At 35.5% G+C, this 72,089-nt stretch overlaps 4 protein-coding genes and 3 long non-coding RNA genes across 9 annotated transcripts; 4 read left to right on the top strand and 3 right to left on the bottom strand.

Annotated features, from left to right (window-relative positions):
- Nucleotides 1-2,759: 2,759 nt before the first annotated feature.
- On the bottom strand, nt 2,760-4,544 carry LOC149708997 (uncharacterized). Its single transcript, XR_016381259.1, has 2 exons — nt 4,422-4,544; nt 2,760-4,342 (listed from the first exon to the last, which is right to left on the bottom strand). It is a non-coding gene; the product is annotated as an uncharacterized LOC149708997 (long non-coding RNA).
- Nucleotides 4,545-16,728: 12,184 nt separating this feature from the next.
- LOC149708996 (four-jointed box protein 1-like) lies at nt 16,729-35,091 on the top strand. The gene is made up of 2 exons (XM_089864430.1): nt 16,729-16,868; nt 28,543-35,091. Exon 2 carries the CDS (start codon nt 28,546-28,548, stop codon nt 30,046-30,048), a length of 1,503 nt encoding a protein of 500 aa, XP_089720556.1. The 5' UTR covers nt 16,729-16,868; nt 28,543-28,545; the 3' UTR covers nt 30,049-35,091.
- Nucleotides 35,092-38,867: 3,776 nt separating this feature from the next.
- LOC149708995 (uncharacterized) lies at nt 38,868-45,369 on the top strand. The gene is made up of 3 exons (XR_016381258.1): nt 38,868-39,001; nt 39,408-39,454; nt 40,405-45,369. It is a non-coding gene; the product is annotated as an uncharacterized LOC149708995 (long non-coding RNA).
- LOC149708991 (uncharacterized) lies at nt 45,364-58,212 on the top strand. Its single transcript, XR_016381257.1, has 5 exons — nt 45,364-45,444; nt 45,579-45,699; nt 45,764-45,989; nt 55,306-55,504; nt 55,574-58,212. It is a non-coding gene; the product is annotated as an uncharacterized LOC149708991 (long non-coding RNA).
- LOC149708994 (uncharacterized) lies at nt 46,210-48,305 on the top strand. 2 transcript variants are annotated; one of them, XM_089864426.1, is made up of 4 exons: nt 46,210-46,239; nt 46,308-46,349; nt 46,416-47,907; nt 47,990-48,173. In XM_089864426.1, exons 1-4 carry the CDS (start codon nt 46,219-46,221, stop codon nt 48,019-48,021), a joined length of 1,587 nt encoding a protein of 528 aa, XP_089720552.1. In that variant the 5' UTR covers nt 46,210-46,218; the 3' UTR covers nt 48,022-48,173. The 2 variants fall into 2 exon arrangements, with proteins under 2 accessions (XP_089720552.1, XP_089720550.1); XM_089864424.1 differs by having other exon boundaries at nt 46,416-48,305.
- On the bottom strand, nt 48,298-49,595 carry LOC149708993 (uncharacterized). Of its 2 annotated transcripts, none has more exons than XM_089864428.1 (5): nt 49,485-49,595; nt 49,192-49,416; nt 48,871-49,102; nt 48,755-48,810; nt 48,298-48,697 (listed from the first exon to the last, which is right to left on the bottom strand). In XM_089864428.1, exons 2-5 carry the CDS (start codon nt 49,300-49,302, stop codon nt 48,383-48,385), a joined length of 714 nt encoding a protein of 237 aa, XP_089720554.1. In that variant the 5' UTR covers nt 49,303-49,416; nt 49,485-49,595; the 3' UTR covers nt 48,298-48,382. The 2 variants fall into 2 exon arrangements, with proteins under 2 accessions (XP_089720554.1, XP_089720555.1); XM_089864429.1 differs by having other exon boundaries at nt 48,566-48,697; nt 48,759-48,810.
- Nucleotides 50,316-52,589, bottom strand: LOC149708992 (uncharacterized). The gene is made up of 2 exons (XM_089864427.1): nt 51,328-52,589; nt 50,316-51,234 (listed from the first exon to the last, which is right to left on the bottom strand). Exons 1-2 carry the CDS (start codon nt 52,382-52,384, stop codon nt 50,501-50,503), a joined length of 1,791 nt encoding a protein of 596 aa, XP_089720553.1. The 5' UTR covers nt 52,385-52,589; the 3' UTR covers nt 50,316-50,500.
- Nucleotides 58,213-72,089: the final 13,877 nt, after the last annotated feature.

Below are 72,089 nucleotides of genomic sequence, written 5' to 3'. Positions count from 1 at the left end.
TGCGCAAAAATTTAAACTATTTATATAACTACTTTCATTTAACTTTAATCAATCAGCCAATAAGAGAAAATGATCCGTTCGATTTATTTGGCGCTTTTATAACTTACTAGCGACATCTATGTTTATTTTGAACTTAGTAATAATGTAAATATTAAATATCTCCTTATAATAACTTTTACATATTTTTAATAGTATTGCATATTAATAACACATTATGTAGTTTAGAAGAGAAATATCAGTGTTTTAAAAACTGAAGTGTTGTTTAGAAATGGGACTGCATTTTGTGCTATTTGTACAACGTTCTAGAGTCACTGTAATGAATCCTCAATTAACAACTACGGGTTAATTATGTAGCTCAAGAACGACGGGGTAATTAACTCCATGCAATTTTGCAGTCTGCCCTCCCTTTTTATTTGATTCTAAGCTTTTGACTGCTCCACACCAGACGTCGCTATTCGAAATCTCTGACCTGCAGCAAGCACTTCACGGTTCGCTCTCGGTGAACAGAGTCAAACTTATTGAAACTATCTCATAAACGTATGCTAATAGGTAACTTACTAAATCGATATTTTCGAAATTTGAATGTCGAGACGGTCATAGAATACTTATTTTTACGTTGTTTGTACACAAGGCGAAAGATCGTAAGAGATATATTATATTTTTGTGGGAAGTTGTTTATTTCTTATATAAGTAAAGGGTTTAACAACAATTTTAAAGCTCTCCTGGGTGGTTTCTTAGTTTCGGCAACTAAATGATATCTCCCTGTGCTAAGAAATGTGAAATTAACGTAAATTACCAATTCAAATTTTGGGAAGAATGAATTTACTGTTTTCTCGATAATTTATTGAATCTGAGTGTATTTGTGGTTGGGTTAAATGTGATAATACCTCAGATGCTTTTTCTTAGCGATAACTTTGACCGATTCAAATAATTCCATTTTGAGATAAAGATATTTCAGAAGTCTGTGTCATGAAGAAGGTTATTTTGAAAAATTACATCTGTCTCCCATGAAATATCTATGGCGAAATTCACTTGGCAGATTTCTAGTTCACAGCTCAGAAATAGTTGATTTAAATATAAAAAAAATCTACAGCTCGAATTGAATTTTTCATGTTTAAAGGAAATGCGAATATCATATTTCACAACAAAAGTGGTATTATGTTACATTTTCAAGTATCTACTTTCAAAATATTAAGTTTTTAATATAATTGAATGAAAGTTTCTATTTTTAAAATCCATTGAAAAACTCAGTTTCGATATATCAACAATTTTGTCTTGTCGAGCTTGTTTGCCTGTTTTATGACATCACTATGACGTGAGGAAAAAAAGCGCAGGAATCCTATAGGCGTCTCGAGCTTCTCGCCGGTCTAAACTCTGGGTCTGATAGCAGAGAGAGTGGCACCATCTCACGTGAAAAAATATATCTGTGACGTCGGACTACAGGAAACGTTTTAGCCTTTCTTAAAAAGAGGATTTCAAATAATTTCATATGAAGCATTTTCAAATGCATATTGCCAAATAACCAGAAATAGTTGAATTAAAAAGTTGATAGTTTTGTATTCACAGAAATTAACTCTATCTTTTATTATATAAATCGGAGGTTTTTTTCAAACGAAGCTTCTCATACCCTTTAAGAGCAAATGATGGTAACCCTATATAGAAACTGGTCAACAATAAAATAAATAGATCAAATCGAATATTTCACCTCGAGTTCTGTATTGCTCCGCCGTTTAGTGAACTGGTGCTGCCTCAATCGGCGCCTTTTGGCGTGAAGGAATGTACCTATACGTATGGCATAGTGCCACTTTAAATTTCTCTTAATTAATACAGTTTACAAATTCGTATATTCTTTGCAAAATGTGTGCTTACGTTGTAATAGTATTTATTCACAAAGTATCATGATTGCACTCCGCCCAAATTAGGCCGAGGATTCGGATATTCTCTACTAGTTATTACTGCTTATTAAAATGTAATTATTTAAATCTATAAGGTTCAATAGAGAAACAACGAATTAACTTCAAAAGCGATTAGGGGAAATGAATGAAAAATATTCATGTCTATTGAAAAATTTAATATTGAAAATGACAGCAAAGTAAAAACAATAATGATAATACATCAGGTAATTTATTATTTTTTTATACAATAATGCAAAATAATTATTCATTTTTTTTTGTAATGCCAGTTTGCAGGATTTACATTTAGTGGGAGGTAAAATATGCGACCTACAGCGGCACATTGCCGGGACAAAATTCGGGAACCACAGGCGGTTGAAGTGAAATATGGCGTAGTATCTTATCCATGGGAGTTGGCTATTTGGTGCTTAAAGAATTATCGGCATTAGTTTTTGATACTTTTGGTTTTCATTGATTATGCATTGGCGTTTAAACCTTTGACTTGCCTTCCTCAAAGGGTCCTATTTAAAGACAAAGCTTTTTATTATAAATTCTAGTTGATGAAAGCCCAAGTAAATAATACCGATGTACAGAGGCATATTTTATATGCAATACCCTTATAACGTTTCAGTTCCGACGCCCTAAATTTTGTCTATATTTCTATATTATATTATAATTTATGCAAAATGTATTTTTACCTCTCCGAGTGACGAATGTCACCAAAAAGGGTATAAAGGGGAGGAGTTGAAGCTAGCAGCTTTTGGCAAGGAATTTTGAAAGTTTTCGCTTTGATGTCATATTTGTGTGTTAAATTTTCTTTCTAATATCTGTTTCACCGTATTTAAACCAATAAGAGGGCAGGAAAAGATGCACGTGCATACCGGAAGCTTAGAGGAAAATTTTCAAAGCGAGAACACTCCAGCCAAGCCTTCTACTCCCCCTCTTTATACAATCTTTGATGTCAAGGAGAGGTATTACACTAGACGTTTCTGTCTGTGTGAGTGTGTTCGTTGTTACGCTAGTACACAGAGTTCGCAGTTTACTGCAAATCGAAGCAAACTTGTTCGCATTTTCTGGACCTTTATCAGAAGTCACATAAATTCGGAAAACCGTATTTCATTAAGTTATCTATCTCACCTGCGCCATCTAGACAGTTTTCCGTTTTCGGCTATAGCTATACATCAGTTATCGTCCATCCTCCAAGACAAAAATCTCTACATCTTTTTACACCAATTTCTCAGATTTGCTTATAGCCCATTATCATCGTTAAGTTTACATATACGCTGCTACCTAGGGTTACAAGGTAAATCTAGTCTCCTTTGTCGGGGCTTCCACCAAAGTCTCATGATTGCAATTGCACTTTTTCTTAACACTCTTTGGGAATTGGCCGCGTTACATACCGCAAATTTCCAAATAACCGCTAAACGTTAAAAGTCAAGGATAGCTAAGTTTCAAATTATTTTAGGAATAACATTTCGTAAAACCATTTAACTAGAATTAAGGTACATAATTGACGATAAAAACAATTAATATTTTTCATTTAAGAAAAGACTCGTTACCCGTTAGTTTATATAGGACGAGTAATGAAGATTTCACATGAAGTTAATATGCATTACAATTCATAGTTACCAAGGAGTGGTTAATTATGACGATATCCCATTGAATAACAAATCATGGAAACTAAGCTTTAGTACGGACAAAAATTAGAAATCACGCTGGCAAACGAAGAATATTTTTAATGTATTCATATTTTCAGAAGAAATAAATCGGTTGAATTGCAATTTATTTACAACAGAATCAGTGCCTAAAAATAAATTGGTGGAACGAGGGAACGATGTGGCTTTAAAATGGATCCAGACCTTCTTGTTTAGAACTTATTAACCCGACGCTTGAACATTTAAGTGGTACCGTTGGACAAAACCTCGAGACATAATTCTTAGCCAGAGTTCTGGCGTCCTAAAATATATCTCTACAAAATGACTCAATCTAAACGTGAAGAAACTTTGGAACTTTTAGAGAAAAATAATGTATTGTTATATTATTTTGACACTTTCGCAGCTGAACTCGTAAATTTATTATTTTCGTCCAAAATATATTTCCAAGTAAATATTCTCGGCCAGTCTAAGCTGGTTAAGATCTCTTAACCTGGTCCTCCGTTATAGGAAGCGCTTGGGTGGTCGAGCAGAACTTTTAACACTCCCTCTATCAAAAAACGTGCCGTTCTGTGGCTAAAACTTATTCATCTCTATCCATAATCTGATGAGCGCTTTAGCAAATAGAAATTTCTAAAGAGTCCCATTAAAACTCACAAAAGAAAGGAAGATTGGAAAAATACTGTTATTCATAAGGGAGTGCCATACTGCACGGCCGCTATATATTTTCCCATGCCATAGACGGTTCCTCTTCTTCTCTGTCTATTTCGAAGGCAGAGGGGAATGGATCATAATCATCTATTAAAATTTAAAAATATGGATATTTTTAATCAAAGAAAAGTTTAATGGGGTCAATGTTTAAGGTGTTTACTCTTACTGCAAGGGAGGCCTTATGAGCAGCTTGCTAAATAGACCTAAATAGCTATTTCAGCAAAAACTAGTCTGCTTAAATAGCTATTCCAGTAACTAAACATTAATAGCCCTAAATAGCTATTTCAACAAAAACTAGTCTGCTTAAAGGCCGGGAAACGGCGAGAAGGGTTCTTGTCAAACTGAAAACCGTGCATCGAACTAACAATGGGCGACCGTGCTTCAAACTTTTTAGGGGTTCTTGTCAAACTGAAAGCCGTGCAAAGCAGTTCTTGTCAAACTGAAGATAAACAATGGACAGTCTCTTAAATTTTGTTTCCCCGACTTTTTGCATCCCCCATTTAAGAGACTGTCCATTGTTTATCTTCAGTTTGACAAGAACCGCTTTGCACGGCTTTCAGTTTGACAAGAACCCCTAAAAAGTTTGAAGCACGGTCGCCCATTGTTAGTTCGATGCACGGTTTTCAGTTTGACAAGAACCCTTTTCGCCGTTTCCCGGCCTTTAAATAGCTATTCCAGTAACTAAACATTAATAGCTCTAAATAGCTATTCCGAGCTATTCCAGTAACTGAAATGTAAAAACTGTAATAGGTATTTAAGTAACTAAAAAAGAGCTATTCCAGTAACAAATAACTCTAAATAGTTATTCCAGTTAACTAAATATAATAGACCTAAATAGCTATTAAGGTAACTGAAAACTAACAGCTCTAAATAGCTCATCCAGTAGCTAAAAACGATTAGTTCCAAATAGCAATTCGTGTCACTAAAAACTTATAGTTCTAAATAGCTATTCTAGTAACTAAGAACTTATAACTCTAAATGACTATTCTAGTAACTAATAACGAGTCGCCCTAAATAGCTATTGTGGTAATTTATAAATAAAAGCCCTAAATATCTATTCCGTAACTAAATTTAAAAAACTTAAATAGCTATTACGTATCTAAATTTAAAAAACCTAAATAGCTATTCCGTAACTTATTTTAAAAAACCTAAATAGCTTTTCTGGTAATTAAAAAATAAAATCCCTTAATAGCTGTTTCAGCAACTAAATATAATACACCAAAATAGCTTTCCAGTAACTAAAAATAATACACCAAAATAGCTTTTCCAGTAACTAAAAATAAATAGCCATTCGGTTAATTAAAAACTAATATAACTAAATAGCTATTCCAGTAACAAAAAAACAAATCGCCCTGAAAGCTGTTGAAGTGACTAAAAACTAATTGCTCTAAATATCTTTTGCACTAACTAAAAACAAATCGCCCTATTTTTTACAAAATAAAAAACTCTTGCTTTTATAATAAAACAATACAAAGATTGTTATTGCAAGAGAGAGTTATTATAAAATTGATTTGCTTACCGATATCAAAAAATGTTAAAATAAACAACATCAGTTTTCGCAACATCGATTCAAATTTAGAGAATATATTTGAAATATTATCTCATCTGCCAAAAAAAAATAAAATAAAAAACGTTTTGAAACATAAAGCACATTTTCCTTTTCATTTAACATAGAATATATCCATGAAAGGCAAAAGTTACATAAAATGAAATATATCGTCTCGGTGCATCCTGCATGCAGCAGGGTGTGGAGAAAATAATATTTTAATTAAACTGAGGGCGAAGGAAAGATTTTTGTACCTTTTTGGAAGGAATTTTCTTATTGCATAGATTCCTCTATATTTTTTGCCAGAGCTCAATTATTTGGCAAAGCACGTGTCGTCCACCAAGCCCCGCGAGATAGGCGACCACAAAGCGGGGAATTCCAAACAGGGTGTCCGCCCCTACTATACCTTTGGTCCGTTCCGGGTGGGGTTGCGCGAGGGCATACCCTCAGGGACCATTTTTGCCCCCCCCCCACTCCTGGGGCTCGTTTCCCACCACTATTTCAATATACAGGGTGTTCAGAAATTATCGCACTAATATCAACATCGGTGATTGTAGTAGTTCATTTCAGTTAATTCTTCAGCTATTTAATTTCTTGCATAGTGTGTAAATAAACTTCATTATGATATTTCTTCATTATGTTGAATTTTGGCGATTGGGGCTTAGCTCTATCCTGGTCGACAATTCGTTATGCTTATTTTGAAACGTGCGTGAAAGGTATTTCAGATATTTCTGGTATGTTTCACAGCGTCGCATTACGTAACATATTATTGCTAAGTCCCCACTGCAAAAATCTATTGCTAAGTCCCCACTGCAAAAATCTATTGCTAAGTCCCTACTGCAAAAATCTATTGCTAAGTCCCCACTGCAAAAATATATTGCTAAGTCCCTACTGAAAAAATCTATTGCCAATAACCAGCGTGGGAAATAAGGCGGTGGCACAGGGCAAATGACCAGTTTAAAAATTGCCTGGACCAGTTTAAAAATTAAATCGGAGGGGGTCAGTGGTCCACAGGACCACTAAGTAAATTGAAGGGTGTCCAGGGTCCAGACATTAGCTAATATATTTTAATTATCCACTTCTTCAATTTAGCAGACGACGCGTCCTGGTCAGTGGTCATGGACCAGTTTATTTATTCCAGGCCAGAGGGGTCGCTGGCCCAATGTCCAGTTTAAAAAAATCCTTATTTCCCACCCTGGCCAATAACCCCTGTAAAAGTTTCAATTTGCAAAGTCAAGGTATTTTGACAAACGCTGAACTAAAAATGTTATGTTTTTAAAACATTAAAACGTGAAAAAATTGGCTTCTGAAAAACTTTTGTTAGATTTCAGATGATATATGAAAATAAGTATGATCCTCAATGAGGTGCATTAGAAACAAATCTTGGTTACCTTCAACAAACATATTTTTTGTCAATGTGTAAACTTTACCATTCCGTTTTCAAGCAGCGTGGTAACAAACTCTACCATTAGTACAAAGGAAAATGTCATACCTTGCCTATGAACGTAAAGTTTTTTAGTACAAGGAAACATATTGGGCGCGTAGTAATTTACCTCAATGCACAGTAATATGAAAACTATCACAAGTTCGTAACATACGTTCCATAAGTTTGTCACTGGTTACTTTGAGCGTGTCATGAAGTGATGTAGGTGAAACGTCATAGATTCTTGTAAAAAGCGACTCCTGGTGAGGCGGTGTAAAAGGCTTATTACAGACTAAATAGGAGCTAGATGCAAGTCCTGCAAAATTAACCCCGTGAAGTCAATTCTCGAATTAGCTCGAGGTGTAAGTCTCTAGCATTACAAAGTATAGGCAGTGTCATGCTTATGGAACATAACTAATAAACTTATGATACTATGGCTTATTGCTGTTGTGGTATCAAAACCACTAATATAAACTTACAATTCTTGCAAGAGAGTCCTGATTTTGAGGTTTTTTAATTGGTAATTAGTTTCATTAATGCAAACTTTTAATTGTCAGGCTTTTTGGGTAAAGAAATTGGAGTTATAAATAGCGACAGAGCTATTTGATACACCCGGTACAGCGTATACCACCGGGCGGGTAGAGCCAGCCGCGTCCGGGCAGATCGTATACCTTTATACGATTATAGCAGCGCGGGCACACACCTGTAACGTTTTAGTATTATGTCTTATAGGTAAGGAAGGTATACAGCTCGGCCTTTTGTATCGCATTCATTCGGTATCTTGGGGAGGATAAATAACACGTGTATAGCTATCTGGGCGAGTATGAGCGTGTAAACTGTATAGTCCGAGATAAACGTATAGAAAGTTCCGCTGCTGCTTCTGCTGTCTGTAGTGTTTGTATCTTACGCTTCTTTCTCTTTTGACACCACGGAACCTTTAACAGAGCCACCTGGTAAGCCATTGTATATTATATTTTTATATTGCTTACAACAGCTCATTCTTAAGATTTTCTTTTACTATATAACGTGTATAAAGACATTCCAATGACGAGGCACCTCTATTGAAAGCTTAAAATTTTGTGTTTAGGAATGAGTGACGAATACCTTTTAAATCGGAGAATGAATTATGTGGGTTTTGTATTCAATCTCTAGGTATACATATTATGTTTCTTTGTTGCTATATTTTCTTTAATAAGGTTAAAAAAGTTTTGCGTTTAATTTTTTAAACTTGGAAAATGGCAGGGTTTCATTTCTTAAGTTGTCGAATATAGCATGAAGTTGATAAAAATATCTACCCGTCAAAATTCATTACAAAATTGCTACAGGGATAATTTAAAACCTGGAAATGTCAGGGAATATAAAAATGTGACAACAGCGTCAGTGGTTTTTAAGATTTATAAGAATGTCAAAGAGTTTTAAGATTTATAAGAATGTCAAGGAATTTTAAGATTTATAAGAATGTCAAAGAGTTTTAAGATTTATAAGATTTATAAGAATGTCAATGAGTTTTAAGATTTATAGCAATGTCAAGTAGTTTTAAGATTTATAACAATATCAAGGAGTTTTAAGATTTATAACAATATCAAGGAGTTTTAAGATTTATAACAATATCAAGGAGTTTTAAGATTTATAACAATATCAAGGAGTTTCAAAATCCATAACATTGTCAAGGAATTTTAAAATCCATAACAATATCAAGGAGCTTTAAGATTTATAACAATATCAAGGAGTTTTAAAATCCATAACATTGTCAAGGAGTTTTAAATCCATAACATTGTCAAGGAGTTTTAAAATCCATAACAGTGTCAAGGAGTTTTAAAATCCATAACAGTGTCAAGGAGTTTTACAAATCATTACATTGTCAAGGAGTTTTACAAATCATTACATTGTCAAGTAGTTTTACAAATCATTACATTGTCAAGGAGTTTTACAAATCATAACATTGTCAAAGAGTTATTCGATTTATAACAAAGTCAGAGAGTGTAAAGTAGAAATATTTTCTTGTGTTCACGAATGTTTCAACTTTGAATGATAGAACGTTGCACGTTTAAATAGATTTGTTTCAAAACATATAGCATAAAAAGTTGATTTATAAAAATTATATTCTTAAAAATGCGCTGTTAAAATTGACCCCTTTTCACATATAAACTCAGCGAAAATCAAACCTGAAAAGTTTTCTTACAACCCTGCCAAATATGCTATAAACCATTAACTTTTGTAAGCAAAGTTCTACGCGTAAAATGCATACACTGATAGCTACAGCAGCTCGCAATCTCATATGATAAAATAATACCAAAAATATTCTCGAGCCCGATCTTGTAAAGCAAAAAGATCGTTGCAGCATTAAAATAACCAGACAAATTCTACAGTGCAAATCGCCAAAAGTACAGTGCTTGTTCAAGCTCCCTTGTTAAAATGAAAACTGCAATAGTTTATGTCAAGATATTTACACCGTTTGAACTCCCCTATCAATTAAAATAGCCATTATAACATCGAGAAAATATGCTATAAAGCAAATTCCTTCATTTCTTCTCACATTTTAGGCAAGAAAATTTATTTTTACAAAACTGACAAAATTCAACATTGCAGGCTAGGTTCCATTACTCTATAATACAAAGCGGTCAAAGTCACATAAAAAACTTGAAGCATTTAACTCAAAATATGTGCATAGGGTATGAAAACCTTTACAATGTTAAAATTTTGGGTAAAATTTGAAGGGCACACTTCTTCCACTTGCCTCACCCTCACTAAGGTGGGCAGGGTTGCCAAGGGTCGGGGAAAATTCGGAAATCTCAAAATGGTCCAAAAGGTGGGGAGAAGTCTGGGAAATTGATTATAATCGCTAATAATTTAAAACATATTGGATTTCAATCATCCATATGGATGAAGTTTTAGACTACATTTTAGCGAGATCATGAAAAGTAAACTAATGGAAAAGTAGACCTAATGAATTGGCTGAAGGTCCAGATATTATAAAGTAATAGAAAAGTAGACCTAATGAATTGGCTGAAGGTCCAGATATTATAAAGTAATAGAAAAGTAGACATAGCGAATTGGCTAGTCTAGATATTAAAAAGTAATAGAAAAGTAGACATAGCGAATTGGCTAAAGGTACAGATATTAAAAAGATACAAAAATAATAGACCTTATAAATTGAAGAAATTAAAAAGATACAAAAATAATAGACCTTATAAATTGAAGAAATTAGAAAGAAGCAAAAAGTAGACCTTATGAATTGGTTAAAGGTTCAGATATTAAAAATCAAAAGAAAAGTAAACGTAATGAACTGGCTGAAGGTCCAAGTATTAAGAAATAAAAGAATAGTAGACCTAATAAATTGGCTAAAGGCCCAAATATTAAAAATGTAATAGAAAAGTAGACATAGCGAATTGGCTAAAGGTCTAGATATTAAAAAGTAATAGAAAAGTAGACATAGCGAATTGGCTAAAGGTACAGATATTAAAAAGATACAAAAATAATAGACCTTATAAATTGAAGAAATTAAAAAGAAGCAAAAAGTAGACCTTATGAATTGGTTAAAGGTTCAGATATTAAAAATCAAAAGAAAAGTAAACGTAATGAACTGGCTGAAGGTCCAAGTATTAAGAAATAAAAGAATAGTAGACCTAATAAATTGGCTAAAGGCCCAAATATAGAAAAGTAGACATAGCGAATTGGCTAAAGGTCTAGATAAAAAAGTAATAGAAAAGTAGACATAGCGAATTGGCTAAAGGTACAGATATTAAAAAGATACAAAAATAATAGACCTTATAAATTGAAGAAATTAAAAAGAATTAAAAAGTAGACCTATGAATTGGTTAAAGGGCAAGATATTAAAAAGCAAAAGAAAAGTAAACGTGGCTGAAGGTCCAAGTATTAAGAAATAAATGAAAAGTAAACGTAATGAATTGGCTGATGGTCCAAGTATTAAGAAATAATAGAAAAGTAGACCTAATGAACTGGCTGAAGGTTCAGATATTAAAAATAAAAATTAAGAAAGACCATACGAATTTGGTCAAGGTCCAATATATAACCTCAACAATTATGTTCATAACACGGTTTCTTACCTTATATAACGAATCAAGCACCACAACTATTATAATGATTGTAACTATTCAAACGATTCATCTTCACCCATGTATGAAATTGCGAGTTCAAAAGTCGTTTTGAGAGACGAATGCAACGGACAAATCCGTTACGCATTTTATTCAGTCTGAATATAAATTCGGAGATTGCAAATGAGAAACATACACATTCTACTCATCGTCACCCATGATATTTTCAACGTCGTATGATTAATTTTAAAGATAATTTAATAAAGTTTTGCGCACCCTAACGAAATATCAACAAATGGAAAGTTTGTGACAGGTTGCAAGCTTTGATTGCAATTTTCCCTAATTATTATATAAATAATTAATAAGTTAATTGATTGGGAATAATTAGCATGTAAACTATCAAACATCAACCAAAAATCATTAACTTAATTAATCAATAAATTACACATGTATCTGCTACTATTGAACAAGCAAAACATTTTGTACTCCAAATGTTTTCGACGATAAAATTGCTAATTAACATAAGAGATAAAGTGCAGAGACGTTTTGACAATCATTTGAGAGCGCATTTCAATAGCTATGTACATCAGACTGAATTCTTGTAGTTCTAATCAATTCAGATCATTCAATTTCAAACCTGAGATACTCTGACAAATTTCTGGTAACCATGAAGCACATGTGGTTGAAGTTAAGATATTTGGGGGGAAAATTCAACTTTGTCTAATAATATGTTAACAAACGTTACTAAAAATTATTCATTTACCCGACAAATTTCTAATCATATCAATTTTAATCATACCCACAAATTAAAATTAAAAAAAAATCAGTAATTTAACACCTTTAACAGAAAATATTGTTAAATAACACTTCACTGTTTACCAATGTAACAAAAGATAAAATTAAGTTTCGAAATTTCCTTCAGTAACTTCACTGCTAAGTCACGACGCTGTTCCTCCATTTAAATATCAATAATTTTAACACGTTATTTAATTACAGAGCCTCATGGTAATAGTATACCACGAGGCAATTTGTGGTTAGTTCCTTCGCCGAAATTATAGTCAATTGAAAGGTGGACTATGCTTTATCTTTAAACTAGTGGAAAGTGGAGGCTACCCTCCAAAGGTTTCCCATTATTTTTTGGGGCAGCTAAGTTTGGGGTCTTTTTGTAGGATCCATCCATTCCACCACCACGCTGTTCCTTCTTCCTCCGTCATGGAGATTGAACGGCGTCGGGGCGACCATCAGATCGTCTTCAACTCCCCCCCCACCTCACTTTCCTCTCTCGTAACCTACAGGCATAAGATCCCTTCTCCGTCTACTTAAGATTAGACCAAAATGCCACGTGCATTAACACTATTGCCCACACTGTCGTAGTAAGTAGTGTAGTAAAACTTATTCAAATAGCAGTGTTTCTCAAAGTTGCGACAGATCTTTGGTCCGATTATAAAAATATGACCTATTTTTCCATGTATTTTTATTTTTTTTATTTCATATAATTTTATTTTGAACAATTTTAAAATTTGAGTTTATAGACTCTTCCATTGATTACTTGTAGAGAATACATACCGGGAAAGCCACCCTCTTAGGTTTTTACTTAGAGCCAAGAGGCACCACCAGAGTCCTACTTCACTACAAGGGGGAGGCTAGCCTACTCGCACTGCCTCTAGCGGTGCTTCTTGGCGTGTGGGACATAACCCAACATGGCAAAAACCTCTCCTCCTGTGTTTCGAATTAATTTGGCTCTAGAGTGTAGTAAATTCGAACTCCATCTGGAGTTGCCTTTTTACGTGAGGGAAGTATCCAAAGAGGGAGGCCTCCCCTGTATGCTCCTTTTTCTTCAAGTATTTATTAGGACTATCTAGAAACCAGATATGTATCTCTCTGTTAGTTAGTGCATATTGCTAATATTTACACATACACGTCAAGATTTGCCATAGTTTTCAGACTAGGGGCCCAGGCTACTTGGTATTGCATATTTTCCGCCAGGTAGCATGGTCTCCTGGTGTTAATGGTATCAATCCTCATTAAATACATTAAAATTTAATCTTTACTTTATTATCCTATTCTATTTTCACAGTGATATGATGAAACCCTTGCATTTTACATCCATGGGTTGGTCACTCACAAATATTTCATAGTGAGTGACGTGTTAGGTTAAAATCTCCGTATTAATTTTTTACGACAATGCAGTAAGTAATATGTAATAGCGTAATTGTCTCTAGCTAAGCTGTTACATAACTTTCATTTGGGGAAATTTAGTTTTTGCACTTTTGGAGAACGAAATATAGGGGTATTCTTCATCCTGTTTTTAAGCTTTGAAAGATATATTTTCACTGAAAAAAGCTCCGATGTATAGATATAACAGCGAGTAGGCCCCCAGTTTATATCCGAGCGTAATAGAGCCGTGAGCGTCTTTGAAAACTATCTTTAGAAAGTATACTCGTATTTAGGGGCGTTTGTTAAAGCTTGAGAAAAAATTTAAATTGATTTTATTAAAAATCATCCGAAGTTTAAAAATTTCCAACAGATGGGCTAATTCTTTGTTTTTATGCGTGTTTATTTACTATGGCAGTAAATATCAAGTACTGATGTATATTACCAATTTAAAGCATACTGTGATATAATTTTACTAATTAATTAACCTGTATGTAAATTATACGAAGGTGGTTTAGAATTAAAAAAAAAAAATAGAATTTATCTTGCATTTTAACCCGCAAGTTTTAGAGCAGATAAAATTTAATGTTAAATTTTATTCACCTCATTTGCTAGCAATAAATACAGTTTAACCTTAATGGGAGGCACAGTATTGATTACTTTCAAGAGCCAAGATTGAACACCCAGTTTTGAAATAAATATAGCCCGTTGTTTTTTTTTGTTTTTTTTGGAGAATATTATAACTTGATATAGTATTATCTGTTTTATGACTCTTCAAGATCATTTCAAGCAGTGCGTCGTCTGTTTCAGCTATAAATAATAAAATTGGTATGGTTTCATGGGAAAATTGCTTTGTATGAAAGTTTTTAACCTTTTAGAACTTTAGAAGGCAAAAAGTGTACAAGAATATAGGGCTTAGGCTTAAGTTTAAATTTATAAACAATGTTATTGCTATGTCTAGTTTGAGACTTTAATTTGATTTTTAAATTATTTTAAATTTTTTTTATCTTAGTGAAATGTTAACTGATTTTAACGAAAATTGTCTTATTTTAAAGAGAAAAATACCCCCATACCTCTTTAAATTGTACGTCGATTCCTGATGGGTCATTAATGTAGGCCAAAAATTTACATTCAAATATGAGCTTCAAAATCGCTCTGTTTTCTTCATACATATTTTATACTAAAAGGGATAAATCACAAGTACTTCGTAAGTTCGTATTTCAGGCTTCAAATTACTTCAATTTAATTCTCAATTGTTGAATAAATTAACAGATTTTCACGAGACTTCATAAGACTTGAATTATTATTTTTTTTTTTCAATTCTCAAAATAGAAACTTCAATCTTAGAAAAATTTAACAAATAATTTTCATGAGACTTCATAACACTTAAATTATTATTATTATTATTATTATTATTATTTTCAATTCTCAAAATAGAAAATTTAATCTACGAAAAATTTAGCAAATAACAGTTAACTGAATCTAATTTAATCATGTTTTTTTTTTGGTGGGGAAGCACCTCGATGAACGAATTTCACAGTGTGTTACGTAATTTATGGTACCATGACTATCGTACAATTGCCGAAATATTTTTTTCTAATATATTCAATAAATATTCTAAAAAAAGTTGTTGAAAAGGAAATAGGTGTCGAGAATTGTCAACGTGAAAGCGCAAATAGAAAATGTCGAATTGAAAAGAAAAAGGTTTAAGGCAATTAAGTGCGGGAATCATCTTTTAAAAGATGTGAGTCAAACGTTGTAAATGGCATTGAGCAAATTATGGCTTTATAGGGTCTACAACCCTGTAATTATACGTTTCTCCGGATGATTTCGTGTCTCTTTCAAGATGATGATGAAGCAAGCTTATTTTTCTTTTTTTTATCTCTGGGTTTTTTATTTCCATTTATCTCAGGTCCGCCTCGCTATACGCCCCCTATAAACGACGGTCTGACTGCAGCCGCGCGAGTGTGAATCGCTTTTTGGGAACCAAAGACAGATATATCTGACGTCACCGAATCGAGACGAAGAAGGTGAAAGCGAGAAAAGGCACCGTCCTTTTTTTGATGATCTGAACTCGTCAAGAATTCCGTCGACCAACCAAGTATTTCGACTCCAAGTCCTTGCCTTCCAACCGCGAGGCGGGAACATAGGGGAGTGGATAAATACCTTCCAACTATGCGACTATGAAATAAAAAAGATAGATATTTTTCAAAAACGGACGGGGGTTTATTTTCTAATGTCTGCCAGGGGATAAACCAGTCTTTACTTAAAAAAAGAAAAACGGGGGCTGAGAAGGAAAAAACGTTTACCAGCCCCATTGCGCCTTACCAAGCATTCTCGGTAGAGAAGGTAAAGAATTTCAACTTCGAAGAGTGAGACTCGGCGAGCGGGTCTCGGCCAAGTTGGACACACCTGCCAAAAGTGGAGAATTTACTCTCTGGTTCAACGCCAGTTGTTTTATCCAACGTATGTATTTGTCATTTTTCTTATTCCTACCCTAAAACGTACAGCAGGCCGCGTTTATTTTTATTAAATGCTGACGGAATACAAATATCAACCTCTGATCATTTTTCTTTTTCATTGTTCTTTCAGATCATTTCGTCTCTACCACCACAAGTAGAAGAAGAAGGGGCTGGTTCATTCCCCGAAACGCTCGTTATACGAACCTCCTCCGTGAAACGCATATTAAATATCGTTTTTTTGTTATTAATTCTACGCCGAAAAAAATTATTCAAGAGAATCTCGAATTTTTCGGCGAACCATCGGCAAGCGACAACTCGCGTAGATACGAAACGATTTCATACGATGTTGGAAACAATTTAAGAGTTTTCGCGTCGAAATGTTACGTTTATGATTCTTTAAAAAGTTTTGTTCCCATGACGCAATAAGAGCGTCAAAACGTCGAATTAAGGCGCTTGTTCACGCAGCGAAAGCGCGCGACTTGAATGCTGAATAAGTTTTTTGGTATATGCCTAGATTTGTTTCCCCTCTCCACGGCAAAAAAAAGTTGCATTACATAGCCCCGAGTTCTAAGTGTATACCTGTACGCCGTAGAGTCTCCTCCCTTAAGTTCGAAGGGCGAAAGAATTTTTTCGCTTATTTTTATAAACTATCGTTATCTTAAAGGAATACGTTCCTCGCGGGCTAAAAATTCGGCGAGATCCTTTCGTCTATTACATTATCCATATCCATGTACGAACGCTCGAGCGATGCCTAAAAAATAATATTTCGTCATAGTACGTCCGTCATCTTGAATACTCGTTATCGGTTGTTTAATCGGTTAAACAAAAAATTGTGATTCGCTTGAACGCTAAAATTGACGATTGTGGTGCGGAGACATGATCGACTTCGAGATCGATTTTAACTCTACGCGTGTCAACCCGAACCTTACATCCGTTGTCGACAGGATATGAATATGGAGAAAGGCCCATTTAGGTAAGTTACCCAAGAATTGTTTTTTGACAATCTGGTTTCTGTACTTGCACGCAACGTGTTTCGTTTATACTGGCTTGGGTTATCGCGCGACAAATTATGTAACCAATAACGATTTGTTCTGGTAGTATCAAATATGAATGATTTTCACTATGTGTGCAACTCACAGTGTTCAATAGAGACCGAACTGGGCTTAGGGTACGACTGTAGGATATTCAAGAAGGGTTTTTAATTTTTAGCCGCAAAATATTTATACATAGTTTTCACACTAGGAGGATTCATAACATTTACACAACGAGACCCGGCTTCGGGTTTTACACAAGGAGGCCAAACTCCCTGGTGGAGTCAAAAGTCAGACCTCCTTGTGTAAATTGTATGAATCCTCTTAGTCTAAGAACTATGTAATAACCGAGACCGGATTTCACAAATCGTGTTCAAAATAGACTGTCCTTGATTTAGGGTCCGGTTGAAACACCTCAGATATGGGGGCTCCGTATTCAATAATGGTCGGTTTTTTTTGGGACCCCAAATAATTACTAGTTTGCCCCACCCCTTCAAACCCTTCGCACCCAACCTGAGGGTCAGTCACTCAGCGCATTACGGTGTACTTTCGACTGTACTATAGGTGTTGCATAATTCTTAAATACCCGGCACTTCACAGTGCTAACATGAGTAAACGTACGCCATATTAAATTTACAGGAAAATTTTCAGACATCCCCATCCTGTAAATGGCGGCCAATTAAACACCGCAAAATGTTTTAATGAAGTTCTGTCGTTAGAGGCTCTTGATTTACCACAAATTCATCACGACATTTCACGCACTTGTCAGACTAGAAGTATAAGACCACATTTTGCAAACTTTAAAGTGTTAGTGCCACCTTTTTTGAAAAATGGCTAATTTTCGTTTTAAAACATCAATTGGGTTATAATAACAGTAGATCCAAAGTAAAAAGTCTTATAGAAATTTATTCATTTTGTAATATGAAAAATAAAATTGATATTTCACATACCTCATTTAAACGGAATTATAAATATACCCCTGGTGACGTCATAAGAGGTTGACCAGCGGGAGACTGACGAGAGCTAAGCCTAGTTTTTAAACATCGCGCGCGCGTCAAATTCGATCACTTTGAAACACCACCTATCAATAAAAAAATAGGACTTGCGGAGTCGCGCGTGCCGCGTGCTCACGCGCGCTCGAATCGTGACGTCACCAGGGGTATATGGAGTATTCAACTGTGAAAATAGTTTGAAACAAGTTGGGAAAACCAAAATATTACCTCTCCGAGTCAAGAGGTCTACTACTACAAAGTTATTTACCTAGATATGGAATTATTTCTCTTTTTTGAAGTAAAAATTTACGAAATATTGAAGCAGTATTCCAAGCATAGCGAATATACAGTAAAGCAGACGACATTTTACTTCCAATAAGGATAAATCTTGGACACATGGAAATCAGTTAATGGCAAAAAGAACAGGAAATGAAGTCTACGCTTCAGCTGTTTACCCTATATTCTGATAGCTACATTCACAACTGGTTAGCAGTGTAAACACTATCGTCTCGTCTCACCTCAACAATATTCTTAGTTTGCCAACATGAGTGTTAACGTTAAATAATACCAAAGATAAATTGTAGCTAGACGCACTGATAGTCAATGCGCACCATAAAGAAAATAAAAACTCTGTAGCTTAGCCCTACTAATCTAATTGCCACCATCATCTTTTCTTCTATTATAATATCTTAACCTGATTAATTAAGAGTGTATTTAACTTTCGGCTCACTCTGAACCGTTGATGTCTCTTCATTTCAGACACGAAAATCAAAACCCAAAGCTTACTTCACCTCAGGCCTCAATTATTTACTCTATATTTCACTAAGCTTATTGCAAGTAATACTAGATATGCCCGCCGGAGTCTAGATCTTAGTTTTCTTTATGAAATCACTAAACCAAGGATTATGCTATAAACAGATGTAGTATAGCTTAAGTAATATATAAACAGCCATTTCAAATAATAATATTAAAAAAATTCTTTGGAATATCAAAATGAAACAGAGCTTTAAAGCTACAAAAGCACTAAATGCATCATAATTACGAAAAATATTTCATCATATTCACTTTATATTAAGGATAAAGGGAATATTATGGTTCTGCAGGATTTCTTTACACATCAAAGCAAAACGAATTTCTAACGCAGCGCACTGCGGCACTAGTGTAATAACGGACGGACACACACAGACAATAACATAGACTGCTTTTTAACTCTTTCCGTATTAATTTTGAATTGAGAAACAAGATTATCTTAAATATTAAAATAAATATAATTAATATTTAATATTTTTTTCGTTAGTTATTCGCCTTATTGAACGTTACATCGCTTTAAAAAAGAACCATTAAACATTCTTGAGATACTTGACTAATATTGGCGTTTGAAATGAAGCATACGCCGGTTGCTTCGCCTTACTAAAATAGGTAGTATATAAAGGATTCGAACCGCAGCTGTAGATAAGAACATCGCAATTGCGTGAACCTTGGAGGAAGACCCCTCCATTGGAAGGCTAGACGTTTCTCGTAACCCTAGCCGATCGCCGCGTATGTCTTAACCTTAAGGATGATGGTGGTGTTAGAAGCCAGGTGTACAGACTGGTGTCCATGTGGGATGGACAAAAACAAAGACCAGAAGATGGTGGTGTTAGAAGCCAGGTGTACAGACTGGTGTCCATGTGGGATGGACAAAAACAAAGACCAGAAGATGGTGCTGTTAGAAGCCAGGTGTACAGACTGGTGTCCATGTGGAATGGACAAAGACGAGAAGGTGGTGGTGTTTAGTAGCCAGTAAGTAGAAACTGGTGTCCATGTGGAATGGGCGAAAGACTAGAAGATGGTGCTGTTAGAAGCCAGGTGTACAGACTGGTGTCCATGTGGAATGGACAAAGACGAGAAGGTGGTGGTGTTTAGTAGCCAGTAAGTAGAAACTGGTGTCCATGTGGAATGGGCGAAAGACTAGAAGATGGTGGTGTTTAGAAGCTAGTAAGTTCAGACTGGTGTCCATGAGGGGTGGACAAATGAACAGAGTTGTTAGACAGGCAATGGAGTAATAGCCTGTAAGTGGAATACAATTTCCGGGACTGTAAATGCGGTCTGGAAATTGAATACACGTTTGCTCCGATTTGCAAACTGCGAACGCGGTCACGTGGGTATAACAACGGACAGACGGACAGACAGACAGACAGACAGACAGACAGACAGACACGTCGAAATTAGAACCTCTCCGTGACATACGTCACTCGGAGAGGTAAAAATTCTGCGAGTAGGTTCCGAAAGCCGGGGTTTTAATAATATTTGGAAAATTATAATGCATTATGTAAATAGATATTCTGAATCAGAAAGATTTGATCTTTCAGATGGGAATAAAACCTTTTAGGTTTAAAAATAGCGATTTTTGGTGACTCTAACACTTTAACGTTTCGCCTGCAACCACATAATTGAAGTTCGTTTTATTTTTTCTTAACATTAATATTTTACATTACAATATTTCTCTGAACAAATTTCAATATAATATAAAAGATGACAATCATCTATAAACAGGTGCTTTCATGGGTTAGCCACTGAATTTAGTAATGTATTCCTCCGCGATTATAACGTGGAACCATTAAACCATAAATTAAGTTTGAAAGACAGAAGCAAACACAAACCAGAAGTTTAGTACTCACACGTTGGAACGTATCAAAACGATCACTTTAACAAACACTGTACCACATTTGGAATCAGTCTTCATTCTTATATCTACCTTGAAACGCATTGTAATACTCTATCTCATAGATCTGAAATTTTTCATACCGATTACTTTCAAAAATGCGGAACAGAAAATATTTACTTAATATAAGTGTGAATCTGATCAGTTCGACCCATATACAAGTTCGTCCCCTAAGATTTTATTTATGATATTTTGTAGTAATCTAATTTGTTAAATTGGGGTGCACAATATACCTTTGGTATCGGTGCTTGACGTGGTGACGCGTCACCCCTATCAAAATTAACATTCATTTATTGAATCTAATCAGACAGAAAAATATTGGTAGCATTTAGAATTTACAATTATGAATAACATAAAAGATAACCTGTGAGATGGTTCAATTCAACCTCATAGTAAAAAGCCTTCCTTAATAAGAATTCTGCTGATAAGTTAGACTGAATATTATTTACTACTTGATTTGCTTGTACATCCGATTAAAACGTGTCAAATTTCTCGAAATAGACCGGATATCTGCTAGTAGACGTCTGGCCCCACCCAACAACTAAATCGTATCATAGACGAAAATGTGTCGCGTGGCAGACGAAATTTATCATTTTCCAACTCCACGCATTTTCTTCAATTTGATCGAAGTTCAAGTCCAAAACGATCAAATCCTTTTTTATCTAATGGCTACTCATCCAATTATGTCATTTGTTTGAGCTCCATTTCTTACCTAGCCCTCTCTTAATAGGGTTCAAGGTTGTCACCAGAGGCTTGCTGGAACTCTATAGAGAGTTTTCAGATTAGGAGGTTTTATACCATTTACACAAAGGCCAGGATACTTCGAGGACAAAGTGCAGCCTATTTTGTCTACCAAGTGACCTGGTTTCATTGTGTAAGTGGTATGAAACACCTTAGTCTGAATACTATGTATCTCAACACGCACAAACAGCAGACTTGCTTTTACATGTTGCAGAGAGCTGAGCATTCCTCTGGTTGGGCCCTTTTAGCAAGAACCTAAATCAGTAAAAGTTTATGGAGCTCAAAAAGCGTGAAATATAAGCGTGTTACATTTATTCCAGTTATCGCTTGGTTAGTTCAAGTCAGGTTGAATTAACATTCTATTCAACTCTTTCGAACAATTCACAGTAAAATGTAATTTTCCTATAATAATTTTAATTAAATCATAAAAAATTCGATGAAATAAAATTTTACGCTGTCATGATAAGTAATGTATCTCATTTGTCTTATATAAATATAAACAAAAACAAATTCATAATAATCCGTGGCTAGGTTTTAATGCGCTTTGGAGTATACGTTGCAAAACGGGTTGAACCACAGTGCAGACAGACAAGAAATTTAAAAAAATTCAAAATTGATCGGTGGCTCACGCTAATCAAATCATTCAAATCGCGAATAAAAAAGTTAAGCTGTCAGTATTTAAATTGGGCCTTTATTCAAAAATCTTTGTTTAACGCCAATGTCTTCAACCTATAAGTATAAACGCATAAGTTCATAAGATATGTTCCGAAAGTTTGTCACTTGTTAATGAGAGCTTGACATGAAGTGACGTTGGTGAAACATCATAGATTCTCGTAAAGCGACGCCTGGTGAGGCGTTGTCAAAGTCTTACTACTGACAAAATAATAAGATGGACTTCAAAACTGAGTGTAGACAATTCTCGAACTGGCTCTCAGTAAGTCTCTCAGTGTAGGTAGTGTCATACTTATGGAACATGTCTTATAAACTTATGTTAAACGATACAGAACCCCGTCTGGAAACGCGAGACTTCGTTAGCAGATATTCATTCTCGAGTCTACAACTGTGACTATTTAAGCCTGTGAATCTTGATGGACAAGAATTTTTTCATGTTCCAAAGGCTGACAGTTTTCACTTTTGCTTGTTCTTTAGGATTACGAGTACAATGTCTGGAAAGTCTGATTTCAAAGATTTTGAAAGTGGGTGTGAAATGAAAAGTAAAAGTTGAGGAATTTTAAAAATGTCCTAGAAATCGGGGCATTTCATATTAGTTCGATAATTTTTTGGTTGTAGTTCATGGTACTAGTAATTTTTAAACGTAATATCAGAAGGGGATAATATTAGAAGGGTGACACTCTGTATCCTCTTAATACTTTAGTTATGTAACATGGTTCATCCCAGGCTGACCCTGTTGGTTTGCTCTCCTGCTCATCAAACTTCAGATGGGCCTCGCACCGTGCTAGGGTGAATTCTATAACTGTTTGCCTTTACTAAATTCTTAGCAATCCATCCACAAACCTGGTCTTGATCCACCTGTGCGCCTTGGCAAATAGTTAAATGCTAATAAAGTAATGATGAGGGAACTATTTATCGCGTATGTAATTCGGTTTAGTAACCTAGCTCCAATGTTCTGATGTTGGGATTGTTACAATAACCCCGCTTTGTGGTAGACTTCCCTTCAAGAGATGTAATATATACTTCTGGTAATATTGTCTTTTATATAAACCGTAGTCAAATAAATTACTTTAGACGGTCAGGGAAGACTTTGGAATAATTTGAAAATTTTGAAGTGATCATTTTTGTCAACCCTGTTCTTAGAGAAACGAGAAAAACTAAAAAAACTGATTTACTATGACTTTTAAAAACAATTTAACATTTTATTTAAGCCCCAATTCATATTCAACGAGTTGAAAGATACATACTATTTGAGGTTAATGTATAAAGTGGTTTATATATTTGAAGAGAGCCAATAGCTTTACTAAAGCTTCACCACTAATTTACTGGGGATTAAGACTTCAAATTATAAGATTTCACTGTCCAATACAAGACGGGGAAAACCACGTGATTTTAGAAGCTATTGGCTTCAAAAAGCTAAGTTACACTGTGAATTAAAGGAAGAACTCAATATAGGTTAGAATAATAGAATCGCACACGAATAATTTTAATTGCTTAACGGTAAAGAAATTTTTGCGAATGTGTGTACAGTACATACATGAGCAACCAGTTTAGATACTTGGTGTTATCCAGGGACCATTTTTAAGTATTTTCAAGCTCTATTGGAGGAAATTAAATTAGCAATACCAAAAGCATGTATATTATAACAAAGAAGTCTTGTATTTCTACCTTTGTATGTGGTAGCCATCTTATGAACCTTGGCAAGTCAAGCTCACGCCCAATCACAGGCAGTTTTGGTTACGTCATTTCAAAAAATAGGGTTTTGGTCTTCATTGACTTATTCTTAATAACTGGCCTTGCTGTTCTTGTTCATTTTATTGGCTTGAGTGAGTGAGCCATAGGATTCCCACTTTGAAGGTGGTAGCCACCTTATAAACCTGGCAAGTCGAGTTCACGCCCAATCACAGGCAGTTTTAGTTACGTCATTTTAAAAAAATAGGTTTTTGGTCTTCGTTGACCTATTCTTATCTATTGGCCTTACTGTTCTTATTCATTTCTTTGGGTAGAGTGAGTGAGCCATAGTGACTACGAATTTTTTTTATATAGAATGTAAGGCTCGTAACTCTACTAAATACCTACCAACTCAAAAAATTAAAATGTGAGACAACTAGATTAGAAACATGTTAGTTTTTAGACAATTATACTTTTCTCTTGATATTTAAACCACAATTTACCACACTTTATAATCGCCTTTGTCATCAGCACGCAGAAAATACTAGAAACCGCAGGCACAGTAAATAGTATTAGGCATAGCTCTCGTGATTGTATCCAAGTTCCGCGAGTCGAAGTAGGTTGTACGCAATTGGGGAAACAGATATGACCTTTCACTTCTTGATCGGAACTTTTCTTTTTCGTAGACATTCTTTTATCATTATCATTATCTTTAATTTAATTAAGAAACTAAATGAATCAAAATCAGTATTCAGTCTCTTCTACTTTGTATCAATGTTGGTGGATGGCATTTCGAACATTTAAAGTAGTGCGTAATACACACGCTTCAGTGACCAACCAAAGTCTTTGGTTCATTTGGTTTCTTCAATAGATAATTAGGCGACTGTTCATTTAATTTTTCTCTTAGGGTCTGTAAATTCATAATGCCAAGGTGTTGGGAGAAGCAACTAGACTTGTAGTCGGCAAAAGTCCCCACCATGTATGTGTTATATTAAGTCAATCACTTACTAAGAGTCAGAATCATGCCATAAGGTTTAATCTGCTGATATACAGGGTGCTTCTGATACCTCTAGCATAAATTACAGGGCGTGTACTTTGGGTCAAAATGATTGGAAAGTGTCAAAGATCATGGGGTCTGCAACTTTTGGCATAAGTTCATAAGATATGTTCCATAAGTTTGTCACTGGTTACTGAGAGCTTGCCAAGAAGTGACGTAGATTCTCGTAACACGACCCCAGGTGAAGTGCTGTCAAAGGCTTAGTACAGACTAAATAGGAAGATGGACTGCAAAACCGAGTGTAGCCATGCAATTCTCGCTTGTCGTTCTCTAACTCTCAGTAAGTCTCTAGCATTACGAAGTAAAGGTAGTGTTAGTTACCGAAGTATGGTCTCCCAAATATAGGCCCCTAAACCAAGGAAATAGCCACGCGTGTGGAGTATTAGCTTTCCTTTACCATGCAGCGGACCCACACTTCTACCCATTTAGAGTACACTTCTCGTGTTCTTAGATTGAAGACTATTTGATGGCTGATATGTCTCGCGCTAGATGTTTGACGTATTCCTTGTTTTAGAGGCCAGTTTTTGGGAGCTCATATCTCGCGGGAACCAAATGTTGTAGACCCCATGTAACAAACCGAATAAGTCTTTGAAGAAACATATTTCTTGATAAAAACCTTGTCGAATATACTCCTTAGGTACGATATAATAATTTTATTATTACCTAATTTGCGTAATTCACTTGCTGCATCAACAATTATTTAAAACTAGCAATATCTCATATATATTTCAGAAACTTGTTTGTTCTTAATGCAATATTCGTTTATCTCCCAATATGACCAAACTTAATGGTTGATGTCAGTAACCTCAGGGAAACGTTTTCACAAGTGGTTTGGTTCAGTTCCTCAAGGTCGAAGCCACGTTCTCTCAGCCATTAAATTTGCTAAGAAAGTCCTATTCTAAACCTGTAACCCTTTAGCTTTATGAATAACCCCTAACTAATTAAGCATGTTTTTTTTAATTTGGGGATTCTAAAATGTAACATCATGCGGGTGGACCCTTATACTACTTAGTGCTTACATAGATAGGAAACTCTATTCGGTTTCCAGGTTCTTAAACACCCGGGAAAGCAGAGTACATTGGAAGGTTAGGTATAAATTGAAGATAATACCAACCTTAACTCTGTTTCAAACATTTTGTTAATCCTTTTGGCATAAGACATTAAAGGGATAGAATCAATTTTTTGACTACTAATGAAAAGCTTTCATTTTTTTAAATCAGATAGAACCTAAAATTACGTTTTCAAAAATATATAGATATTAATAGTTTTAATAACTTAACTATTTTTAATTAATTTTTAAAAGTATTAGTTTTCGGCGCCGCTCCAATGACTGCTCCCTCTACAGTTGTTTGCAAAAACACGAGCGAAATAACTAAATTACTCCCGCGACCCTCCTCTCCCTCGGAGGTACAGTAGATTTACTCCTAAAAGTAGTTTTCATACTATTCTGCATTTTCGCCAAATAAATAAAACCCATTTCGATACGGATGCTTTGAAAGTTATAATGGAAGGTAAATAGTTTCACTGTAATTTTGGTGTTCAAAGCAATAGTTCTACTATGTTTAATTACAATTAAAAATATATTAAAGCTTAGATTAGGGCCATTAGGCTAAAATAAAGTCATACCATTATTATACATGGAAGCTAAGCCTTTGCCAAAATAGCGCAAAAATGTGGTGTTTTGGACATTACCTGTAAAAATTTTGATAAATCTCTATCATCCTTACTCTACAACGTAACCGAGAGCTAAGAGAACAAAAGATAATAAACATGAAAAATCAGAATTATGTTTACAACGGTCTTCTCAATAATGCGCCACTTCACCAGTGAAGGTGAAAAGCTACTCTACAGTGGTCTAGAGCTCCCTACATTCTCCTATTTCCAAACAACCAATGAATCAAGAGACAATAGCTACGTCACTGTGTGAAAAACAAGTTGGGCGGTATTTCGCGGATAGTTTGAATTTCAAAATATCTAACCTTATTTTTTTAATTTTAAACGTTTTAATTCGATTTTTTTTAGCACACATAATTTTAGGCACATTTTTTTTACCTAAAACTGCCCTCATCTTGTACTAGTCGGAAAACATTGATTCTATCCCTTTAAGGAAGAGCACATTGTATTGTCATAATAATATTATGAATCTCTAGCGTATTTATAGAGAAAGACGATGACTAAACCAGTTATGTATTGAAATTTATAAATATTTCATTGGCAAAGACCTTATAGATGCTATACTTTAACCTACCCAAATAATATTTTCTAAATATTTACGGCACATATTTTGTAAGAAGTTTAACTCTTTTACCCAAGATGATCTTAGGAGTGTGGTGCACACTTTTAAGCCAGGCTTTTGGGCCACAGAGTTTGAGGAATGGGACACGTATCGGCGAGCACGTTTGCGTGGACCATTTGGGTTAATCGTAGTGAACTTGGCGGATAATTGTGAAAAATTAAGAACTCCATTTAGCAAAATAAGTCAAGCTATATAACGTTTTAATAACCAGATATCCAAAGCACTGCCATGGACCCAATGACAGAATTTATTCATACTCTAAAATGTAACTTGCATTCGGGAATATAGTTGTCTTTAAGCGATTGTATTTTGATCTACTTTTTGATAGTCCAGTTGACCCAAGAACATCCCTTCTGACATAAAGGTAACCTAAACTAACTTGAAAATAGGTAAGAATAAGCTAGCACATTTTCATGAATACATTTAAGAGAGCATAGCGATTTTTGAGTCGGCTCAAATGCGATGATTTCGCTAACGCTGTTTGTCCGTAATGACTTACCCATGCAGTTTCAATAATTAGCTTCAATTAAAGACATTGTAAAGTTCTGTCTCGTGCTTCGTCACGAGACAGAAATACAATTAGTGTCAAAGATCAATTCAAACAATCTCGGTGACGAAATAAAATTGAAACGTTTTCCCCACGTACCTCAGAATGAAAAGTAACTGTTTTAAATGCAAACATAAGTTCATAAGATATGTTCCATTAGTATGACACTTCCTATACTATGTAATGCTAGAGACTTAGTGAAAGCTAATTCGAGAAGAACGACGCGAGAATTGACTACTCGGTTTTGCAGTCCATCTTCATATTTATTTTCTACTAAACCTTTGACAGCGCCTCACCAGGCGTCGCCTTACGTGAATCTATGACGTTTCGGATTAGTCACTCATGACAAACTCTCAGTAACCAGTGGCAAACTTATGGAACATACCTTATGGACTTATGATGCAAAAAATAATTTTGTTCAAATTGGAATTATTTTCGTTTTAAAGTAAAAGATTTCCTAAAACCCATTTTCAAAATTTTAAAACCAATTAATGTGAAATATGTAACTTTTCAGTCGCGAACTTTATAGTTTGGATTATATTTCAACGTATTTATTTAACATAAATGAGAATATAACATCGATAATTAATAAAGAACATACCCCAATTTTAAAATCAGACAATGAAGTTTTCCAACCTATACTACATGACGAATCGTTATTGGTTACAAAGTCAAGGAACGTATGCTGAACAGAAATGAGCGTTAATATCAAAACATTTTCAGACTTACAGTCCATATGAGTTCAAATGCGTAAAACATTTTTTATATGAAGAATTGCAATTTATTTTTGTGATAGAGAAGTGTTTTTTCTGTATGAACCTTTGGTGACTGGAATAAATAGTTGCATGAAAATTTACTATGAAGATATTTAAATCAAATATAAATATTGATTATCTTTGGGTACTTACGCATCCATTGTTTATATGTAAAATTTAGAAAATGAAGCGAATCATAGGCGTACCATTCTTAAACATTTACAAAAGATCATTATACAACTGTCACTATCACCACAATCAACGGACTACAACAACGACCCTGTGTTTGGCAACAACAGCAATGGCGTTCGTTTTCGGATTCACAGTGGGTGTTTTACTACCAATATACGTATTTTCAAACAGTTCGGTCAACTTTGACCCTGACGTACGGGAATTCCCAGTTTGGAATCGAACCGATAACCCCGTCAGTGAACCAACGCTGCAATTAATATCACCCTTAAATACGATCATTAACGCGTCATCCATACTGTCCGTGTTATTACCCAACAAAAACGAGAACGAATTCGGTGAAATATATCAAAACAAATTTTACTCAAAATATGTAGAAGACTCGGCAACGACCTCGCCCGTTGCCAGCGTTAATTACTTTCCGAGTTTTTTAAAATCTCTTATTAATAAACGAACGAAAGACGTTCCCGTTAAAAAACAGGTTGATATCGTACCTAACAACGGTATATTTTGGTCAGCCGAAATTGAACGACAGTTACCGAAAGGTTTCGACGAAAAAGCTTTCGACGATTGGAGGCATTTTGTTAACCGCAGTGTCGTAGTTAAAGTAGAGGAAGGTTGCGGCCGTATGCAAAATAGGCGAGTGACATTCGACGACGGAGTGAAAGCGTGTTGTCGTTACCGTCAAAATAACGATCAAATTCAGGGTGAAATATTTTCGTTTTACCTGGCGCGCTTACTTGGCATTGAAAATTTGCCGCCGTCGGCCCTGGCGATCGTCAGAGGTAACGAGTGGCAGTGGGATTACGTCCGTTCGTACATCCAACTGGCTCAATGGAGCGCCGACAGACCGGTTGTTTTAACGCGCTTCGTGGATAAACTGAGTCCTTCTTATATACCGGGCGTATTTCGTAACTCGTCTAGACGTTTACACCCGTTGGAGCGGGATCTAAAAGGCAAAACGGCGCGAGAACTCGTCGAGTTAGTTCAGTGGTCGGATTTAATCGTGTTCGACTACTTAACGGCCAATCTCGATCGGGTCGTTAACAACATGTACAACGAACAATGGAACTCGGAAATGATGAAGAGTCCCGCTCACAATTTGGCGAAAAGCGATAGCATGGGTCTGCTCGTTTTTCTCGATAACGAGTCCGGTTTGTTGCACGGTTACCGGCTCTTGGACAAGTACGAACACTATCACTTATCGCTTTTAAAGTCCTTGTGCCTATTTAAACATTCTACCGTTCGCGCCCTAGAAATACTACGAAATAAGAGGAACGTTTCTTATCTCTTAAAAGAAATGTTCGAAAAAGTATCGCCCCATATGAGGGACTGGTTACCGTTCATACCAGACCGCTATTTAAAAATTTTGGCTGATAGAATAGAAACGGTCTATCAGCACGTTTTAACTTGTCACGAACGCTACGGTAGTGGCGATATTCCATGGACGGTCGCCAAAGAATCGCAAAATGTAGTGCATCGAAACGTGACCTTCTAAAAAATTTAAAGACACTTTAAATTGTGATAAAGTTAAGATTATAATAAATTAAAATTGACAATAGAATGAAATGACTATTCTACGACCAATCAAGGATTTATAAGCAGTCTTGTTTTGAATTCGTAATAGAGTGTTTAAGAAATGTATCCAAAGCCATGTACAGAACTTGTAGCGAAGTGTGCATGGCGTCATAAAAATCACTCGTTGAAGTTCTGGTTAAATTGAATCGTAATTAATTTGAATTGCTCAGATTATTGGTTAGTTTCTTAAACTCTCTATTAAATTACGAGCAACGAAGTTATATTTTAGTCTTCCCAAGAATTGCAGAAAAAAATCCCAAAACCAATCCAACCAGGACCTTTTACGTTTTAAAAATTTCAACTATGAAAATGTGTTTAAAATATATATTTCACAACATTTTCGATGGGAGTAGTTCGTGTTAAAAAAGTTATTTTCAAAAAGATTTCTGATTTACATTTTTTACTCAAGGGAATTTTCTTTCCTATTTTTCAGACAAGCACAATAAGCTTGTAAAATAAACAGTAATTTATCTGCTCGTTTCGGAAAAAGCTCAAACGAATATGACAATAATAATATTAGTCTAAACAAAATCAAAAATATAGATTGTTTAAAAAATACTTGAGTGTATTTTTAATTTTAATTAAATAGTCAAGTGTTAAAGTAAAAATATAATTTAGGATTTTTCATATTTTCGCCCCATATATTTAAATTAAAATTTTTAAAAATTAATTTGGTTTTTTGAACATCAAAATTAATATACGTACCTTCAGTCAGAATACTTAAAACTATTTCAACAAAAGGAACTGTGCAAAAACAAAAAACCAAGAATTGGATATACTAAGGTTGAATTTGGTTTTCAAGTGTTTCTTTTAGCTACCACGTAAAGATTATATTATTAAAATATATCGAGCATAATATTGTTAAGTAAATCACTGAAAAACCAATTAAATTAATTCAATATTTCTAGAATTTTGAAAAATACGATAACGGTATACTTGCACTTCAAATATAAGCCTTGAGAGATTTATGCTTAGCTTTATTTTAAATTAAAATCATAGCGTATAAAGTCAACTAAATTGGTAATGAGAAGTAAAATACAAACACTTAAGAAATATCAAGGATTCATTTAAGATACTGAGATTATGAAGGGACAGATTCTAAAAGCCTTCCTCGCGTATTCCATGTGAGGTACTTTGTTTTCGAAAGCCGAAGTTTTTGCGAAATTCGAATAAAGGCACAGACACACAGACAGAAACGTCCATTATAATACCTCTCCAAAATATATGTCACTAAAAGAGGTAAAAACAGAGAATACCAGAAAATCAGGAAAATATCAGGCAAATAACCATTTACTTGAAAATAATAAAATCAAACTTTTGCCTATTTTCGCAAAAATTAAGGAAAACCTTTTTAGCAAAGTTCTTAATAATCTTTGATTGGATTTATTACCAAATTTGAAGAACAGGAAAATAGATGGTAGTTGTGCATATTTTACACATTTCTCAAACTCTGGAATTCTGTTGAGAATCCGGATTATGTTTTTAGATTTTAAAGACTACTTCAATGTGAAAATGACACACCTGGAAATTTTTCAGAAGTACTCTTTAAAACCCAAAAATATCAGAGCAATGGTTATGGAGATTTGGGACGAATCCTGTAAAAGTTTCAATATTAAAATGCCAGAAAACAAAAATTAGCACCTCCAACAATTTCCAAAAACTAAAATTTCAATATCAAAATACCAGAGAACAAAAATGAGCAGACGAATTTTCGCAGAAAAGTATGGTAGGATTTTATTTCATCTACGTAACGTGAATGGATCCCAGGCGGGATTGACCACCCTTATTTGTAAGGTCATCGCTTGGAAAACCCCTCTTATCTTTGACCGTCTACTTGCCAAGCAGGAAAATGTTTATACGGTATAATAATAGTACAAAAAAAGCGTGTTATCTAACAAAATAACACAAACAGGAACATATCAGGTTAGATAGTGAATATTTTAACAGGCGCGTCAACCATGTGAGAGCCTCAACTCGAGACAACCTTAAAGGCCGAGTTTCAACGAAAAAGGTTCTAGAGAACTGAAAAAAAAACGCAGCTACCGTGCAGATTTTTGAGCAAAATTTATAAAGGTTCTAACTAACTGAAAGCCAAGCAAAGTGGTTCAAACCAATAGACAAATTTGTTTATTACAACAGAGAAAGCAACACACAAGGGCGAGCTGCCATTGGGGTATCCTCCCTCTCGCCAAAATGCAACGCCAGAAGGAGCCCGAGTTCACTACACCAGGCGGGATGCTAACCAACTCGCACTACCTCTGGCGTTGCTTCTTGGCGAGAGGGAGGATACCCCAATGGCGGCCTTACTCCTGTGTGTTGGTTTCTCGGTTTGTAATAAACAAATTTTGTCGAGTGAAGGTGAACAATAGTAAGCCTTTTAAAAAGGAATTTCCTTCGGAATTTTGATTTCCTCTGATGGAAATTCGCAATAGACCATTTCGATGTTACTAAGAGGGAAAGACACGCTGTATCGTAAAGGTGCCGAGAGACGTCATTGTATCAGCCCTCTTGTATGTCTCGATACTGAGGCTTGCCTACGTCGAAAAGGTCCATTGTTTATCATGAGTTCGCTAGAACCACATTGCACGAACTTCAGTTAGCTAGAACCGTTCCAACTTTTGATCCAGAGGGAAATTGAAAATCGGCACGGTCTCGATCCATTGTCAGTCTCGATGCTCTGTTAGAGCTCCGCATTAACTATCCATTATTCACGTTTTTTTTATCTTTATCCATGCTCGAAAATTATCCACAGAACTTACACGTTAAATCGTATTATATCCACAACTTTGTTTATAAATAATCTGTTATCCACCAATGCCGAGCTCTATTCTAGGTTTTCAGTTCTATAGAACCTTTTTATTTGCAAGTCTGCCTTTAAGTTTGATCGACGTATGCTGGAATATAAAAACACTCAATACCGGTACTGTAGAAAAATATTAAAATAAACACGGGCAAAAACCTGAAAGTTTAAGGGGGATTATTTTTTTTCTTTAAATCTTTTCGTAAAACGTTTACTTACTTAAAAATTATAATAGGAATATGTTACCTTTCACTATATGAATTTATCCTATACTTATGCGAATGTGAAACATTTTACTATTCTGAACTATCTTTCTTAACATTCCTGGACTACATTTTTGGTATTAACATTCCTATAAGATATGTACAATGCGTCATGCAGGGGCTTATCTAGAACTATTTTTTGGGGTAGTAGCGTTACAATTTCTTGAAGTAGTGATTGGGCAATATCACGTGACAGTTACGTCTGAGTATCTGCAATAGAATTTCCCTATGATACCACATTCACGCATGCCCAGTAGAGTTCTATTTCATGGAAGATAAGTTTGATTTAGGCACTTATGGTAAATCCCTACAAGCTTAGTTGAAATTTGGGTTGTTGTAGCTTCAACTTTCTTTTAATATATTTAACATGTTAGGTAAATTAATAGTAAAAACTCTGGTATCAATGGTTTTGTCTCGTTTCCGCTGTAATGTTTTATGTGCATTTTAACAACTGAATCAAATCTACAATGGTACAATGCAGCTCAAGTCTTGCCTACAAATATGTTTTCTAATAATAATTAAGTTTTACCAAAATTGATCAAAATTCCGAATTTAATCAAACTGAGCAGTGACTTAGAGATATGAAATTACCTAATAGAAAAATTGGTAAATTACCCATTCAAATTATTGGAAAAAACCAAATAATAAATCATAATCCAGTGACTGAAAGTTGAGCAAGTTCCAGCTTGAAGTTGCTATGGAAACTCATTTAGACCGGGATTTTACCATCCAAGCTCATAAAATAATAAAAAGAAAACCTACTGAATTTTCACTGAAGTATGACTGAATATCCAATTAAATTATTTAACAATTTATAAAGAAAATTAACGGCGAAATAAAGTTAATTTCTTCCTTCGAGAAAAAACTTGAAAATAATTAATTATTTTAAACATCTTTAAATTGATAAATAATGAAAAAACCAACTGAATTTTCACCGAACTTATGACTGAATGTCCAGTTAAATTATTTTACGATTAATAGAATAATTAACGGCAAAATAAGGTTTATTTCTTCCTTCGAGAAAAACTTAATAATAATTAAAATTGTTTTAAACATCGAGAAATTGATAAATATTAAAGAAAACCTACTGAATTTTCACTGAACGTATAACTTAATATCATATTAAATTATTTTACAATTAATAAAATAATTAACGTCGAAAAAAAGTTAATTTGTGCTGTGGAGAAATACTTAAAAATCATTAAAATTTGAACATCGATAATTGATAAATAATTAACTTAGCCAGAATTTTATAAAGTAATTAAACAAACGCAAAATTAAAGTTAATTTCTACTATACAGAAAAGACGTAAATGTTTATGACATTAAAATAGAAAACACGATTAATTAACAGATATTTTACATTAAACATAATGGTTTAAAAAAGGAAACACACACTAAAAAAATAAAACTGCGTATTAGAGAAAGAGGGAAGACGAAGGTAGTGTGTTGATGTCAAATATTATGACACTGTCTCTATGATTAGAGGAGTTAAAATAAGCCTTAAGTGCTACGCCGCCGTCGTTGCACAAATTAATAGAGATTCAAAAACCTGTTTGGGTTAAACTTCTTCTCAAAACGGTCGTTATTATATTAATGATTTTATTTCAAATTTTGTTTCAAAAGATTCATCATACCAGTTTCTGTTGATAATCTGTTTAAATACCAAGTAAATTCCAAGGAATATACTTTTAATAAGAAGACTCAAACTCGATTATTTTATTAATTATATACTTTTTGGTGGTGTAATTACAATCGTGTTAATTATTTTGTCACCTCAAAATTTCGTTTGCCACTTCTAAATGTTTGTATTGTAACATATTGTAAATAATGTAAAAATTATGTATAGACGATTTTTGCTGTAAAAATTTGGAAAAAATTAAATTCATTTAGAATATGAAGTATATGTCGTATTTTTTAAATTTACAATTTTATTTTTATATAAATTCCCTCCATAACTCTTTTTTAATCATTTTGCATTAAACTAATCTAATCTTATTTATCGTAAGTAACATTTTAACGATAAGTATGATGTAAATTTTCCATTTTCGTAGTACTAATATTATTTAGACTTGCTCCCATGTTGTAAATAGAGGTTTTGCCTAAAATCGGCAACATCAGCAACTGCATCGTCCTGATGTTCAATTTTATGGACTCTGCCTTACCAGGAGTTATTGCTTTAACTGAAGTTTTGATTAGTAAGTAAATAGCTGTTTGGAGAAAGTCATGTTAATTTCAATAAATGCAATTAATTAACGAAGAAAATTAAGTAAACCACTTTAATTAACACAATTGTTAATTAAAGTGGGTTTATTTTAATTTTTGCTCAATTAACGTATTAATTTAGTATCATACTTTTCGTTGTTATGCTCCTAATATAATCATTCAATTTTGTCTAAATGGTTCAATATTTATGATGAAGCACACGCTATTAGTCCATGGTGGCAGATTACTTGGCACGAAACCAAAAACGTCATTTATGTTGCCGAAAAATGTCATATGTGTATATTTAAACTTGCAATTACAGTCGCTAATGGAAGAAAAAGACTAAACGTTAACTTTTAATTTCTTTTAAAATTTAGAAGTACACTTGGAAAAATTCATGAAAGAAAAAAATGAAGTTTTACATTCTAGATTGCAGTTCCTCTTATAAATTTTTGTTCGATATCATCGCTCCTGCTTCAAGGGAAACTGAAACATTTTTCTTTTTCATCTTCGGTTAAATTCACGTAATTTTTCTAACAGGTGTCTAGTCATTAGAATAAATTTAAATCATTAGTAAAAAACTATTGAGCTTAGAATGGAAGAAATAAGAAATCGACATTAAACACCATTTTACAAGATGGAAACCGATTCCAAAATACAGTTCACTGAATCGAGTTTGTTTTGCGTGCAGTTTTTGCCACCATTTTGAAAATGGTCACCGATTGAACATAGAAAGAAATCAGCTATGTTTTAATGTTACAATGAACCGAATGTTAAAATTATTAAAAAAAATACTGCTTTTAAAACCTCTGGCCGGCAGGAGGCGATAAAAAACTACTGATAAATTAAATTAAATAAAACAATGAAATGAAAGGCATATTGGAACCAGTCGACCCAACTTAGATTAGGAGTGGATAAAAAAAACCGTTTTGGTCACTGACGTCACATCCGTTAACTACGTTATCACTTAGAACATAAAGTGCTAAATGTCACAAAATTCTTAGGATTTTAAATTATGTAGTAGTATCTGTTCTTAGCGAATTTCAAGTAAGTAATCTGAAAATTATCTTGGTTACGTCACTGACGGGAAAACCGTAAATTACGTCATCATTTGCAACTAACAATCAAGAAGAAAAATTTATTTGAAATCCCGAGTTAACTTTTATATTTTCTCGCGTTTAATTTCATCAATCTAAATCGATTAAAGTTGCATTTGATCATTTCATTTTCTCTTTAGAGGAAGAAACGCTTTTTAAGGTGATAAGTCTTCTTGGAAGGTTTTTGGAGAGGTGGTCCCTCCCTCCGACTAGCCGCTTCCCAAAAGAATTTTTCTTAATTGGAATAATGACAAATGAAGCTTCACTTCTACTGAAAAAACTGTCACTGTGAAAGCGGCATATTTTCCCGGTCAAAGACATATCGCTTTTATTGATTTAGGGGAGAAAAATAAACCTGAGGTTTTCCAAAGATGGATCCATTTAAATCAAGTTAAATCTTGGTATTAATCCCACAATAAATTTATCTCACTCGATCGTGGTTAGAAGGACTGCGGGATTTGGAAAATTATACATACTATATATTTTATGTCGTTTAATATTTTGTTACATTAAACTAACTTAGTGTGTTCTAAAATTTTCAAAGTTTTTTTCATCGCTTAAAAATAGATTTTTTTTTTAGATTTCAAAAAAAAAGTTTATTATGAAAAATCTACCATATAGGGCTTCAAAATGTTTAGGTGAAAATAAGATTTTTTAGCCCGTGTTAAAGAAGGTCACTAGGCTAGACTCTTAGGGACAGTGAAAATATAATTTGAAGGCCAATAATAGACTTACAATTACCATCCACGTGGCATACACTTTTTTTTGGTAATATTATTTTGGTCTTTGAATCCTATTTACTAAAAATTTAAAAACTGATCTGAAAATTTTTCGACACAGCTTTTAAATCTCAAAACACAGTAATGAGTCACAAAACACAGCGTTTTCAAATCCTAACCAACTAAAATTGTGTGCGCCAGCTGCTAATTTTTTTAAACCCCGAATTTGATGGCTTAATAGCCACGTGAATGTAACATGGTTACAAGAGTTGAATGAGGTCTAAAGGCTCCTTTCTTTTACAGATCCAACTATTGAATAATGAAATTTATTTCTTAGTAACATCGTATACAGAGTATTTTTGAAAGGTCTGTCAGAAATTAAGTGCAGTGTCCTTTGGACGATTTCAAGTTTAATTTGTCTTATGACATTTTGTCGCCCGGTCAACTCTTTTCGAGTTTTAATTGGAGTGTTTTAGGGAAACCCCTTAAATTGAACTAAGAAACTGAAATACATTGCTATTTTAACTAAGCGGTAGTTCGTAAAACACTCCGATCTCAACTTGTAAATGGTGGCCCTTAGGCCTAGGTGTCAACGAATATTTTCGACTCGAAATCTCTGAAAGAACATCTCCCTTAATTTCTGACAAACCTTTCCGAAACAGGATGTACTATATTTCCACGTGTTTAATATCAAGACGTTGCAAAAACGGTGAAGCTTATACACATTGCCATTGTATTAAGAAATGTTAAAATAACTGGGCACTTTGTTGATACACAAAACCATGGCACGAGCAAGGGGAGATAAGGATTCTACTTTATCAAGATTATTCGAAATTTTAAAGCACTCTTTTAATCTAGTCGCTAGTGGAAGGAAACGTAAATGATCTGCAATTTTTCTGGTATATCAAGGACATTTGATATTTCAAAGAGATCCCTGCTTAAAGGTAGGGGAAGTAAATTAATTTAATAGATTCACCTAATCCTACTGTACTTGGACGCAAAGGAAAAATTATTTCCTGGTACTCTTTAAGGTCCGTTGAGACTAAACTAAAACCTTTCTTTCATGTCGGTGAAGTAGCTTTTCTCGCTTAATTAGACACGTGTCAACGACTGCGTAAAAGATTCACCGCGGGTTCGGTTTGAAAATTTTCAGTTTCGTCGGGCAGTGTCTATAATTGGCACCACCTCGATAGCACCATTTATTTAGCCATAGCTTACTCGATCATGTCTTAATAACGCATGATCCAGTGAGCTATGCTTTAGCAGACGATATATGAAAATGTTTAGGATTCTAGGCAAAGTTGGTACAGTGAGCACAAATAGAAAGGAGAGTGAAAAAGAGAAGGGAGAAGGTAACTATAACGGCCGAACAACATGGCTCTCAGGCGCACAGCCGAAGAGCAAGACGTCACGTGATCCGTTGAGAAGGAAATTCAAAAAGAGTAAACACGAAAATACGGTTAGAGGCTCACAACTCAGCCGTAAAACTGCCCGAAACATAAACAAACTTCTCTGATTTTTTTCATCTCTGTTGCGCCGATTGCGCATGTGAGGCACGCTCTTTGAGAGGCGCAGCACTGGTAACGTTTTTGAAAGGGGGGGGGCTGAAGGAGAATTTGGTCTGTCCATTCTATTTGTGCTCACTGGTTGGCAGTATTTGTCATTTTAGATTCGGCTACTTTAGTATTCAAAAGTCTCTGCTTAAAAATCACCATGTGAGGCGCCTCGTTTTAAGTCGTCTGCTTACGTCTGAACAGCGAAATGAACATACCGAGCCGACTAACGAGAAAGTAAGATATTACTCGAGTCTGAATGGGCTTTTAGAATCGCAAAGTCCATCCATTGAAAAACGCTAGCATAAATAAAGCTTACGAACTTAGTGAGTAGAAATGTTGATACGAGTTAAAATGAAAAATCTCCTGTTAATTGTTAAAAGAAAAAGAATGAATAAAAAAATGTGTGTGCACGGTGAAGCTGGGCCGCCAAATGATTTAAAGGACTCTTGCCAGAGACTTGCACCGCAACTATCCATGACTAGTTTCGTAGCAATATTTATGATAGTGCGAAGATAAAGTTACTCCTTATTAAAAGAACAATGATTTATAATGGAGTATATGGCGTTCTAGCGGTCGCCCTCCTGGGTGCGTACACTGAGAGCGTTTGTTTCAAGACGGGTGGATTTTTTTCTTTTTTCAGGGTCTGGCAGCCGCAGCGAGAAATATCTCAAGAGATTTTACACGTGGGTAAGGATTCCTAAGCTCAGGTATCTTTTTTTCAAACCAAGGAGAATTTAATGGAAAGGGGAGGCAACCTGCATGGTGTTTGTGAAGGCTGTGAAAAATTATAACTTTTAACGTTGATTGGAAAATAGTTTGATGTAGTTCAGTTGTTAGGGTTGTTATTTTGTTGCCTTTGAGTCAATTAACACTTTGAAGAGGGCTTAATTTTGACTCTGGTGGGATGATTAAACAAAGGTTTGATGTTAGGGTAATCTTTTTGTTGCCATATAGTCAATTAGCTATTTGAAGAGGGTTGAATTTTGACACTGGTGGGATGATTTGAGAATGGTTCAGTTGTAAGGCCTAATTTTTGTTTCTTTTAGCAACTTGAGAAGGATAAATTATTTGTGCACTCACTGACTCATTACAGTTTTTGATTTTTCTGATTTCAGGATATTTTAATTAATATTTTTCTGGTTTCAGGATATTTCAATTAATATTTTTCTAGTTTCAGGATATTTCAATTAAACTTTTTCTGATTTCAGAATATTTCAATTAGTATTTTTCTGATTTCAGGATGTTTCAATTAAAATTTTTCTCGTTTCAGAATATTTCAATTAATGTTTCTGATTTCAGGGTATTTCAATTAAAAAATTCTGATTTCAGGGTATTTCAATTAAAAAATTCTGATTTCCTCATATTTTAATTAAAAGTTTTCTTGTTTCAGGATATTTCAATTTATATTGTCCTGGTTTCTGAAAATTTCAATTAAAAAGTTTCTGATTTCCTGATATTTCAATTAATATTTTTCGGATTTCCTGATATTTCAATTAATATTTTTCTGATTTCATGATATTTCAATTAATATTTTTCTGATTTCATGATATTTCAATTAATATTTTTCCTATTTCATGACGTATCAATTAATATTTTTCTGAAATCATGATATTTCAACTAATATTTTCTAATTTCAGCATTTTTCAAGATGGTGGCGGATTGGAAAAATCCTTTCTTAGATGGCCTACTACTTTAGAATGATGTTCATTGCAAATTATGAACCTTCTGGGTAAAGTAGTTTTGGCTGAGAGTTGATTATCATTCAGTCATTCGGGACTTTGACTTATATAGATATAGATTACTATCACGCTAGGGTAATTAAGTTATTCATGAATTTTTATTACCCTAAATTTGTTCCATCATTGTTCATGTTGTTCACACATTACTACGCATTATCTACTCACTTTATATAAGGTTGTTTTAAAGCACGAATTCATGAAAGCCCTATGGATCTGATCCTTCAAGCAACCGTTAACGTTTTAGGCTTAGCGGTCATAGTTGTAGGGAACAAATTGAGCCATTTTACTGTATACACTTTAAATCAGGTTTCACGTGAATATGAATCACGAGAGAGATTATGGTCACTTCATTAACAACGAGCAAGTTATTTCGAAGTATTTTCGTTTGTAGAATTTATTTCAACTTAAATTACGACGGTGTTTGACGTACCTTACCATCTACATTCGATTTGCGCGTCAAATACGAGATTATATAAAAAGGTGGTAGGTAACCTTATCGGGACACAAAAGGGGGCTGATACATTGCCGTCTCTGCGCTCTCTCATGATCCAAAAATCCTACAGCGCATGCGCAAAGAAGCGAGATGGAAGGCAGAGTTTTACCCTCGTGTCTTTCCCTCTTAGATACATCGAAATGGTCTATAGGAATAATGCAAAACGAACTAAGGCAGATTGGAATCGCTTTTCGACGATTCGAAACCCTCACTGGATCCCATAACTAGACACCTTCAAAACATTCATTCACTTCCAAAGTCCATCAGCTTGAGAGAAATGGTTCACAGTATACGGAAAGAATATTTGTTTCACGGTTAAAATGACTTCATTTATTTTTGTGCTATATTATTTGTAATGTATGTCCCGGTTACAACTTCGTATAGGCTTTTAGCCTCTGTGTTTGCCAGTAACATTAGTTAACGATATCAATATTATTATTATTATTATTTTTAAGTAATCACAAGAGATGGTTCAATTTAGTGGATTTTTTTTTACAAAATTTTCTTTTATGATTAATCTAACCGTTCATCTTACTCCTCCTGTACAACATCCTCCTTGTGTTTTCCCGCTGCTTAGGGCTAGCGCCCTTGAGTACGAATATAAGAAGAAGGGGCCTAAAGGCGGGGGTAAAAAGCAGACAGTGTACGGACGTAGTGGCTCTACACCAGGGTAAAAGAATTTTTCGATTATAAGAAAACGAAACGGCGCGCTTGTCAATGTGGTCAGCCGTGATGAACGACCGCGCGCCGAGAAGCGCGCAACCCAACGGGGCGTTTGACCTAGCCCGTGACCCGCTAACTTCCACTATTGGTGAACTACTGCCATTTTCTTTTGACCGAAAATACGGCTTCAAAATAAGCTTGTAAATAGATCAGATGCTTTGCCATCCCTAAAGGTAAAAGAGATAGAAATCTCGAATTTTCTTCTTTCGCGGGGATTTATAAGCGACATTGTGGTTGGGTTCCCTTCGCCTTACCTTCCTTCCTTCCGCCAGCAAGCAACTATATACCTTTTTTGTTTTTCTTATAAAATTGTGGGTCGAAATGGTGGATATCATACCGCTCCTAGGAAAAGTTAAGAAGAAATTTTCGTGGTACAAAGTTCCCAGGTCATACTCGGGTCAAACATACATCGATGTATTTTTATTTTTTACTTTTCGTTTTCGCTTTCGGAATTACTACGGTGTCTTCTTGAAAGTTGTTTATTGTCAAGGATATGTGCCGTTTTTTTTAAATTCAAGTTGAACTTTGGTGACAATGACAAATGCTAATACCACAGTAATGGTAAAATGTAAATAAATCAAGTTATATTGCTTGTCTAAAAACAATAACGACAACACATTAGGCAAATGTTTTAATTGCTAACCCTTTTCCAGATTTATTTCATTTTAATTTTAATCTTCAGTTTTAGATTTTTCGAGTTTGAAGCGCGAAATAACAGGTCATTTTATATTTCCGTTTTAAAACTTGCTAAATTTAAACAAGTGTCATATTTTGACGTTTGCGTTTTTGGTAAGTTTCGTCAAGTCTCTCTTATATCGTAGGATTTTTTTTAAAGTTATTAATTTTAGAATTAAAATTAGCCTTCTGGCTTGATAATTCAAACATTTTGTCAAGCTACTTCAGGTTTTATTTCTTCTTATACCTAACTCTAAATAAAAATATTTTTCGTGGAATATCTTCGATTTCTTTGAAATGCTTATAAAATTTAATTTTAAAAAAAATCGCAAAATATATAAATGCTGTTTATGGAGATGTTAAAAATATGATTGTCAAATATGGTTCTTTTTCTCGGTAAATTACTGCTGAATCATAAAACCAAAAAAAACTGATAATTTACCGGTCGCATTTTACCACGCAAAATTTAGTCTATACTATAAATCAATAGAACACTATACAAATTTTTTAGTATGGTAAATTTTGGTGATAAATACGCTATTTTATATTCGGAAATTTACCTTTCCAAGATAATTTTTTTTCTATTATAGCTAACTAATATATACTGTGTAAATTACCATGGTAAAATTACGACACATTAAAAGTCAAAAATTTACCAAGTGATTTTATAAATCAGTATTTTACTGGGATAATTTCCATGATGAATAGGTTATTTCGTAAATTGGTAATTTACTTTTCCACTATACTAGCTAATATATCGGGTAAATTACCATGGTAAAATTACGACATATTAAAAGTCAATAATTTACCAAGTGATAAATTACTCTATTTTATAAATCAGTATTATACTGGGAAAATTTCCATGATAAATACCCTATTTTATAAATTGGTAATTACCTTTCCACGATAATAGCTAATTATCATTAGATCTCGGCATTTTCTATCCATTATCCACAAATTGGTGGATAATCGATTATTTATAAGCAAATTTGTGGATTATAATACGATTTAACATGTAAGTTCTGTGGATAATTTTCGGGTATGGATAAAGATAAAATAAAGTGGATAATTGATAGATAATGCCGAGCTCTAATTATCATGGTAAAATTATGGTATGTTAAAAATCGATAACATACAGCAGTGTTTGGTAAGTTAGCAAAACACATTTCTAGCTCTTTACTATATTAAGTCAACAACATTGCAATTCCAATCAACGAAAATGTCATCCGCTTTCAAGTGTTAATAGGAAAATAACGTGTATACATAAATGCATTTTTTTGTAGTAGAATACGATATGTCTAGATTTTTAGCGACATTCCAAATGCTTCCCGGAAATTCCAGCGAATTAAAATATTTGAAGCGCACATGCTATATCTTAAGGTGCCTTAACTCCTTAAACGCATTTCTATTGGTCTAAGAATGACGCTTAACCTCTGGCAACGTAAGGCTTAGAAAGTCACTGTAGCGTCTTTAAAGTATATGGAGCAGCCGTTATTACGGACCTTGGCTGCGAGTAACGAGGTAAAAACCGTCATTCCAAAAAGAAAAATCCTAAGTTATGTCTTAGAAATTTCGAATAAATCCCTTTTTGGTCTCGACGCTTATGACATTTCCAATTTCAAAAAGGTTGTATGTCTGGTAGTACACCTTTTTTTTTCAACGAAACATTGCAGACTCAGCCCTGAGGAAGAATGTAGGCCTACGTAACGTATTTCCCAAAAAAGTTCTTTTTAACTGATTTTAATATTTCTTGGACATAGACCTTTTCCAAAAGTCGGGACACCCCTTAAATAGAGTCTGGTGCTTGAGCACCTGGTTGTTTTTTTTTTTCAAAACGAAACATCCGGTATGAGTAGACGACAAAGACGTTAGATATGACTTGAAGCAAAAGGACTGGTAACGTTAAAGCCCAATCTAATGTCTTCGTAGCCACATACCGAATGTTCCGGTTTAAACTTAGGTTAGGCAGACGACAATGTTCCCTTTTCGAAAACAGATATTTGCAGTTTTAAATTTTCGTCAAAACCCTTTCGTTACGATGTCTTCGTAGCCACATACCGGATGTTCCGTTTAAACTTAGGTTAGGCAGACGACAATGCTCCCCCTTCGAAAACAGATATTTGCAGTTTTAAATTTTCGTCAAAACCCTTTCGTTACGATAACGATTTATTAAAAACAATTAACACCAAAATGTCTTGGAAATATATTCGTACATCCTCTAAGGGCTCTAACAAAATATATTCGATAGATACTCTAGGGCCCCAATATTGTCTAATTAAACATTAATTTATGATGGCAGATTGTTGGCGGCCATTGGAAAACGTCTGTTCAAGAAAAAATTCAGATATCCGGTGAATACTAGAAAAATATCTTATCGAAAATCGCCTAATAAATCCTTTTTGGTTTTTTGTTTCAACATTGTTACATAGACACTTAAATTAAGGTATATTTTTATTTATCAAGTTTGAGAGATTTAGTTTTATACCATTATACATGCAAATTTTACATGGAGCGGTTTAATCGGTGTGATAATTTCCTTAAATATGCTTTATGGTGGCAGATTGCTACCATACAGCCAATTATGAACTGAACTTTGGCCTGTCCTACAGTAGCCCCTTCTAGATCTTGCAGCGAGCATCCTGCGTCCGCCAAGCAAGTTACGGTTTTACCTTTAGTATTATAATTACACCCTTTCGATGGTAACTACGGGGTAAGCAACCCTTAGTATCGACACATACAAAAGGGGGTCTCCCAAGCCTACAGCGCAGGCGCCAAAAAGCAGAATGGAAGGCAAAGTTCCACCCCCGTGTCTTTGCCCTTTTTTTACATCGAAAGGGTCTATATACTAAAATTTACGTCAAAGCGCAATTTTTTGGGAAAATAATTGGGTAACGCATCAAGTTGTTACATAGATGGCGCTTTTCCCAACTACCTATCTTCGATAAGCGAAAACATGATGTGTTCTCCATTACTTTTCCCGAACAGTAGAATTTTACGTCAGTTCTACACTTCCTCATAAAAAATCGACCATCTGGAAAGAAATTAAAGTAAGTTATTGTTTAATATACTTCAGACGAATTGAGGTTTATTCATTGTGCATGCTCGAAGTCTACCATGACCGAGGCTGAAGGTCTGCTGGTTCAAAGTGCTAATTCTACGTTTATTTATTTTTTTTTTTCAGATTAATTTTGGAATGTAAAACACTTTTAATGCATGCAACAATGAATTGCCATTCAATAAAACTACGCAATATTAATGTCTACGTGTGTAAGAGTAATTCTTAAACACAGTAACAAGAAAAAGTATTTATACGACAAATTGATACAATTAATCAAATATTAAGGTGTTAAAATCTAAACGCAACAGTAGTGTAAAGCCTTCAATAGACTTGTGGTGGTAAAGAGGGGCGTAGAATGTGAATCCCACCCTCTGGACGCCCTCTTGTAAGAGGGGATACTGTACGTGACCAGTAGGGGGATGACACTGAGCTAAGAGATAGACGGGTATGCCGTTTACCTACGTAGTACTGCCATTACTGTATTGTGATGGCCAGAAAACGTTGAAGAAGTTCAAGAATTCCGGCATGAACAGAGTAAGTCTGACCAAGAAGGAATTTACTATAAGAAGACATATATTCATCTCCGGTGTGCGCGTGATAGTCGACAATCCCCCCCTTCATGGGTGGGGGAGGGCGGAGTAGGAGGCGGGACTTAATATTTTATTTTGACTCTGTTTTCTAACTTCCGTTTTTAAACGTCGTCTGCAAATTAGTCTGTTCTCTTCTAGCTTAGGCTTAGTACCAACAGGGTGGTTGTAAAAAGATGGATGCTGGTAAAAAAAAGGTATGCTAATTAATTTAATTAATTTAATTTAGTTAAAGAATTCAGTTAACCTCAATGTTTAATCTTAGAAACGTCAGTGCTCCACGAATTCCAAGAAATTGGAAGAAATGGTAATGTTTTTTTGTTTCTTTAGACGATTCTATTAGATTTATTGAATTATTTTTTTGGTTTCAAAGGAAAAACAAAAGCAAGAAAAGATACAGCTACGAATGGAACGGGAGAGAAAACTTAAAGAAGCTCGCGATTTAAAAGCAAAACAAAAGGAAAATGAGAAATTAGAACGGGAAAAAAAGAAAATTGAGCTGAAGGAGAAAAGGTTGAAGGAATTGGAAGAAAAACAACTGAAAAAGCAGGAAGAAAAGTTGCGACTAAAACAGGAAAAGAAGGAGAAAGTGGAACAGAAACGACTCCAGAAAACCACTGTAAAACCAAAGCAAAAGCGCAGCAAGAAAGTTTCAGAAGAAAGCAAGAAAAAGAGTGGAAGAGTAGTGAAGAATACAAGGGTTGTTAATGTCAGTGATATCGCGTTGAATCTTAAATCCTTAACTGAAGAAGCTATAAGAACAAGCATTCTAAGTAAAATCAAGACCTTTCCCAATATTTCACAACCTATAGTAGATTATTTGTCAACGCCAACAGAAAATGCAGAATCATTCCTTTTCAAAATGTGGAAAATATTGTTAATATTTTTTGAAGATGATTCCAAACCGAACGTAATTAATAGCAATTGCTTTTTATTAAGGAAATGGCATGAATTGCTTGATATTATAAATAAAAATGTTTATGCTATTTGTGGCATAGTAGTCACAAACAAATTATGCATTTCCAACGATAGCATTCAAGATCTGACATCAGTGATTTTTAAAGTTCTAAAAGTAAACCAGGCCATCCTCTACGAGAGAGAAAATTTAACGGTTGAAACTGTATCTCAAGTAGAGAGTTGGCTGCATTTATTTATTAAAGTCACAAATGCCCTTTCCAAGGCTATATATGAACATTTCACCAATAAAATACTAGGCGCCAAAAACCAACCCAAAACTGTGATAACAAATGACCCCCAATCAAGACCGTCAACTAATCCATTCCTTGATACAAGATTAGTCTCACTAGCAGGAGGTGTGATGGGCAAAATCGCAAAGCTCCACAAAAAGAAGGAAAATAGCAAATTCCCTAAACAAAAACACCAGGCTTGGGCATTCTCAGTTATAAATGCGGCAATTAGAATGAAACCGCATGAGCAGGATAAGCTTCCTCCCGGCTTACGAAGGAGAAATAAAGGGAACTTATATTTTCTGAACAAAAATTTCGAATATTTTCTTAAATCATTTGAAGAAATTGCAAGCTCTGTTATTACGGAGGAAAATTATAAAGCGCAAGGAAAAGAATTTGCTAAACTCGGAAAACCTAACTTTTTGGATAACCAAATTTTGAAAAACCAATTAGTCACAATTATAAACGATCAACTGGGCCCAAATACATCAGTCAAAAGAAAGGATCAGGAAGAATACGCAACAATATTTTTAAGAAAAATGACTAATGCAAGGTTTGGAGATTTTATTCGCTTGCACTGTGAAAATGATAAAGGAGGCTTGCTTTTAAGAGATACCTTGAAAAGTTTTCCAAGTAAAAAGAAGAAAGGCAAAGAAACCAAACCAAACTCAAGCAAACGTAACAAAAACACGATTAAAATATCTGAAGAATTACCTTCTAACTGTGAAGATATTTTTAATGAATTTGATGATTTTGATAGTGATTTTCAGTCCGAATTGGAAAATTTCCTAGAGCAATATGACACAACTAATATTCCTAATATTGAGTCAACACCCAAGTCTAAATCAAAATATGACACAACTACTGTTCCTAATATGGACTCAACACCCAAGTCAAAATCTAAAGCTCGACGAAGAATCTTGATTAATTCAAGAAGAGATATACCAATAGGTATATCTCGTCTTGATTAATTATATGTGATATTTTTAGCAATTTAGTGATAAACATTACGACTGTGATATGTTCAAAATACGTCACTTGTTCAGATTTTTTAATAAAAGAAACTAATTTCCCAAGTATCTTTTTTATTTTGAGTCCCAATTGGATGGATATACAAAATTGCTTGAAGTTGATTCTTCTTGCTAAAATACATTTAAATACTTTTTGTCTTTAGTTTTCTTAATCGTTTTAAGTTGGTTGTCACAATTGAAAGGGGAGCATCGCGGTAGTCATCGCGTTTAAACTTTCTGCCTCCCACTGCAGACTTCATTTTACGATTTCTCACAGCGAAGTTATAATTTATTCCTGACAATTTTCCTGCCATAGAAAATCTAAACTGCGAAAAAAGTGTTTCCACTGCGCTTCCATTTATCCATCCAGGGCAGATGAAATATCCTGGGTTATCATTAATAAAGGTATCCACTAACCCAATGAAACCATAAACCATTATCCTCAGTCTATCCCAAGTCTGAAATAAGAAAAAAAAAATAATTGTAACATCTTGTCTTTGAATTTTAAATCATACCTGCCAAGATAGGAATAGCCGTTGGGATTCCGTAGTTTCCAATCCAGGATAGGTAGCTGGAAAAGTTAGTTTCATTATATGAAAAACGTGTAAAGAGCTTTTTACTTTTTACGTACCCACAAGGCTATTTAACCAATTTACAAAATATTGGAATCCAGCCTTTATATTCTGAAGACATTGGTGACCCATATCACGAACAAAGCCATCATTAAATAAAATACCGTTTTCAAACAATTGACTGCAAGCGTACAGAAAGTTGTAAGTTTCGAGAATTTCGTCAGAATTAGGTGGTTTTGGGTCATTAGTCGGCAAAGCCATCTCATATAGTGCTGCCAATACTTCCTCTTGCTATTGTAACAAAATTAAATGATTTTGATTTTTTTTCTTATTGAGAGGAACCTCATTCTAGCCATTAATAATTTTTAGAACTGTATTACCTGCATCACCTTTGCCGGTTTGACGTTTAGTCGCGTCCACGGATCTCTGTAAACATATCGTTTCTGAAGACCTTTTACCAATGATGGTAAATTTTTCTCTTTCCGTTTCATGTTTACGTCGTATAATTGAAGAATAGCATTCCATCCAAATTCCACGTTATTTATTGAAAATAACCTAGTTGAGTTTGGTTTGGACTGATACAACGCAGCAATGAGGTTTTTCAGCTATTGAAAAAAACAAAAAATGCGTTATTTAATTGAAACAATCAATGATAAATATTAAATAAGCTAACCTCATGAGAAGGACAAATTATCCAATATATATCGTGGAATGGCCAAAATGGATTTGGGAAGCTGACTGGTATTTCATGTTCATTTGTATTGGCATAAGTGAATCATATTACAGCTCCCTATAAGTACTGGACGTAGGTTGTGCTTTTGTAAACAGCGTTTTCTTCCAAGACATCCAAGCCCGCCATCTGTAGCTCAGTTTTACAAGTATAGTTTTCCCATTAACCCGGATCTTGAGTTAGGTTAACATACGGAAGTTCCGGTTGATGATAATGGCTGTCAGACCGCCGTCAGTGTCGTGATTTGTGTGAAGCTTATTATCGTGTTGTAATTTTTATTTAGAATGGCTTATGTTAGGATCAATGTAACTAATTGCAATCGTCGCATGCCCAAATGAAAGACACTTCTGAACACGATCTATGCGATATTAAAAGCACTTAACCGTAAGCAACTAAAAAAACGTTTTGTAAAACTGAAAAATGTTGACCAGCATCTTTCGCAAACGGAAAACGTTCTACCATTGAAAAAATTTGTCACACTTACAAAAGGAAAACAAATTTCTATGTCGACGAACACAACCTTTAATTAGTTATAAATCGGTCCAACTATCCCCGCTAAAAACCTTTAAATCGGTGGAAGCAGAGGACACTTGGTGGAAGCTCAGTGCTGTATTAAGTATGCATGAAAAATATTCTAGCATGATGAGGGCTATTTTGATAATTTGAGTTCATATTAATTTCCTTTTCAACACAAGCGTTTAAAAAATACCTAGAGACCGCCAATTATTAAAAAAAAGTGGACTTCTACTATTATATTCAGAACCCAACACTTTGTATGGAACAACTTGTTTCCTTCCGCGCTCTTCTCTCTCAAACCTTTCCTCATTGGCTACCAGCGTACCACTTACTTCCGTTTCCTTCGCCCGCTTATTAAAAATTTCTTTCGCGCCAAAATCATTCCTCTGGTTTAGTTCACAAATTCGCCGCTGCGTTTCGCATATACCGTTTTCTCTTCAGTGCTAGGAGACAATGCTGATGCACGGCGATGTTATATCGTCCAGTACTTCTAGGGAGCTGTAATATGATCCACTTCTGGTATTGGAAAATCCGAAACTTCCTCTATGATTGACTGTAGTTTTCATGACACCAAGATTAGTGGATGCTCCATCACAAACCAGGCCCCGAACATGAAAGTCATGCATTTCAAAAAGAGCGATGACATCCATTAAGACTCCATATAGCAGGTTTTGCTTGATATTGCCAGCTGACGATATGTATGGCCCTAAAATATCAAATCTATTCGAAATATCTCTCCAAAGAAATTGGAGCATGTATTCAGTCTTCTTTGGAGTTTCATCATTCAAGAATGAGTAAACGTCATGAAGAGAACTCATCTCCTTAAGGGTCATGGCTAAACCCATAAGTTCATTATTTGTAGAATTCCACAAAACCTTCCCAATCACTTTAACTTCGTCGAAGATCAAGATTCCCTCCCCTAAAGGAGGTTGATGTCCAAGTTGTAATTTCTCAATTTTCATTTTTTCATACAAAATCTTTTGTTCAGATATGTAATTGTCTGATAGTCCTGGTCTTTCCAAGTTTGCCCTTGTAAACTCCTTCAGGGAAGTCTCACTTGGAAGTTGTAATAAATTGAAGCTTTTCAATGCCTTGAACGCTGCTGGGCTTCGAACGTACACCGCTAAAGCCAAGCGGTAGGTAATCATCGACCATCTGTTTCGCTTTGACCCAGTTTCTAAGTGTATATTTTGGAGATTTAATCAAAATTAGAATTCATTTTAGGGTTAAACATTTCTTTAAACTGGAATAAAACACTACAATAATTTACCATTTTTGTCTTGATCTTTTAAAAAGTTCTTCTTGTCTGTTTCATGTTGGGCCTGACGATCCTTTTTCCAGGCTGTTCTTAAGGCTAATTTTGTTTGCAAATCTGGTGCAGTGTTTATAACATCATTTAGTTTATCCGGAAATTTAGTCGATATTAAATCTACTATTTCGTTAAGTTCATTAGACTGAGTGTTATTTAACACAAGTGTCATTTTAGACAGTTTTTGTCGCAAGACTTTCAAATTTCGACCCAAATTTTGACGTTCTCTTCGAATGTTAGCAATTCTTTTCTTTCGGCTTCTCGGAGTGAGTTTTGAAATAGCGTATCTTGACTGACAATCTGTTTTCAATACCTTAGCTGGCCCTTTCTCTATTTCGTTTTCAGCTTTTCGTTTTACAGCATTTCGTTTATCACGATCCATGGAGCCTAGCAGCCACCGTTTACATTTTTTACAACGTGGAATGTTAAGTTTACCCACTGAAGTTTCGTTTAATTTTGGTATACATCGTTTCAAAATTCCTTCACATTTATTGGACACATACTTTGTATACGGGTATTTGAAGCAAGATATAAACGGTGAATGACTTTTTAATGCTATTTCATCTTTAGAAAACCCACAACAGATTTGATAATTTCCGCCATCAATCTCTTTTACCTTTTCTAGCATATCCAATAAATCTACTGATAAGTGCCACGTATTTTCACTTTCATTAAACGAGAACGAATTAGAAATATTTTTTAGTTCTCTATGATGCAGCTGAAGTGAAGACTTAAACGTCTCTAACGATATCACAATTCTAAGCGGCTTCAGAGTGACATTCAACTCACAAAATTCCCTGGAATTCGTGAAGCCTTGGTTTGGTTTTTCGAACTCGCTTACGAAATCATAAGGATAGTACACGTGATTTTTTTTAGAAATAATTATGGAACGGTTTCCACGTAGGGACACGTATTCCAAATCCAGCGAATTTGGTTCATAATTGTTAACTAGCTGCTTAATGGCAATTAAAAATAATTCCCGTACCGTTTCAGCACCGGGGGCAGCGGCAGCCTCCATGTTTTTTGTTTACTACTTTGCCCGAGTTTTTTTTTCTCTAGTCGGAAATACGTCATTTGCGTAATTCTCGTCTGTATGACGTACCCCCACGGAATCCAATGGGAAAGCGCGGATAAATGACAGATATGAAAGGGGTGGGGCTTATTTGTCCACTTACACCGGCGTAAGGGTAGAAGCCTAAAATCTGATTAATATGTGTCTTCTTATAGTAAATTCCTTCTTGGTCTGACGCTCTTTCCTTATTCGAGATGGTAGTGGAAGAGGCACAGCATTAGCTACGAATTGCTCGGCCCCACGAAATTGCAAGTGACCATTATAATTGTGGAAATTATTTATTCTGCAACAAATTGGATTTCGCGTATCTGATCTTCACAGACACACAGAAACAAACCACAAGAGACAACCAAATACTTGGTTTGTAAAATCGAAATGTTATTTAACCACACGTAGATAAAAATTGGAGTTACGGCATTTTTGGTTTTAGGCAATGTTAAATAGATATTTTTTTCTTCTCTTGAAAAAACATGACCTCCCAAAATCATAAGCTGTATATCACGTGATAAATTTAATCGCGTCGTTTTGAAGTGGCAGTCGCTTTGCGAAAGAAAAGGCTCAGTCGAGACTCGTAGCTTAGAATCAATCGCCAGATGTCAGTGACGCAACGACGGTTCTTTGTTAGCGGATTTAGGGTAAACCTTTTCAAACCATTTTACCTCGCGTCGACTAATCCTGTTTAATGCAAAACCTATAACTTTATTTTTTCCCTTTTCTCCACGCTCTTTATATTCTCCTTTCTTTTCTTCAATAGCGGAACTCTCCGTATAAATATATTTTTTTCATATTATCGGTTTATAAAATTTATGTCTGTTGCGTTCGTAGATACAATATGATATATCCAGACGCTCATTAAAGACGAAAATATTACTCGAAAGAACATACAAAATTACAATTTGAAACTATGTGTCTGTAACTACAATAATAATGAAGATACGAGCTATTAAGTTGAACGGATACGCCGGGCAAGAACTTTTGCTTTTTTTGATTCGAAAGGGCGTGTAAAGTAACGAATACATCAATTGAAACCATGTTTCTATTTGCAATATTAAAGAAGATACAGATAATGAAGTTTCCGTAATGGACACTAGGCGTTAAGCTTAGTTCCCACTTGGCCGAAAACACTGCGTTAAGTACCTCTGCGGTTAAACATCTTCCGCAGAACGCGCCGAAATAGAATTGGTTTTCTATTTTTTACGCAGAGGCCGACGTAAAACTATTTTGATAACCAATCAAAATTCATTTCGGGATGAACCCTCTATTGACGTCATAATAGGAGAGTATTTTATCCCCGTTTTGGGGTTTTTTTTAAACTCGCCAATCGCCATTGCCACATAGACATTTGCATATGCTATGAACTTTTGAGTCTCAACTCTCTAAACGTATTTGATCGCGAGTCGCTTTGCCGTGTTTGTATTTAGCAAACCTTTGAGTTTGAATCTCTCTTACCTTCATTTGGTAGTAGTAAGCTCCCTAATTAAGATACCATCAACTGAAAAGCCAAGGCCAAGGCTCCTAGTCCCAATTTCAACTCGTGCCACGTGACTACCGGTAGACCACCCTTTTTGGTCTGAATTCGGTCGTATGTGTGAACCGAACTAAAATCTTGCCGTCGAAGGCCTGCGTAAAAGCCGATTTTTTGACGCATCGCTAAATTTTTCGGTCGTCATTTTCTGTCAAGTGGGAACCTAGCTTATGGCATCTCCGCTTAGCACTGGAGACTATTCCTATTGTGCGAATCCGTCACGTGGTACTAGTTGCCCTATAACAGGTTAAACCCCAGTGCTTCTTAGAGATGCCTTACACGTATATTTTAATTCCCACCCTATTCTTAATTATCCTTTTTTGTTTTATGACATTTTCACTTCATACATGATCTTCGATTTTTTCTGACGTAATCAACTTAACAAAATTTAAACATCCTTCCTCGTTTCTAAACTCACTGCTTTCATTTATATATCAAAAATAGCGTGTGAAACCAAACCACGATAGAAGGATATACACCATCTACACACCCGTCAATTTATCAACCAGAAATATTAACATAAATTTAATTTTAACTCCTGTTAACTACTGTATGTCTAGCACTGAGACAGAATTGCTCGTGGTCATTCAATTATTTCCAGAAACCATTCCCATGCTTACTGTCACAATTTTTAATCCACGTTGATTTTAGAAAGGTAGGTAGTAGGTGATTTTTCTGTGTGTCTGTTTAGAGTGGATGCACGAAATTCGTTGGCACGGAACTGCAGCTCGGAGCTGCGCAAAAAAATAAACGCTACCAAATTTGAACTCGTATCGTGAAAGAAATAATTTGTCGAATTATAGCGCTCATGGGCTTAAGCCTTTTATGGTGTCGTGCGATTATTGGCACCTCCTCCACTGCCAGTTTTGAATAGAGAAATAGTAGTTACACTTATTCTGTTGAACCAGTAATTCGGTTCAACGTTTTCTGACACCTTAAGACTTTATAATGGTGTGCGAAGTTTACTGGCTAGAAGGATTTATACCATTTATACAATTAGCCAGGCCACTTAGTGTAAAAAGTATGAATATTCATAGCTTGAAAACTATGTAATATAATTTTAATTGAATAATTATCCGGATTGGAACTAATTTCTCGGAAACGTCGCTTATGTAGTCGATATACCTTTCCAATAATCGGTTCTTAACGTTGACTTGGTGTCAATTTTCTATTTATTTTCAATCCTAAATTTCATCAAAACCTTTCAGGTTTAACATTATGAGTTAGCAATTTTTGTGTAATTGCGCAATGGCCGAATAGGACAGGCTAATAACACATTACATTTACTGCTCTGGGGTGCTCTCGGAGTGCCCTGAATTTTTTTTCCGTTTATAATTTGTAGATCTATGTAAACTCCGTTTACTGAACGCTCGCACTTCATCTGAATCCAGAACAGTACGGATCGCTCAATAAATCTGAAGAGACATTTTGTCAAAAAAAAAAAAAAATTAACATTGAAGCAGCCTCGAAGATGATACGCATTTTGTTACCAGAGCAACTTATGAACGATTTTTGACGAAAAAGAGCAAATCTCAGTACAGGTAATTGGAATACTTCATTACACACGCAGATTTTAATATTACGTATTCGTAATTTTACTTGTGTCATAGTCATGCTGAACGAAGCAAGAGTGTATGTACTATATCTGTTTAGAGCGCGTTTTGAATTTTATCATTGGAGGCACCTGACGTGTCCTTGGAACATCAAAGAAACGTTTCGAGCTAAAAACTGTCGAAAATATTTCAATTGCGACTAAGATGTTGTCCATATAGAAAAATTTTTAAGATTTCTTTGAAAGAGAGGAAAAAATGTTCGACTCCGGCTGGCTCTCTTTCTTGAGAAAAAACGAACGATTATAAAAAATCTGGGGATATAAATTCTGTAGGGGGAAAGGAAAGACATTGAGCTCACTAGTGACATGACAGCCGCTTACATTGGGAAATTTTGGAAAGTATTCATCCCCAGACATGCCTTTCTATTAAAGGTCTCGGAATCAGGCAGGCTCGCGTGAGGCCTTCATACATCTTCATTTTATAATCTAAGATTTGTCCGCTAAGTCACCGCGCGTGGATTCCACTTACGGCGGTCTATGTAAGGTCGACTAACTTCTTTTTATTAAATGTTTCATTATATAAAAATAAATTTTCACTAGTGTATAAAAAGCAAAGACAGAAATATATATAGGCGAGTTATCACTCCATTTAAATAAATATTTCCAAGAACAAGCTAGATAGATACCGGTTTTGAAGGGGCCTATACATACTGTATACTATAGACAAACCGCGAAAATGATTGCTTTGGGTGTGTAAAGAGAATGTAGCCTATTTTCAAGTGTATCAAGTATAAACATAAACCGGTAACATTGTATATAAGTATGGGTCTAATAGCAATAAAACTGCTGCGTCATTTTCGTTCAAAGGTTTTTCTTGGAAGTGTATCAAGTTTAACCATAACCCAATAATGCCCTATGTATATGTCTGCCGTTGGAATTCATTGAATCAGAAATGTCTTTGCGAGACTATGGCGCCATCTATGTTTAAAGGTTGCTACAAACCGAAACAAGATAGAATTATGGCCTACTGTGAGTAGGTTACAGGTATAATTGAGGCCACAGTGAGACATGATTTCTGTTTCCGGCCAATTCCGACCCACCTCTAAATAGGCTTTCTACCCATACTTATCGTAGAAGTATACTATACGTCTGCAACATTTTTCAGTCGACCCATCTTAATCTTTTGTCTGTTAGTAACGCTCTGACGGCGTTTATGATCAGTAGGTTTAAAAAGAGCAAATTTCATTTAATAAGGTTACATCACCTCAAACCTAACCCACAGTTATTGGGGGTTTCAAGAATAATGAAATGGAAACAAAAAACTCATGCCATTTGGTGCAGTAGTTATAGTAATTAAATTCAATTTAAATAAAAAAATTGAAGACACAGTAAAACAAACTTTATTCAAAGAACTGAATTCATGTCAATTCTACAGTTTCAGTAGCAGGTATGGTGTTATAATTAGAGTATCTATAGACTAATATTGACGTAAAAGTTATATTTTTGGGGATAAGGAATGTTAAACGCATCATGTTTCTGTTTATTGGCTATAGGTGACTCTATTAGTGTCCCCAACTCAGTCGTGAATCTGTTTCGTAGAACAAAATGAGTCAAGGATGATGCCATGCGAATATAAACCGTTTAAAATAGCGCCTCCTATCGCCACTAATCGGAAACATGATGCCTTTCTCAAAGAAAAAAAAGGACTTTGGCGTCATTTTTGGATTGTTGACCCAACTCGGCCTATAGATACTCTAGTTCTGATTGTTTTTTTTATTATTTTTACTGGTTATTTTTGACCAAGTATGAATTAAAGATTTCATACTTTTCATCTTGTTTAAAGCAAGATTATAGACTTATCTTGGAATTAAATTTTGATACTATTTCTCGGTTTTCCCAACATAATATCTGAAAAATTTAAGGACCATTTAACGTTCATGGATGATACAACAATAAATCAATAACACTTGCATTTTAAACTAACAATAAATCAATAACACTTGCATTTTAAACTAACAATAAATCAATAACACTTGCATTTTAAACTAACAATAAATCAATAACACTCACATTTTAAACTAACAATAAATCAATAACACTTGCATTTAAACTAACAAAATTGATCAAAAATGACAGCTAATTATCATGTACCACTGGAAAGGTATTTTTTATAATCTTTGGAATTCACTGTTTACCACAAACAAGAGTTAATTAAGTGATATCAGGAGTTCATTACATAGGGAGTGTCTGAGTGTGAGTTTCTATGAGCGTTGATTTTTATCTGTTACCAGTGAAAATTTTCCAAACGTAAGCATGGATGAAATTATATCCAGATCAAAATCAAGACGTGAGATTGTAAGGGTGACATTTATTAAAAATTTATCTCAAACCCTGAACTGTGGGAGGAAAGTAATGTGAACTTCGATGGGATTATATACTTCTGCTAACGGGTGAATTCAATTTACTAATGTAAGCGATAAAAAACCAATTAATGCCAAATATAAAAAATAAATTCGTATTTAATTTTACAAACTTAATAGTAGGCTATAAATGGACCTTTGTAATTCCCTTAAAAATTAATGGTCTACTACTGCTAAGAGATTCTTTGGCTATGTAATTTTGATAAGAGTTAACAGTCTGAGCGTTTCTTATGTGAAAACGTGTCCATTAATGATCCTGACTTACTGACAATAAACGAATTTAATTGAACTAATTTTGAGGCTTTTAATTGACGGGACTTACACGTGCTTAGTAATACCTCAAAAGCCTTAAAATTATCTATCAATTTTAAAAAAAAGAATAGGTTGAAACTCATCGAAGTTATTTCTTAAAGAATATTTTTACATTTCTGGCCAACATATTTCAAGACAGAAAAATATTTCTTAATGCGTGCGTACTACTTAAGAGGTAAGTCCCTGGCCAATTGTTTAACCAAGTAAATTTCAATGAAACGGTTGGAATAATTGGGCATAGATTAATTGCGAAATGACTTAAATTATAATGTTAAGTATATGGGCTAATTAATTTATTGTTTTAATGATAGCATCCAAAATTTCAAAATGAATGGTTTTATGTGTATTTTGACACTCATTTCTCAATTAACTTTAATTAAAAAGCTACATCGATCAAATTTATAATTTCCTTAAATTTTAAAAATTATACAACATCTCTTGCAAAAACCAATGCTTAAAAACATTTTTCTTCTTTCCAAAATAATTGACCAATAAATAAGGAAAAAGAAATTAGGTAATGACGGTGGAAGTGACGTATGTACATTTGGGTTGTGTTAAGGTATGGCGGGAGATTCAAATGTCAATTTCGAATGGGTTTAGAGTATACGGTTTTAAGCGAGGCTCCAAATGCAACCGACCCAAATCTTTCATCCAAAGGATTGAGAATTTTAGACAATGGGTCCGTAAACCAAACTACTTTAAAAAACTTTTAAATCCGGTAAAGAAGTGTGATTTTGCATAATGAAAAACATACAAAAAAAAAACTGTCCGAAATATATTTCAATTAAAATATAAGAATGTTAGTTACTTGCAAATGGCTGACGTATTCCGACCTCCTGTATATAGATGGTTTACACACAAGGAGGATTCATACCATTTACACCAGGAGAACGGGCTACATGGAGGACAAAAACCAGTCTGCTTTTGTCCTCCAGGTATCCCGGCCTCCTGGTGTAAATGGTATGAATCCTCCGTGTGAGTAAAGCATCTATTGGAATAACGAAAGAACGCAATGAACACTGAAGCCAGGTCATCGGTACTTTGAGTAGGTGTAGGCCGTATTTTGAACCATAAACGAACATCATTTCTCCACTGGAAGTTGTCAAATTGAAAGAGGACATAGTTGCAGCCGCGATAGATAATCCACCCGGAAACACGGCCAAGCTTCGACTGATTACCATCTTTTTCTGGAAGGAGAAAGTTACTTCACTTCCGTTTTAAATGAAAACTAATAGCGACGAAGCTTATTAGTGTAGGAAGAACGGGCCACTCTAAGTAAAAGGTTTTAGGGATTATAGTTGTCTGTAGTTTATCTAGTATCTAGAGGGGCTTCTCCTTGTGTCGTATTTCTAGTAGAATGGCGTCTTATCGTGGCAGATTTAGGCCTACTTGAAGAAGAACCAACTACGACCTCTATCACTAATCGTAACCCGTCTTCATGAGGAAAGGAAATCAAACGTCTCCTGTTTTGTTCCGATTTAAATAAGAAACAAATTTAGCGTATTAGTCTCTTATTTTTGACTCTCGAATGTTCAACGCTATAAGCCCTTAAGCCAGATCCATACTTACGAATTATAGGTTTACAAAACATTAGCGTTCGACTGTCAGATATATCGTGCAACTATATATTAATACAGTTACAACCACGAAGGGACTTTGACGAACTCACGAAGCTAGTAATTTAGTCATCAGATCTTTAACATCATGCAAGAATTACTATAGAAAAAATTCCGAATCAGTGTGAATTAACTCCGCGACTTTTAAGCCGATTTTGGAAAAACTCCCCGACTTTCAAGCCGATTTTCGAAAAACTACCCGACTTTTAAGCCAATTTTCGAAAAACTCCCCGACTTTTAAGCCGATTTTCGAAAAACTCACCGACCTTTAATCCGATTTTCAAAAAACTCCCCGACCTTTAATCCGATTTTCAAAAAAACTCCCCGACCTTTAATCCGATTTTCAAAAAAACTCCCCGACCTTTAATCCGATTTTCAAAAAACTCCACGACCTTTAACCCGATTTTCAAAAAACTCCCCGACCTTTAACCCGATTTTCAAAAAACTCCCCGACCTTTAACCCGATTTTCAAAAAACTCCCCGACCTTTAAGCTGATTTTCAAAAAACTCCCCGACCTTTAAGCTGATTTTCAAAAAACTCCCCGACCTTTAAGCTGATTTTCAAAAAACTCCCCGACCTTTAATCCGATTTTCAAAAAACTCCCCGACCTTTAAGCTGATTTTCAAAAATCTCCCCGACCTTTAATCCGATTTTCCAAAATCTCCCCGACCTTTAATCCGATTTTTGAAAAACTCCCCGACCTTTAATCCGATTTTTGAAAAACTCCCCGACCTTTAACCCGATTTTCAAAAAAAATCCCCGACCTTTAATCCGATTTTCAAAAAAACTCCCCGACCTTTAATCTGATTTTCAAAAAAACTCCCCGACCTTTAATCCGATTTTCAAAAAATTCCACGACCTTTAATCCGATTTTCATAAAACTCTCCGACCTTTAACCCGATTTTCAAAAAACTCCCCGACCTTTAAGCTGATTTTCAAAAAACTCCCCGACCTTTAAGCTGATTTTCAAAAAACTCCCCGACCTTTAATCCGATTTTCAAAAAACTCCCCGACCTTTAAGCTGATTTTCAAAAATCTCCCCGACCTTTAATCCGATTTTCCAAAATCTCCCCGACCTTTAATCCGATTTTTGAAAAACTCCCCGACCTTTAATCCGATTTTTGAAAAACTCCCCGACCTTTAATCCGATTTTTGAAAAACTCCCCGACCTTTAATCCGATTTTTGAAAAACTCCCCGACCTTTAACCCGATTTTCAAAAAAAAATCCCCGACCTTTAATCCGATTTTCAAAAAACTCCCCGACCTTTAATCCGATTTTCAAAAAAACTCCCCGACCTTTAATCTGATTTCCAAAAAAATCCAAGACCTTTAATCCGATTTTCAAAAAACTCCACGACCTTTAATCCGATTTTCATAAAACTCTCCGACCTTTAACCCGATTTTCAAAAAACTCCCCGACCTTTAAGCTGATTTTCAAAAAACTCCCCGACCTTTAAGCTGATTTTCAAAAAACTCCCCGACCTTTAATCCGATTTTCAAAAAACTCCCCGACCTATAAGCTGATTTTCAAAAATCTCCCCGACCTTTAATCTGATTTTCCAAAATCTCCCCGACCTTTAATCCGATTTTTGAAAAACTCCCCGACCTTTAATCCGATTTTTGAAAAACTCCCCGACCTTTAACCCGATTTTCAAAAAAAATCCCCGACCTTTAATCCGATTTTCAAAAAAAAATCTTCTATTAACCTTTGACCATCAGGAAATCTACCTGATAATAAAATTAATTTGGCAAACGTTTTATAGTAGCCGTAGCTGAAAAAGTTAATATACTGTATACAGGGTGATCCAAAAAGAGTGGCAGTTCCGACGTTCAGTGGGCTCTATACGCGATTTTGAGTCAAAAATGTTCTGTGAGACTTTTTTCAAGATAAGATTTTGGTGTTTTACCAATAATCCTTTTAATTTAAGTAAGAAACTGAAGGGGTCATCCGCAAAACACGGCAATCATAACTGGCAAACGGTGTTCATTTGAACCAAAGAGGAGCAGAAACTTTGTAAATAGTGACCGGCTCTGAATTTGGAGGAACTGGTTCCGGTTGTTCACGTGACCATGTCGTCTATTTAAAAATTACCCTTTGTACGTCAACGTTCAACCCAGGCTTTGCCACCACCAAAAATAAGCAGTCGACATAATCTAGCCAATAAAAGATGTCGCTGCTTAGCCAATCAACAAAAACCGGTTCAAGTTACTCCAAAACCGTGGCCGGGTATTTCAAAAGCCTTGTAAAAGGCTAAACTTTCTGCTCCTCTTGGTATATTATCTTGGTATATTATTATGCAAATAACATAGAAATTTTCGACTCAGTCATAGAACCCACTGTATTTCGGTACAACCATGCATTCTGCAACACCCTGTATATTGAATAGGATTTTGATACTTTTCATCTCTTCCGGAACAGCTTATAAATGTGAACGCCTCGCGAATCCTCGCAGCGGGTGTCTAAGCTCAATCTCCCGAAAAGGTGCAAATTTTTAACTCCCGTGTTTCGCTTTATATTTGGCAACCCACCCTTCTTTAATTTCGACACTGACACTCCGTGAAAAGGCGACGGCAACGGCTTCTTATATATATACAGGGTGTTTGTGAAAGGTCCATCAATAATGAAAGGGCGTATTTATTGGGCCATTTTGAGTCGAAAATGTTCTATGACATTTTTCCGTTCGGGCCACTGTTTTCAAGTTATGATTGGAGTAATTTACGGATGACCCCTTAAATTTAATTAAGAAATTGAAAGACAGCGCTAATTTAATGAAGGGGTCATCCCTAAAATATTCAAATCATAACTCGAAAACCATGGCTCGGACGGCAAAATGTCATAGAACATTTTCGACTCAAAATGGCCCAATAAATACGCCCTTTCATTATTGATGGACTTTTCACAAACACCCTGTATAAAAAAATGGCCAAATCTCTTCGAGAGCCGAAGAAACATTAAAAATTGCTTTAATTTATTTAACAAAAGGCGTGACACTCAACGTGTTAAACGGAATGTAACCGTGAGTCAGCGCCGCGATTGACTCTTGGAAGTGGGCCCTGTCAACTCTGGAAATTTATAATCGTTTGCTATATACACATTTCGTTTTTCTACATTATAAGAAATGACGTACTACGAAAATGCAATTTATCATTGTAAAAAACATTTTTACCTGTTCCACGGTACGCTTGCTTGCTTGCTTGGTAGTTGCTAGCTACATGCGTGCCGGACGAGGGGACGATCACTCTCTAGTGCCATGTATGTACGTGTATTACGGATTGCGTCTAATTCAAGGTTGACTTGCCACGGTAATTGGAAAATATTGGAAGTGTCAGGGAATTTGAAATACAACTTGAAATGTTGGTGAATTTGAAATTGGGTGCGTGATATCGGAGAATTTGAAATTGGGTGCGTGATATCGGAGAATTTGAAATTGGGTGCGTGATATCGGAGAATTTGAAATTGGGTGCGTGATATCGGAGAATTTGAAATTGGGTGCGTGATATCGGAGAATTTGAAATTGGGTGCGTGATATCGGAGAATTTGAAATTGGGTGCGTGATATCGGAGAATTTGAAATTGGGTGCGTGATATCGGAGAATTTGAAATTGGGTGCGTGATATCGGAGAATTTGAAATTGGGTGCGTGATATCGGAGAATTTGAAATTGGGTGCGAATGCCAGGAAATTGGATAATGGTTGCATAATTTTGGGGAATTTGAAAATAGGGTGCAAAATTATGGGGAATTTGAAAATAGGGTGCAAAATTATGGGGAATTTGAAAATAGGGTGCAAAATTATGGGGAATTTGAAAATAGGGTGCAAAATTATGGGGAATTTGAAGATAGGGTTGCAAAATTATGGGGAATTTGAAGATAGGGTGCAAAATTATGGGGAATTTGAAAATAGGGTGCAAAATTATGGGGAATTTGAAAATAGGGTGCAAAATTATGGGGAATTTGAAAATAGGGTGCAAAATTATGGGGAATTTGAAAATAGGATGCAAAATTATGGGGAATTTGAAAATAGGGTGCGAAATGCCGGGGAATTTGGAAATAGGGAGCGAAATTCCGGGGAATTTGGAAATAGGGAGCGAAATTCCGGGGAATTTGGAAATAGGGAGCGAAATGCCGGGGAATTTGGAAATAGGGAGCGAACTGCCGGGGAATTTGGAAATAGGGAGCGAACTGCCGGGGAATTTGGAAATAGGGAGCGAACTGCCGGGGAATTTGGAAATAGGGAGCGAACTGCCGGGGAATTTGGAAATAGGGAGCGAACTGCCGGGGAATTTGGAAATAGGGAGCGAAATGCCTGGGAATTTGGAAATAGGGAGCGAAATGCCGGGGAATTTGGAAATAGGGAGCGAAATGCCGGGGAATTTGGAAATAGGGAGCGAAATGCCGGGGAATTTGGAAATAGGGAGCGAAATGCCGGGGAATTTGGAAATAGGGAGCGAAATGCCGGGGAATTTGGAAATAGGGAGTGAAATGCCGGGGAATTTGGAAATAAGGAGCGAAATGCCGGGGAATTTGGAAATAGGGAGCGAAATGCCGGGGAATTTGGAAATACTGATCGAAATGCCGGGGAATTTGGAAATACTGAGCGAAATGCCGGGGAATTTGGAAATACTGAGCGAAATGACGGGGAATTCGGGAATAGGGTGCGAAGTGCCGGCGAATTTGAAAATTTGAGTGAAATGTCGGGGAATTTTGAAATTAAAACTCTGTGATATCCCTCATATAACATAACACTCGTAAGGTCAACACTCTTGTTGCTTTATGAACCTCGTATACTTTTGAGCTGTTTCAAAGTGGATAAATTGAATTTCGCCATTGAAATATCACAGGTCCGCATTTTTGAAATCAAAAGCAGCTCGTTAATTAAATTAGAAATTAATCTAAATGTATCGATTCATAACTTCAAAGAAATAATTTTTTTAAAACTTGAGGTTCAATTTTAACTCTGTAGCTTAGTCAGTTACATCATATGTACCGATTAGGCCGAGTGACTGTCCCCTCGGTACGAGGGCTCGACCCTATATCTTTCTTCGAAAATCTTATTTTTTTTACCCATGGTGGGAAAAACTTGTACAGGATCAACATACGAATGAAACAATTTTTTCTGGTAAAAATAACATACCGAAAAATAAAAATAATTTAGTTATAAGGCGTGTACCGTCTTATTTGTCTCTATATTTCATGACATTCGAAAAATTTATATCCTTTATTTAATTTCGGCTAATCTAAAATTCCACCCAAATTTCTTGAAATGGAAGAAGCCATGCTATACTAGAGAAATTCATGCGGTGTCGTCGTTGTGCTGATAATGCTGTTCATAAACGAAGTATTTTGAAAAGAATCATGACGCAAACAGGGGCTGATTTTAAATGTAGTCAATTGGTAAGGCCAGAAATAAGATGAGACTAGAAGTAAAGAGCTCTAGCATTGGTAGTAGATCCTATCACTAGTGAAAAAATTTGAGGTTTTTATGCCACTTCCATCGCGCCTACACTAGAGAGAAAAAATTGGTAGAGTTCCAAAAAAATTTCCTACCCCCTTCCCCTAAACCAAAAGCCGCGGAACACGGATGCGGGTGCTGGAATCCAGTTCGGCCGTCTACCGCCACGAGCGTCTCACGTTTTGGAGGGAAAATTCAGAAACCGCTACCAGAGGGCCAACCGTTGGTGTGTTATCAAGAATATTCACTTTCGCCAAGTGAAGAATTTGGTTAGCTCAGTACTTCTAGTCTCATCTCACTTCTGGTAAGGCTTAAATCGTTTCATATTTGTATTTAAAGATATTATTTGAGACTTCATCTAATAATGTAGATTGTTGAGCTACCTTCATTGCTAAATCAAAATATCTTAACTGTTAATCTTCTGCACAAGCAAAGGCAGGGTATTGTAGAAGTGACGGCGAGAATTTTCATTCTGCCGCGAAGATACTTGTAGATATGGGAGGAGCTTATATCATATTCCTTTAATTACGTCACCATGCCCGAAGCGTCACTAGAGTATTAGGGTATCCGCGCACATTTAGACGTTTCATCCTCAACAAAGAGAATGTACCAAGAGGAGCGGAAACTGAATTTGGAAATAAGGAGCGGCTCTGAATTTGGAGAAACTACTTCCGGTTGTTCACGTGGCCCTTAAAAATTACCTTATGGTACTTCAACGGTTAACCCAGAGATCAAGCCTTTGCCACCACCAAAATAAGCAGTCGACATAATTTAACCAATAAAAGACGTCGCTGCTTAGCCAATCAGCAAAAACCGGATCTAGTTACTCCAAAAACCGTTGCCGGGTTTTTCAAAAGCTTTGTGAAAGGCTAAAATTTCTGCTCCTCTTGGTATATTCTCTTTGTCCTTACACAGTTTAGAACTGGAGATAAAGATCCCACGTGTCGCTTGTAATTTTTTCCTGTTGGTCTTTCTTAATAAATCATAGCTTTAGAACTCGTTTCCGGTGAAGATTGCAAGGTGCAACCCGAATTTTCCCCAATTGGTCGTTGACCATTCCTGTCATTGTATTCATACATATTGAAGCCAATGGCCAACGAGTTGCCTAGTACTTTTTATCGGCTTCTAGAATCAGCCCATGACCAGCCAATATTATCAACTTCTTTCAAATTGACCATGAAATTAAGTACTTAAAGGAGGGAACAATAGACGTTAGAAAAAATATTCGAATGGAAGGATTAATAGAAAAAGATTGAACATTGCTTTATGAACCTCGTATACTTTCATTTTTGAGCTGCTTCAAAATGAGTAAATTGAATTTCACCATTGAAATATCACAGGTCTGGATTTTTGGAATTAAAACCAACTCGTTTAATAAATTTTAAACTAGTCAGAATGTATCGATTCATAACTTCAAAGAATTCAATTTTTTCTTTCCAGTAACTATCGGAAAAACCATTTGAATTTCAGGTTTAATTTAAAATAATGTGGAAATTATGAATTGTGAAGCGTAAGTAGTCGTTCTTGTATATGAAGTCAATAGTCGAAGTCCTAACTGACTGGCTCTCGTGATTCACAATCATGTGAAGTCAGATATTAGGCGTATAGACCTTTTCGACGTCAAAAGAAGTGGTAGGCAACCCTCAATATGGGGCCATAAAAGGGGTGTTATCCATAAACGTCTTTGTGCACTCTCATGACACAAAAAGGCAACAGCGCAAGGCCGATACAAAAAAATGGCTCAATCTTTTCAGCTCCTACTATGATCATTAGGCCTAAAAGTTTAACGGTTGCTTGAAGGATCAGGTATACGGCTTATATCAATTCGTGCTTCAAGACACCCCCTTATATAAAGTAAATAGAAAAACTCGTAATAATCTGTGAACAATATGAACAGTGATAGATCAAATTAAAGCTAATATAAAATTCATCAATTAGTTAAATATCCTTGCGTGATAGTGGTCTATATCTATAAGATCAATTCCTAGCGAATGACTGACTTCATGGTTTTAGGCTTCGGTTTGCCATCATGGTGGCCCAAAAACGAATAAAATGTTCCCTCGGGCTGACGGGCTATGCTGAAGCCTTTGCTACTGGTTATCTATACAGTGTATACTAGGGAAACCTACTCACAGCGGACATTCTTGCTGTCCTTATTTCAGACTCAGTGAACCCGAGGCGAATTGAGCAGGGTATATACTTCAAAATAACTGAGAGACTCACGAACTCCAATATGTATGAAAACGTTTTAAGATCTTACAACTGGCACTCACAATGTGTTATAAAACCGGGAAAGCTTTGAGCTATGCCCGTGTTTAAATGTAAAATTAGCCAAATGCTTGAGATAAGCTCTCTATTAAATTTTAGAGGTGTCTTTAGCTTGAGCGAGGCAAATTTAAAACTAAGAACATGCTCACTTTGAAATCGCTCATTGAGTCCCATATCTGATATATGTAAAAGTTGCGATACTCATTGATAAATAGTTTTGAAGTAGTTTATATCCAAATGTCTGAAAATTCCATTTGTGTAGTTAACAAATTGTCTGGATATGCAATTATCGGAAAAGAGATGAAAAAATTATATGGAATTCAAAATGAATTTTACTTGATGTAAGGCTAAGCTTGAACTTGAGCTTAATAAACGTTTTTAGTTAGATTACTAACAACTGGATGAATACTAAACTGACTCGGCATAGATAGAAACATTATTGAGTCCTATGAAATCCAGGGAGCCCAGAGGTCCTATATATAATTTATATAAAATCCTATATACAGGGTGTTTCTGATAAGTCTGCCATAAATCAAGGGGCGTGTTCTTTGGGTCAAACTGAGTGGAAAGTGTCAAAGAACATGGGGTGTACAAGAATTTGCAACGAAGATATGGCCCCCCAAACATTGGCCCCTAAAACAAGAAAATATTCGAAAATGTAGACTAAAACAAATTCAGCCTTATCAACTTGTTTAGAAATATGAGACAATTTCAATAGTTTCCCTCTAACATCGTTATTGAACTTTCACCTGGCAGAAGTGTATTAAATGAGTAGAAGTATGCCTACTCTAGTAAAGTAAATTCAAAGTATCATGGTACCTTTCGGTTGGTATTACTTTTATTCTTAACAAGTTAACATGGACGTTACAGGTATTGTTCAAAATGTCCACCAACGGCGTTAAGACAAACATGAACCCGTCTTTCGAAAGATTCTTGGACATGTTGGAAGATTCCTGGCATGTTCCTGATTGTTTGACAACCTTCAATAATTCGTCTTCGCAAGTCTTCCTCATCACGGACTTCATTCTTGTACACGATGTCTTTGAGATGACCCCAAAGATAGAAATCGCACGGATTTAAATTCGGAGATCTGGCTGGCCACGCAACTGGTCCTCCACGCCCAATCCACCTCAAATTAAACGTAGCATTAAGATGTTCTCTAACTGCACGGCTGAAATGTGGGGGTGCCCCGTCGTGCATAAACCACATGTCACGAAGTAATGCTAACGGTATGTCCTCGAGTAGTTCAGGTAAAGTGTCTCTTAAGAACGTGAGATATGCTTCACCATTTAGTCTGGGTGGAAGAAAATGTGGACCTAGTAAATGATTACCGACAATGCCGCACCATACGTTTAAAGAAAATTGCTGTTGGTGACTTCTAACACTAGTTGCGTGTGGGTTTAATTGGCGCCATTCGTGGTGGTTGTGATAGTTCAGAATTCCATCCCGGGAAAAATGTGCCTCGTCGGTTACTAAAAGGACCCGTGGAAATTGATTGTCCTCTACTCTGGCCAAAAACCACTCGCAAAAGTCGATGCGTCTTGGATAATCTGCCGGGTTAAGAGCTTGCACCTTTTGAATATGATACGGGTGAAACTGATGTCCGCGGAGAATTCGCCAGACCAAAACGTGATTAACATGTAATTGTCGTCCAACTTGTCTGGTACTTGTCGAGGGGTCCTCATCGAACATGGCAAGGACGTCTTCCTCGATTTCCTCCATGTCTTCTGGAATGTCTCGCTCTCGAACGTTGTTGGGTTGTACTTGTCCGATGTCCCTCAAGCGCCTGTCAACAGCCTCGAACGTACGACGATTTGGTATGCGTCGTTGCGGAAATTGTTCCTGGTATCGCCGCTGTGCTTCCACTGAATTGCCCTGCGCCAGTCCATACATGAGATGCATGTCTGCATATTCTGCATTGGTATACGCCATACTGTACTACCACACGTTCGTTCGAAGTGATACTGTGACGTTATCAACAACATCGCGTTACTTTATAGCAAACCACCGTTTAGTTTTTACGTTTGCGTCATGACTGTCAGCATTGTTTTTTATTCACAAACGTAAACAATAAACGGTGGTTTGCTAAAAAGTCTTTGGGGTCATCTCAAAGATTTTTTTGACATCGTGTACAAGAATGAAGTCCGTGAATAAAAAACAATGCTGACAGTCATGACGCAAACGTAAAAACTAAACGGTGGTTTGCTATAAAGTAACGCGATGTTGTTGATAACGTCACAGTATCACTTCGAACGAACGTGTGGTAGTACAGTATGGCGTATACCAATGCAGAATATGCAGACATGCATCTCATGTATGGACTGGCGCAGGGCAATTCAGTGGAAGCACAGCGGCGATACCAGGAACAATTTCCGCAACGACGCATACCAAATCGTCGTACGTTCGAGGCTGTTGACAGGCGCTTGAGGGACATCGGACAAGTACAACCCAACAACGTTCGAGAGCGAGACATTCCAGAAGACATGGAGGAAATCGAGGAAGACGTCCTTGCCATGTTCGATGAGGACCCCTCGACAAGTACCAGACAAGTTGGACGACAATTACATGTTAATCACGTTTTGGTCTGGCGAATTCTCCGCGGACATCAGTTTCACCCGTATCATATTCAAAAGGTGCAAGCTCTTAACCCGGCAGAATATCCAAGACTCATCGACTTTTGCGAGTGGTTTTTGGCCAGAGTAGAGGACAATCAATTTCCACGGGTCCTTTTAGTAACCGACGAGGCACATTTTTCCCGGGATGGAATTCTGAACTATCACAACCACCACGAATGGCGCCAATTTAACCCACACGCAACTAGTGTTAGAAGTCACCAACAGCAATTTTCTTTAAACGTATGGTGCGGCATTGTCGGTAATCATTTACTAGGTCCGCATTTTCTTCCACCCAGACTAAATGGTGAAGCATATCTCACGTTCTTAAGAGACACTTTACCTGAACTACTCGAGGACATACCGTTAGCATTACTTCGTGACATGTGGTTTATGCACGACGGGGCACCCCCACATTTCAGCCGTGCAGTTAGAGAACATCTTAATGCTACGTTTAATTTGAGGTGGATTGGGCGTGGAGGACCAGTTGCGTGGCCAGCCAGATCTCCGGATTTAAATCCGTGCGATTTCTATCTTTGGGGTCATCTCAAAGACATCGTGTACAAGAATGAAGTCCGTGATGAGGAAGACTTGCGAAGACGAATTATTGAAGGTTGTCAAACAATCAGGAACATGCCAGGAATCTTCCAACATGTCCAAGAATCTTTCGAAAGACGGGTTCATGTTTGTCTTAACGCCGTTGGTGGACATTTTGAACAATACCTGTAACGTCCATGTTAACTTGTTAAGAATAAAAGTAATACCAACCGAAAGGTACCATGATACTTTGAATTTACTTTACTAGAGTAGGCATACTTCTACTCATTTAATACACTTCTGCCAGGTGAAAGTTCAATAACGATGTTAGAGGGAAACTATTGAAATTGTCTCATATTTCTAAACAAGTTGATAAGGCTGAATTTGTTTTAGTCTACATTTTCGAATATTTTCTTGTTTTAGGGGCCAATGTTTGGGGGGCCATATCTTCGTTGCAAATTCTTGTACACCCCATGTTCTTTGACACTTTCCACTCAGTTTGACCCAAAGAACACGCCCCTTGATTTATGGCAGACTTATCAGAAACACCCTGTATTTGAACCTAAAAGGTCCTATAAAATCCTATATTTTTGAATCTGAAAGGTATTATAAAATCCTATATATTTAACTTATAGTGTTTTCCTTTGTGGTCGCCTGAGAGCGCTCCATATTTTCGTGTTACGTCATCGCTCTAGCTCGGAGGACCGAATGTAGTTGCTCCCAGTGAAAGACAGAAGTTTTTTCAGAGCGGTTTTGTGACGTCATTAGGCGCTCCACTTTGGTCGCTCCGTCTCTAGAGTCGGAGCAGTTGGGATCAATCCGGGAGGGAGCGACTGGGTCTATGTAAGACGCCAATCAGTCTCGGAGCAGCTAGTTTTTTTAACTGAAAGACGAATTTTTTTCGGAGCGCTCGGATCACCTCAAAGAAAAACGCTATTAGTCGAAGTTTTACTATAGTTTAGCATCATTGTTATCAAAATTTAGCTCTTTCAGTGAGATCACATTTCACTAGACAACCAAATTGCGCGGTTTGCTCAGGATTTTTTTTATATTATATTTTAATTACGATCCTAATTTCAGAGTAAAATTCAATTTCTTATATTTCTTTTGAAATTTTTCTACATGGCTTAAGCAAAGTAGCATTATATAGGAGAATTTACTGTTCTATATTTTCCTATTAAAACACATTTTTTTCTCCTATAAAATCCTATAATTCCGAAAAAAAATTCTTACTTATCCTATACGTTTTTAGCTGGGCTCCCTGGAAACGCAATTTAAAGAGTAGTGCTAAATCGTCACCAATACATATATATCAATGCCTAGTCAAGCACCAGGTTTATCTTTTCGTATTAACTATC

Source organism: Phalangium opilio, unplaced genomic scaffold (genome assembly GCF_054372755.1).
Source record: "Phalangium opilio isolate 3A_F unplaced genomic scaffold, DU_Popi_V2 ptg000013l_1, whole genome shotgun sequence".
Classification (NCBI taxonomy): Eukaryota; Metazoa; Arthropoda; class Arachnida; order Opiliones; family Phalangiidae; genus Phalangium; species Phalangium opilio.
This window is presented reverse-complemented; position numbering and strand designations above follow the sequence as displayed.

Excerpts from the sequence above, each read along its gene's own strand:
- LOC149708996 (XM_089864430.1), top strand. The coding sequence starts at position 28,546 with ATGAAGCGAATCATAGGCGTACCATTCTTAAACATTTACAAAAGATCA.
- LOC149708994 (XM_089864424.1), top strand. The coding sequence starts at position 46,219 with ATGGATGCTGGTAAAAAAAAG. Across the intron at positions 46,240-46,307 it reads TGGATGCTGGTAAAAAAAAG|AAACGTCAGTGCTCCACGAA; the intron begins GTATGCTAATTA and ends GTTTAATCTTAG. Across the intron at positions 46,350-46,415 it reads CCAAGAAATTGGAAGAAATG|GAAAAACAAAAGCAAGAAAA; the intron begins GTAATGTTTTTT and ends TTGGTTTCAAAG.
- LOC149708993 (XM_089864428.1), bottom strand. The coding sequence starts at position 49,302 with ATGAAACGGAAAGAGAAAAATTTACCATCATTGGTAAAAGGTCTTCAG. Across the intron at positions 49,103-49,191 it reads AACCGGCAAAGGTGATGCAG|CAAGAGGAAGTATTGGCAGC; the intron begins GTAATACAGTTC and ends TTGTTACAATAG. Across the intron at positions 48,811-48,870 it reads TTGGTTAAATAGCCTTGTGG|CTACCTATCCTGGATTGGAA; the intron begins GTACGTAAAAAG and ends TAACTTTTCCAG.
- LOC149708992 (XM_089864427.1), bottom strand. The coding sequence starts at position 52,384 with ATGGAGGCTGCCGCTGCCCCCGGTGCTGAAACGGTACGGGAATTATTT. Across the intron at positions 51,235-51,327 it reads AAAAGATCAAGACAAAAATG|AAACTGGGTCAAAGCGAAAC; the intron begins GTAAATTATTGT and ends ATATACACTTAG.